The 72,089-nt window shown below is 39.0% G+C and overlaps 1 protein-coding gene and 1 long non-coding RNA gene across 6 annotated transcripts; one reads left to right on the forward strand and one right to left on the reverse strand.

Moving 5' to 3' along the window:
* Nucleotides 1-7,265: 7,265 nt before the first annotated feature.
* Nucleotides 7,266-13,559, reverse strand: LOC136700520 (cystatin-B-like). 2 transcript variants are annotated; one of them, XM_066675907.1, is made up of 4 exons: nucleotides 13,520-13,559; nucleotides 11,910-12,074; nucleotides 9,099-9,200; nucleotides 7,266-8,086 (listed from the first exon to the last, which is right to left on the reverse strand). In XM_066675907.1, exons 2-4 carry the CDS (start codon nucleotides 11,997-11,999, stop codon nucleotides 7,970-7,972), a joined length of 309 nt encoding a protein of 102 aa, XP_066532004.1. In that variant the 5' UTR covers nucleotides 12,000-12,074; nucleotides 13,520-13,559; the 3' UTR covers nucleotides 7,266-7,969. The 2 variants fall into 2 exon arrangements, with proteins under 2 accessions (XP_066532004.1, XP_066532005.1); XM_066675908.1 differs by lacking the exon at nucleotides 13,520-13,559 and having other exon boundaries at nucleotides 11,910-12,137.
* A 9,946-nt stretch (nucleotides 13,560-23,505) lies between these two features.
* On the forward strand, nucleotides 23,506-37,924 carry LOC136700025 (uncharacterized). Of its 4 annotated transcripts, XR_010803695.1 has the most exons (6): nucleotides 23,506-24,272; nucleotides 25,353-26,898; nucleotides 27,261-27,362; nucleotides 30,191-30,292; nucleotides 32,449-32,543; nucleotides 37,035-37,924. It is a non-coding gene; the product is annotated as an uncharacterized lncRNA (long non-coding RNA). The 4 variants fall into 4 exon arrangements; XR_010803698.1 differs by lacking the exon at nucleotides 30,191-30,292; XR_010803697.1 differs by lacking the exon at nucleotides 32,449-32,543 and having other exon boundaries at nucleotides 23,507-24,272.
* The last annotated feature ends 34,165 nt before the right edge of the window (nucleotides 37,925-72,089 follow it).

The raw sequence follows: 72,089 nt of genomic DNA on the forward strand, positions 1-72,089 counted from the left end.
TACCTATATTTACGTAGTTCATCAGCCGTATAACTAACAAACAGTGAGTTGAACAGGGGGTCTGGGTTCATGTGGGGGCAATCAAGGATGGGAAAAAGTGGAATAGCCAGTAATAGAGTCATAGCAGATAGCAGGTGCATTGTCAATGGGTTGGAGCAAAGTAATTGCATAGCCGCAGTGCTAGCAGACACTGTAGGCAGGAACCATAGATTTGGGGCAGGGCAGTAACGAAGCTAAGCGGGACAGTAGCCGGGATCCGAAAAGTTGGAGCAGGACAACAGCGAAGCCAGCCGGAACAGCAGCCGGGATCCGCGAAGTTGGAGCGGGACAGCGGCGAGGCCCGCTGGAACAGCAGTCGAAATCCGCAAAGTTGGAGCGGGACAGCGGCGAGGCCCGCTGGAACAGCAGCCGAAAACCGCAGATTAGGGCAGGACAGCAGCAAAGCTAACCGGCCGGGAATCCACAGAGCTAGGGCAGGACAGCCTCGGTGCAAGCCGGCCTGAATCCGCAGTGTTGGGGAAGACAGTCGAATAACCGCGAAGATTACAACCGGGAATCCACAAAGTCAGCAGGAACGGGGAACAAACAAAACAAAACATACGGGGAGAAGCGGCAGTCAACAGAGCGACGCCAGCGTACTCTAGCCCGAGAAGGAGACAGGAGACGAGTGACGTGTTACACACACACAGCTGCTGATTCAATGGATGACTGCTGTCCAGCTGGGTCTTATGGATTTTCCTTAAGCACCAGGACTGGTAAATGTCCTGCAAGGCTGAAAGTTTGTTGCCTATGATAGACTCTGCGGACCTCATCACGCTCTTAAGGGCTTTTGCTGCCATGAGTTGCTGTGCAACTGCCATACCAGACAGTGATGCAGCCCATGAGGATGCTCTCTATGGGGCATCTGTAGAAGTTGGTGAGGATTTCAGGATGCAGGCCAAATTTCCTGAGTCGTCGCAAGAAGAAGAGTCGCTGACGGGCTGATTGCACAATAGCGTTGATGTGTAGTGACAGGTGAGGTCATCAGTGAGGTGTACACCAAGGAACATAACACTGCTGACTCTCTTAACTTCGGCTCCATTGATGTATAGGGGAGAGTGACCAACCCTCTGCAGCTTCCTGTAGTTCACAATCATCTCCTTTGTTTTGCTGATAAGAGATTGTTGTCAAAGCACCACTCTGACCTCTTCTGTTTATGCTGTCTCATCACAATTTGTAATGAGGCAGAGGATGGTATCATCAGCAAACTTGAAGATGGTGTTGGGTGTGTGTTTGGTTACACAGTCATGTGTATACAGGGCGTACAGGAGGGGGCTGGGTACACAACCCTGAACAGCCCCTGTGCTCAGGGTCAGTTTTGATGAAAAACTGTTACTAACTCTCACTACCTGGGGTCTGCTTGTCAGGAAGTCCAGTATCCAGTTGCAGAGATCAGAGTTAAAACCCAACTTAGGGATGAGTTTGGCAGGGATGATTGTGTTGAATGCTGAACTGTATCCTACGAACAACATTCGCACATATGTGTTCTTTCTGTCCAAGTGTGTGAGGGCAGTTTGTACTGTCAGTTTAATGGCGTCATCTGTAGATCTGTTGGACTGGTATGCAAACTGGTGAGCATCCATGGTGACTGGAAGTGTAGAACAGATGTGAGCTTTGACCAGCCGCTCCAAGCACTTCATGGCTGCCGATGTCAGTGCGACGGAGCGGTAGTCATTCAGGCAGGTGATAGGTGGTCTCTTAGGAACTGGAACAATTGTGATTCTCTTGAAGCATGTGGGGATCACTGACACTGTCTTAAGGAGAAGTTAAAGATGTCAGGGATAACTTCAACCAGTTGGTTGGCACATGCTCTAAGTACCCGGGTGTGGACACCCTCAGGACCAGGTGCCATCCGAGAATTGACTGCCTTAAAGGATCTAACCACCTCAGACACAGAGATGGTAAGAGTGCAATGGTAAATTGGGATGTTCGAATGCTGTCGACCGCCATCTCACGTGTTCACTCTGGTTTGTTGATGTCGGAGTGGCTGGCCGCTTCTGTCATGTCTGCCTCATTTTCTGGCTCTCGCTTTTAGTTATACTGTCTTAGCTAGTCTTGCCAGAGCCCCTGCGTAGTTTGACTTGAGAACACATACCACTGCAAGTTAAGGTCGACTCAGAATTTCGCTTTTATATAAAGTTACACATAAGTGTATGTAAACCCTTGAATTGGGTGGAACCCAGTCATCGCTGAGTGTTTGAAAAATGCATGTTAGTGGAGGCCAAACATGTTAGGGTGCCAGATAGTGGTTTGCCATCATGCTTTTTAGCCTTATGTTAAACACTGACACCTGAGTGACCTGCTTGGTGAGTTTACAGTAGTATGATTTGATAGAGCTTGTTAGACAGTAAACAGGGAGAGTTGTGTCAGGAAGGGCATCCGACTTTAATCTGTGCCAAATTGATAATGCGGAACGGATGATCAGTTGTGACGACCCCCGATGGTAACAGCCAAAGGAGTAAGAAGAAGAAGATGAAGAAGAGCATGTTAGACTGTAAATCCCTACAGGCATGAATATTGGATGATTGTTTGGTAACACAAGTAAGCCTTAATATAATGCTGTGTGTGTGTAGTGTGTGTAGTATCTGAGAGTCAGTGCTGTGTATGTGTAGTGTGTGTAGTGACTGAGAGTCAGTGCTGTGTGTGTGTAGTGTGTGTAGCGTCTGAGAGTCAGTGCTGTGTGTGTAGTGTGTGTAGCGTCTGAGAGTCAGTGCTGTGTGTGTAGTGTGTGTAGCGTCTGAGAGTCAGTGCTGTGTGTGTAGTGTGTGTAGTATCTGAGAGTCAGTGCTGTGTGTGTGTAGCGTCTGAGAGTCAGTGCTGTGTGTATTTGTAGTGTGTGTAGCGTCTGAGAGTCAGTGCTGTGTGTGTAGTGTGTGTAGCGTCTGAGAGTCAGTGCTGTGTGTGTAGTGTGTGTAGTGTCTGAGAGTCAGTGCTGTGTGTGTAGTGTGTGTAGTATCTGAGAGTCAGTGCTGTGTGTGTGTAGTGTGTGTAGTGTCTGAGAGTCAGTGTAGTGTGTGTAGTGTCTGAGAGTCAGTGCTGTGTATGTGTAGTGTGTGTAGTGGCTGAGAGCCAGTGCTGTGTGTGTGTAGTGTGTGTAGCGTCTGAGAGTCAGTGCTGTGTGTGTAGTGTGTGTAGCGTCTGAGAGTCAGTGCTGTGTGTGTAGTGTGTGTAGTATCTGAGAGTCAGTGCTGTGTGTGTGTAGTGTGTGTAGTGTCTGAGAGTCAGTGCTGTGTGTGTGTAGTGTGTGTAGTGTCTGAGAGCCAGTGCTGTGTGTGTAGTGTGTGTAGTGTCTGAGAGTCATTGCTGTGTGTGTGTAGTGTGTGTAGTGTCTGAGAGTCAGTGCTGTGTGTGTGTAGTGTGTGTAGTGGCTGAGAGCCAGTGCTGTGTGTGTGTAGTGTGTGTAGTGTCTGAGAGTCAGTGCTGTGTATGTGTAGTGTGTGTAGTGTCTGAGAGCCAGTGCTGTGTGTGTAGTGTATGTTGTGTCTGAGAGTCAGTGCTGTGTATGTGTAGTGTGTGTAGTGTCTGAGAGCCAGTGCTGTGTGTGTAGTGTATGTTGTGTCTGAGAGTCAGTGCTGTGTGTGTAGTGTATGTTGTGTCTGAGCGTCAGTGCTGTGTATGTGTAGTGTGTGTAGTGTCTGAGAGCCAGTGCTGTGTGTGTAGTGTGTGTTGTGTCTGAGAGTCAGTGCTGTGTATGTGTAGTGTGTGTAGTGTCTGAGAGCCAGTGCTGTGTGTGTAGTGTCTGAGAGTCATTGCTGTGTGTGTAGTGTGTGTAGTGTCTGAGAGTCAGTGCTGTGTATGTGTAGTGTGTGTAGTGTCTGAGAGCCAGTGCTGTGTGTGTAGTGTGTGTAGTATCTGAGAGTCAGTGCTGTGTGTGTGTAGTGTGTGTAGTGTGTGTAGTGTCTGAGAGCCAGTGCTGTGTGTGTAGTGTGTGTAGTGTCTGAGAGTCAGTGCTGTGTGTGTAGTGTGTGTAGTGTCTGAGAGTCAGTGCTGTGTGTGTAGTGTGTGTAGTGTCTGAGAGTCAGTGCTGTGTGTGTGTAGTGTGTGTAGTATCTGAGAGTCAGGGCTGTGTGTGTAGTGTGTGTTGTGTCTGAGAGCCAGTGCTGTGTGTGTAGTGTGTGTTGTGTCTGAGAGCCAGTGCTAGTGTGAGTGTGAGGGTCTTTATGTTATATAATTATATATATTTTTTCTTTTTTTTCAGTGTTTTCCCTCATACCCTTCCCCACATACATCAAAACTAATTGTAATAAAACCAACCAAAAAAGTTAACTACACTTTAGAAACAAGCTCAAAATACAACCCACGACTGCAAATATTTTTTAAGTAACTTTACTGTAAAACCAAAATCCACTATAATATTCAAACCTGGCAACTTGTACATGTCGTGAAAACCTGCCGTGTAAGTCAGCTACATTTTGACTACTCAGAATAACAATTGAATATATTTATAATCACATTCGGACTAGTCCAAACTATCATTTAATACAATATCAGATATACATATCATATCAGAAATACAATTTTAGAATAAATCTTGTTTTGACTATTCACTACTTTCATTCAAAATATCTAGAATTTAATTTTAGATATTTACAATTTAGTTTCTGTAACCCTTATCCAGTTCAGGGTCACGGTAGGTCCAGAGCCTACCTGGAATCATTGGGCGCAAGGTGGGAATACACCCTCGAGGGGGCGCCAGTCCTTCACAGGGCAGCCATAAACCCCAGATGGGACTCGAGCCCACAACCCCTGGTTTAGGAGGCCAGTGCCTTATCCATTAGGCCACAGGGGCTCAATTTAGTTTCAGATATCTTAAAATATTTCTTAGATATTTTTAGATATTTATAATATAGAGGAAATCTAAGGCAAGAACAAAAGGCAAGATATCTCTAATTTGCATTTCATAATTTAATTGTAGATATCTGAACAGCAAATGTAAGATCAATAATTAATTTCAGATTTCTTTAATTGGAGTTTCCATTGAACCAAATGATAAATTTAATGTTATTTACACTAGTCAAAATCTAATTCAAGTTACCTCAAATTGTTATTTCACCTAGTCAAAATATAATTAGAGATATCTTCATTCAGAATAGTGTCTAGTCATAAATGAAATACAGATATCTGTAATGTAAATCCAGTCACAGGGTTTAATGTTAAAATGGCTTGCCATAGCTGAACTGTTGAACTGTGCATTGTAAACAAGTGTATTACAGAACCGAACAACACCGTGTCTTGTGAAGCTCAGCAGAGCAGACAGGTACAGTACTTTACTTTCAAAGCGTGACCTCAAATGTAAGCTTCTTACACTCACTCATGTTCACTGTCTGTAATATCTTGATACAAAAGTGTTAGTAAATAGAAGGAAAGAATGATATCATCAACTGCTATTTATCTTCTCTGTACAGGATTAAACATCGCCTTCATTTAGAGGAGAGGAACTTCAGCAGTCCCGGAGAGTACACAACACGCCTGTATCTCAAGACTCAAGATAACTCTCTAATCACTTGGCCTGCCTCTACTGGACAACCAAAGAACTTCCTCTAGGGTTATTACACTTTCATTTTACTGTTACTTTACTCAATAATAGCGGTCCAATAGCGCCTCCCTGTGTCCAATATGTGTACTCAAAGACAACATTACTTTTACTGATTAAATATTTACATGTTGATTTTGATCATGTTGGATCTGGGATGGAGAAGTGTGCAGAGCCAACTTTAGTTATTATCTGTGTTGTAATAAAGGTTTATTTGTGTGAATAAGCTTCAATGGAAACAGGAAAATCAGAAAGAGTCATAGTAGGAGATTAAACTGGACACTAGAGGACAGCACGGAGACATGTGTCAAATGCTTCAAAACATTCAATCATTTCCCGATAAAACTGCTTCCACTGTGTTAAAGCTGCGGAAAGCTTCGTAAAAACAAAAACCCAGTTTTCAAAATCGCTTTGTACACAGTGAAGTCTGCACTGAACACTACAGGGTTAATGATAAATGTTTTCTGTTGTGTCCCTCATTTCTACAGAGGCCCTAAGAGAATGTGAGGAAAAACTAATAAAGATTCCACACACTGTCACTCAACAATGTACTTCTCAGATGTTCTGTTTTCCCTCTGAAATGTGCTGTGTTCCTCTTTCCCTTTTCCTGCCTGCTGTGATTAAACAGTTCTGTGTTCACACAGTCATCACAAAGATTTCTCTGCGTGTGTCTGCTGAACGTGTGAGTTCAGGGAAAATTGTGTCCCACGCGGACGATGACTATCCAAATAAACTGGTTTCTAAACTTTAATTACACGTTATTTACTGAAGTCCCAAAACCAAGAGAGATATTAATATTGTGTATATATAGGATGAATAGTCCATCACAGATCATCCATAACATTATAACCACACCTTGTGTTTACACTCACTGTCCATTCTCTTGCTCCACTGATCACACTGGTCACTCTGTAGTTCTACAGTTACACACTGTAGTCCATGTGTGGCTCTGCATACTTTGTTAACCCCCTCTCCCCCTGTTCCTCAGCGCTCAGGACCCCCACAGAGCAGGTGTGATGTGGTGGTGGATCATTCTCAGTGCTGCAGTGACACTGACGTGGTGGTGGTGTGTTAGTGTGTGTGTTGTGCTGGTGTAGAGTGGATCAGACACAGCAGTGGGAAAATTGAGGGAATTTATAATAAAATAATTTTTCTGTTACTGAATACTGAAATTAGGTCATCAGTAAAACTGCGCTGTAGTCTTGAAAAACATCTGCTATCTGTTACTACAAACATTCATGGGTTTATTCTTTGGGAATGTGGAGAAACAGTAATACAAAATCCAACACACGATATTTTCATTGTATCCTCATAGGAGCTGTTTATTTGATCTCTCTGTACCATCAGCTCTGGAAATCTGGTACATTCACCTCTATTGACTCACACTTGAGTTCTGCGGCTCTAAAACCTGTGTGGTATATGAGTGTAGTTGATTAGACTGGATTGTACCCTCATGTTCCTCAGGATAATGATCAGTTCCTTGAGTTTACATTTTACACGTCTCAGGTTCTAATCTGGAACTAAAGAAATAAATATTTATGAGCTGTGCTTGGTTCTCTTCAGTAAAAAAAGCTCCTAAGTCCAGTAACTACATTAATGACAGCATGGGAATATAGCTAAAGGAAGAATAATATTTTATGAAATTCAGATGAAGTTTGATGGAGGAACAGGAGGCAGGGTGAATGCTGGGAGTTTATTGAGGCTCAAATCAGAATCAGTAACATCAGAGTAAACACAAAATGTGGAAAATACAATTCAGTGAAACAGCAAATAAAGAACAGTGTTAAAAATCAGAACAAAGACAGCTACCAGAAACAAATCACTGCATGATTGCATGGGAATATAGCTAAAGGAGGAAATACTATTTTATGAAATTCAGAATTTTGATGGAGGAACAGGAGGCAGGGTGAATGAAGGGAGTTTATTATTTGTTTAACAGCAATTAAAGAACAGTGAACAAAACCAGAACAAAGACATCCACCAGAAACCAATCATCACACCACCCTCAGGATTAAAGGAGCCTCTGGTAAAGAGCTGTAGATCACACTGTGTGTGTGGACACTGCTCTGGTCAGATGTAGAGTTGATTTTCTGGTGAAAATAAGTGACTACTCCTTTACAGAGAACACACTTCTGCACAATTTCAACCACATTCACTGTTTTGGTGTGTGTGTCTGTGAGTGTGAGCGTGTGTGTGTGTGTGTGTGTGAGAGAGAGAGAGACAGAGAGAGAGAGAGTGTGTGTGTGTGTGTGTGTGTGCCAGACTTGATTTACAGATAGGGACTGTGTATTTTTTATTAAAGACAGAAACTGTGCAGAACAGTGCCCTGGAGGAGACTGTTCACTTGTATTCACGTTTAGAACATCAACTGAAGATGGACCAGAGGCGCACAGACCTTTACACACAAGTAAATTTGGGCATTTCCCCCACTGTTGCATCCATCAGACTGGGGAACGTGCAATTAGTCTCCTGAAAAACCTTCAGCTGAACATAAAAATCCACTCCTCCATACACCTGAAAAACAGAAAGAGAGAGAGGAGAGAGAGAGAGAGAGAGAGAGACAGAGAGAGAGAACACAAAGAGAAAATTAAGTCTCTAGTGTCCAAATACAGGATTATTTACAGCTTTACAAACAAACATTACGACTTTAAAATTAATCCAGAATAGTACGTAGTCGTGAGTAATAGTAGTGAGTTACAGTAATCTGTCAGGATTCCTCTGAAATGTGGTTTGGGTTCTGTTTTGGTTTTGCCACACGTTTGTGCTCTGATTTCTCTCCCTTAGCCACATTCAGGGGAATCATGTGACTGAGCTCACAGTTGTATCCTCTAACCTCTGGTCATAAAAGCCCCGTCCTGATCTGTGTTATTTCTCCTGTGTTGATGCTTCTGTTCAGCGTGATCCCTCTGAGCTACTTTTGTTTTTAATCATGTTTGTTCATTAAACTTTAATCATTTTTCAAATGCCTCCACCTTTTTGCTTCCCTTGCACCTGCTTTCAGTAACTTTCACGATGCAAAGAACATGGATAACTTTTTCCAAGTCATGAAAGGACAGGAATGGTTTAATTCTGGCAATATTTCTGAACTAAATCACTTTTTACAACAGAGTTTATTGCTTATTTAAAGTAACATAAAGTTTACATACAATAATGAACAGCCTAAATCTTTGGAGAGGCAGAGAAAGGATTTTCCAAGACCAAATAAAATCAATATGCATTTGCTTTTGTATATTTGCAGAAAACTATTTGTCCATCGTCCATTCATCTTTTTATAACTTTATATAAGAATAAAGAACAAAAATTGTACTTTGGGACTGTGTGTCCCAGAGGGAGAATATTTATGGGCAAGAGCATTAACATCATTAACATGATTCAGCTGCATTTTAATTATGAAGGGTTTTGTAGTGTTTAGGTGCTGTTTGTTTTTTAGTCAGTATGTGAGAAAAAAAAAACAATGCAAAATAAATTACCTAAGAATAATTAATAAAAAAGGACTAAAGTCTCCACATATAAAAATGAAATATACCTTGATTCTGTAGTGATTTCCTGCAGAACGCTGAGACTGGTATGCCAGAGCCTCAAAAACAGAAAAGGTTTGTCCAAGTTTCTCTTCAGCTACAGCTTTCAGCTGAAAAAAATATAAACAATAAAGTATTAATAATAATAATAATAATAATAACAACAACAACAATAATACACAGGCCTTTTTCACTGTTGGCTGTGAACTTTGTTCACAAAGTTATTATTGTGTTCATTTAAATAAAAGTTTTAAATCAATCTTTATATCGGTGTGAAAAAAAATCTAGACACTCCTCTGTACTAAATGCATTCAGCTGCTTTAAGCTTTGCCCACTGTGGACACTGCAGTACTACTACTACTACTACTATTAATAATAATAATAATAATATTGTACGTTTATATAGGCTTTTTTGTAAGAATCCAAAGTGCTGACAATAGTAGCAAACAGAAACAAACATGGGATAAAAGGGTATAAAATCCCCCAGCATCAAACAGGAGAACAGTAGAACTGTGTTCTCTTGAGTGATGGGATCCAATCCAATTCCAGTTATTATAATTCAGTTTTGGGCATCGCATCTTATGAATCCCAGAGGTTTGCGTTCAAGAGGTCTCATGTGACACAATTTGTCTCCAAGAGTTATACACATAATAACACTTCATGAAGCTAACTTTTTTGAGCTGCCATAGAAGAACCACTTTTGGTTCCATAAAGAACCATTTTTGTTTATGAAATGCATGTGTGAAGATCCTTTTAAATGTTTAAAAACCCATCACTGTCTTAAGGTTTTTTATGTATCAGCAAAAATGGTTCATGGAACCAAAAATGGTTCTTCTTTGGAATCACTCAAAATCCTATTGTAGCAACTTTATTTTTAAGAGGAAATGTCATAAATTCATAATACACCTACTATTATACTCCATATATATATTTTTTTTAAATATGAGTCTTAAACCTTATTCAGACAGGATTAGTTTTACCTATGGATGTGGGGGTAAAGTAATTATTACTGTATCTGTATGTGTCACGCCTTCGTCCTGTCATGTCTGTTGTCCCCGGCCATGTGCTTTTAGCACATGGCTATGTTTTGTTTATGTCCTTGTCTCCGCCCTCGTCCCGCCTCCTCGTCCGTATCATGTGTTAACCCGTCCTTGTTATCTGTCCAGGTGTGTCTCGTTTGTGTTAGTATTTAAGCCCTCTTGTCTCCGTGTCCTTTTTGTCGTTCATTTCACATTCACATTTCTCCTATGTCTAGTCAGTCGTGTTTTCTGTCTGTCTCCGAAGTTTCCTCTGTCGTCGTTTTCGCTTTGTTGTCCGTCTGTCCCCGTTTACCCTGTTTATTTCTTAGTGTGTAGTTTAGTCTGTTTTCCTTATGTTTAAAGTCTGTTTTGTTATTTTCAGTTAAAATAAACGTCTCCCGTGTTTTAGCGAATGCGTCCGCCTCCGTCAGTCCGCCCCACGTTCCTGACAGTATGTATGTAGAGCGAGAGTATCTTTTGCACTGAAAATTTTTCTTTAATGCACTTATTACTTCCTGGCATATTGCACTCAATATAAGGTATTTTGCATAATTTGTGCTGTAGTTCGAATGTTGGATCCTCTTTTTGTAAGTCGCTTTGGATAAAAGTGTCTGCCAAATGCATAAATGTAAATGTATCTCAGTAGTTTTTATCTTGCCTGAATAGACCATTTAATTCGTCATTTTTTCGGAGTGTGTGCTCCCATTTCAGTAAAGATTCCTGAGCCTTTTACTGACTCTAAAACGAACAGTAAAAATAATCCAAGATTATTACCCTCTGAATTGACATATGGGGGGACATTGCGTCATTTTGCTGGTGGTTTGTCGAGAATGGAGAAGCTGAAGGAGGTGTTTAGTGATGAAATATACAGTAAAATATAGCGTCGGCGGCTGAACAAAGCACCACAACCAAATTCACAAAAACGACCTGAAGAATCACTCAGTGAAGAGACACTTCTGGTGGCTGTACGTAGGTTTCGTACACAATAGTAGCCTCCATACGCATTATTATGTCCTACATTTAAGTTACCATTAAACTGTAAAGGTTTGGCCACCTTCTTGTCCATTATCTGTTATGAAGGACTAGAAGTTAAGGTCGTTGAGAGATGGATATTTTTAGGCTGTTCTCAGAACAGTTGTCACAGTCTAAAAACTCCAGTAACTCTGCTGTGTCTGATCCACGCTGTGTGACGGCAATGTGTGAATTGAGTAACCACTCCCATCTCTGATATATTCACCAAGATTTTTTATCCAGTGTAAACCCACCATAAACATTACTGATGTCTTGTGGAAAAATTACATTACCCCAGCTCCTTATGTAAAACTAATCCCATCAGAATAGGCTTTAATCATTAAGCTGGTTAGTGGCATTGTGTTAGTGGCAGTTTGAAAATGTGGGGTGGTCTAACATCTCTCAGAAGTACCAAGTGTTCACTTCCACCCTCCGCACTGTAGACCAGAGCCCTGAGTTACAGTGAGGTATGTTTACAGTGAAACCTAATTTTGAGTTTGGAATCATAATTTATAAATGACTAAAGCAGCTTATAAAGCCTGATGTATGCTGTATATTAAGTCTTCAGGTACAGGACTGGAAGGAGGTGGTAGCAGGTTTGATTCAGATTCGACACAAGTTAGTAAGAGTTTCTTGTGTGTGAAATAAGTAACCCTCTAGAACACTATAATAATGGGTTTTAAATGTCTCACATCAAATCAAATTCATTTATATAGCGCTTTTTACAACTGATGTTGTTACAAAAGCAGCTTTACATGAATGTACAATGTAAAGAGGAAATGTATTCACCGAATAGCAGATTCCCTTCACAGTGTGATCAGCATCCTTCCATGGTGACCATGGGCCGTCTCCTAGAGAAGCTTTGTCTTTGGATGCCATGTTGTTGGAGGAGGCTCTTGCAGCAGAAGTGAAACCTTGACGTGAGTTTAGTGATGTTCCAAGAGTGAGTGAAACCTGCTGAAAATCTGCTGTATTTATATCTACACCATCATCACTATCATCTTCCTTATTCAGCACAGGAACCAATCAGAATACACACCACACCCTAGGACAGGGGTTATTGCTTAATCCTCTGTTCCCAGTAAAATACTGTTTGGTAAAAAGACTTTGTTCTGTCAATGTTAAAAAAAACTTTCTTCAGAAAATCACCCTTTAAAATATTATTTGGAAAAAGATTTTGTAACGCCTTCTCTGCGTGGTGTGTGGACTGTGTACACTTCCGACTCTTTTCTGAAACCTGTAATAATCAAACATCAGTTGAAAGTTTGTATACTTTTTCAGAGACGGCTAATATCTAATTATGATTACAGTCCTTTTCAAACTCCGCATGTGGTATTTATTGCAATAAAGAATATTTTTAAAAGATGAATTACACTTCAACTACATGTTAGGAGAACTTTCAACTTTGGTGGACACTCCTTGTATACATTTTATATTCACCTGCTTATAGTAGAATGCTCCAAAACAGTGGAACTTGAATATATGATCAACTTTACACTCTTCATTGCCTCTGTCCAAACTTTATTTTTGGAGTGTGGTGCAGGCATCATTTTTAGTTTCACTGTCATTGTGCTCACTTTACTGGAGATTAAGGAATGGTGCTGAACTGATCACTGACTGAAGTTTAGAAGTTTTTGAAGCTGGTTTTGATCTGGGTTGTTTTTCTGTACAGAGTTTATTGATGAATAATCTATGCTTGTCCTGCTTTTCTAAAGTATTTTAATTTTCCCACAAGTGTCTAAAACTGCTGCTGGTGCAGTTCTATACCTTAGACACTGAAGATGTTCCACAACTGTGACAAGCAGAAAAAGAAGAACTTTAATAATATTTGGCATTATTATATTTATTGTTGGTACTGTTAATGAGTATTATTGTTAAAAAAAAGAATCAGCAGGTGTGGTTAGCCACTATCCAGTTAGATCAATTCCATTACTGCCATGTAAAAGCAGATTTCAATGACAGTGACAGTTTCATCATTACTCTAATGTGCTGTAATGTGGCAGCTCATCCAGGGGTGGATTGAAACAGGGCAAGCCACCAACAGAGCACTAGAGAAATAGGCCTCAAGTGCAGAGACACACAAACAACCCTAACTCTGGAAGTTAGGAACACCGAGACAAAATGAAACACGAGAGGAAAACTTAAGATCTCAGGGGAAAACTGATCAGCTCAGAATTGAGCAAAAGAAAACAAAGGCAAGAGAGTTTCCCAAAACAAAAGGGAGGGACAAGATGAGACAAAAGAAATTAAAAATAGAACACAACTTATTTCTAATTATTTATTTATACTAACAAATGGTAAAGAAAAGATAATATTGAATACCAGGAGAAACCAGAGAGAAAGCTCCGGTGGAGAAACAGAAGACAGAGAGACCCAGGAGAAAACTCAAGAGCCTTTACCAAATTACCGGCCAGACTTGCACGGCAGTCTGAAAAGAGAAACCCAAGACTGAGCACAGAGGTGTGTGTTGGCTTCCCTTAAGTAGGGGTAGCCCAGGTGGAACCAATTGCCCAAATTAAGAGTGTCTCTGTCTCCCTCTAGTGACTGGGGGTGGCTTAGCAGGCAGCCTCGCCCCAGCCCCAGGCAGACCTCTTACATGTGCATATAGAATAATGTATAAGCGTAGCACTGTAGCAGACAGTGATTCCGTCTATGCTGATATCCAAACTCAACCAACTGGGTATCAGCACATCACTCTGCCACTGGATTTTAGACTTCCTGTCTAACAGACCCCAATCTGTTAGATTAGGCAGCCTTCATTCATCAACCATCACCTTGAACACTGGCGTTCCACACTGTAAACCCAAATTTGGTTTAAATTAACTTTTTGAGTAGTCTTTAAGTATTATTTCAAGTTTTGCTCAAAACATTTGCCATTACTAAATCAAATTAGTTGTTTGAATTATTTAGTTGAAATAATGCAGTGCAATGATCAAGATAAGTAGAGATTACTTAGTATGTTAAGTTTTGTGAGCAAGGGGCGGGGCTTGTTCCATTTTTTTTTCTCCAGGTAACAGAAAGTTCTGTGAAGAGCCGTTGCTGTCTTTTCTTTAAAAAGAGCTGCTCATTGCTGTGACTGAAAACTGTGGGCTTGTGAAAGCAACATTACTTCAATTGAAAAGGTTTGTATGCAAATATATTGTCTGATAAAATTCATTGCCCCTCAGACCACAAGAAGTCACAACAAGCTAAGATTTGAAGTTATCTAGTGATAGCTAGCTTTGTTTCAACAAGCTAAGGTTAAGATCCTGTTTTGTTTGTGTTCTCTCGGTTAACAATTTAGCAATAATCTAGCTAGCATTCATTTTACTTTATTTTTACGCATTAACTAGGTATAACGTTAGTTAGCTAATATACAAAGGTTGTTTTTTTCGGCTCAAAATTTTAGCATATGTGTCTGCATGTGCTGGCTAATGCCTACCGTTCTGATTAAAAATTGGGATTGAGTTTACACACGAGTGATACGTTTAATTAAATCAGTAATTTCGCGATTTTCTTTTCAAATGCATGCTTAATTAGACAGTCATTAATTGTGCTGTCACGGTAAGAGAAATTTATCCCCGCATTTTACCGCGAAAGCCCCCACCGCCGTTCTTGGCCGTGTCTCGGGGCTGACGCGACGCGCCGCGTTCCCGCCCGAGCCTCGTGTTTCTGAGCCGCTGAGCCTCATGTTTTGGCCGGCCACATTATAACTTTAATGCTTTTATCTTTACAGTTGTAATCATTAGCAGAGTTTGGTTAATATTATGCAATGGATTTAGTATAATTGTAATTGTTTAAGTGTTCTCGTTCTGTTTTTGAGGTTCATTTGAAGATGCAGTGGAAGTGTAAGTATTGTGAATTTATATGTGAGAAAAGGGGTTACCTTTTAAAGGATTATAGATTAAAACATGGGGCCTACAGTAGAACGGTGCCTTTTCCTTGCTTACACCAAGAATGTTTGTGTACATTTAATTCCATCAATGCACTTAAGGTCCACTTGTCTAAAATTCACAAGAAAGGACAGGATGCACAACTGTGTGAAACAGCTCAAGTACCTCACTGTCAGTTATGTGATTTTTCTTCACCCTGCACAGAAGCAGATTTTTTCAGTCACTTGCGCAGTACACATTTAAAAGTTAATCACAAAGTCCCATGTCCATATAAAGGATGTAACTTTAATACTACTGTGTACTCCACATTTAATGCACATATAAGTAAAGAGCACAGAACAGACAACTGGAGGATGTTCAAACCGGAAATAGTCATTGCTAATTTAACTAAGGAAACAGCCCAAGATGAACATATGGTTTCAAATGACACCCCTGATTTAGTGGACAGTGAGGATTCCAGCAGTGAAGAGCCTCATGATCTAAAGAAACAGCTGGAGCACAACCTAGCAGCTCTTTTTTTAAAGATGCAAATGATCCTTCATATTCCAGAAAGGTCTGTACAAGAAATCGTACAACAGCTTTTACAGATATGTGAACTCTCCCAGCCATTGCTGCATAATTCAGTCAAGGACATTCTGAAACATCACACAAGTGTAGATGATTCAACTCTAAGACAGTTAGTTCGAGTTGTCTCAGAGAACAATGTCATAACAAGATTTTGTGGCAAGGATGGCTCTTTATCAACTATTAAAAGGAGAGCAGCATATGTGAGCAGAAATTTTACAGTGGTTACATCGGTGGAGTATGTTATAGATAGAGGAAAAAAATCTACAGCTGTATACGTTCCTCTAAATGCAATGCTACAGAGCATGTTAAACAGGGCAGACATTTTGGACAAAGCTCTTCCAGTACAAAACCATGTGCCGCATGAGTACAATACATATAGAGATGGTTCATACTGTAAAGAAAATTCCCTCCTTAAAGGGGAGGAGTTCAAAATCTCTATTGGATTTTACACAGATGACTTTGAAGTGTCCAACCCTTTAGGAACATCAAAAAAGAAACACAAAATGAGTGCAGTGTATTGGGTGATAGCAAATGTGCCATCAAAATATAGGTCCACACTCCACTCGATTCAGCTTGCTCTTTTATGTAAAACATCTGATGTAAAAGAGCATGGCTATGCTAAAATTTTCCATCCTCTCATTCAAGATCTAGTCTATTTGGAGCAACATGGTCTATATGTTGAGAAGTTAGGAGCATCTATCAAAGGCACAGTGTTATATGTGGCTGCTGATAACTTGGCTGCTCATTCACTTGCAGGATTTTTCGAGAGCTTTGCAGTGGACAGGTTCTGCAGGTTCTGCATGGCAACAAGGAGCAAGATTCAAGACAAAGAGGTATGTTCAGGCATCTTTGAACCCCGAATTAAAGACACTCACAACCGGCATGTGCAGGAGGTATGGCAGGATCCTATTATGTCTAAAGAGTATGGTGTGAAAGGAGGCTGTGTATTGACCGACAGTCTGCAGCACTTTCATGTTGTTCATGGTTACCCCCCTGATATACTGCATGACCTTTTTGAAGGTATTGTTCCTGTTGAGTTATCACTCTGCCTATCAGACATGATTTCCAAAAAATATTTCACTTTAGAGGCCCTAAACCATGCTATCATGACAGAACTGACCAGCCTCAAACTATTGCTCAAGGCTTTTCTACCAAAGGAACAATAGGTGGAAATGGCCATGAGAACTGGGCTCTAATTAGATTGCTGCCACTTCTCATTGGCCATAAAGTACCTGAAGGAGACAATGCATGGGATATTTTGTTGCTCCTGAAAGACATAGTTGAGTTGGCTGTGGCAACAAGACACACTAAAGAGTCCATACATTTTCTTGATTGCAAAATATCAGAACATAGACAATTGTTGCAAAGTACGTTTCCTGATTTCAAATTACGTCCAAAACACCATTTCATTGAGCATTATCCTGAGATGATTAAGGCATTTGGTCCACTATCAGATGTCTGGACAATGCGCTTCGAGGGAAAGCATAAATTTTTCAAACAAGTAATTCGTAATGCTTGCAACTTTAGAAATGTAGCTCATACACTAGCTGTAAAGCATCAGAAAATGATGGCTTACCATTTAGACGCAAGTTCATTTTTCAAACCCTCAGTTGAAATGAACAAGGTTACTACAGCATTGATCACGTCTTACCCTGAGAATGTCCAACAAATATTCTGCCAGAGAGTTCCTCAACATACAGCAGTCTTTGTCACATCATCTGTCTTTGTAGATGGAATAAAATATTGCCCAGGCATGATTCTCTCTGTTGGTTCATGCTCTGGACTTCCAAATTTTAAGCAAATCAAACAGATTGTGGCTATTAACACAGAGGTCCTGTTTGTCTGCAAGGTGATGACTGCATGGTACCATGAGCATCTCAGATCTTTTGAACTCTGTGAAGGCATTAACCCCTCCCTGTGTGTAGTACAATTGAAAGAGATGAATGATGTTTTCCCTCTTCCAGCATACAGATTTGGAGACAATTTAATAGTGACACTCAGATGTTACATTCTGTGTTAAAAGGTCACAAGATTGATTGCTGCAATCCAAGCAACACAGGATTTTATACATAGGTTTAATGGTCACATTTAGCAGCTTTCATCAATTAAGCAACCAACTTGTTAATCCTGTTAGAAGCCTGGTGATACCATATCCAGTGATGGAATCAACAGTGGAGCTAAGAAAAAAGACTGTGAGTGTAGAAACTTGGTGGTCATTATGTTATGATTAATCTGTGTATAACCCCTACATAAATGTATATACATTTTCATTACAATAGAACTTATGTAGGATTATGTCAATTGTGATGACAAGCTTATGTAGGTAACATGTAGCCTTATGAACAGGAACCTAAGTTAAAATATTACCCATATTTCTAAAAAGCTAATTGATGATTATTGTTTTTATTTCCAAGATGACAGCACACCAGAAGATGACCTTGAGGGTCATTCTCACAGAGGCAGATATAAGAAAGGTCACCCTCAGTGCGAGGCCTGCTACAGTGGAGGATTTGATATGTACACTGAAAGAATCACTTGGACTTAATTACAACTACAGCCTTCAGTACTAGGATCCTGAATTTAATTACGAGCTATGCAATCTGACAGATATTGGAGATCTTCCTGAAAAACCAACAATCAAAGTTATCCCTGTACTTGAACTGGTACCTGTCTCAACGACTGATGAAATCTTGAGTGACACGCACAGTCCAGCAGATACAGAGGTCCTCTCACTCTCACCTCTTGAGCGACAGACACCTTGGACAGAAGTTTTTGAAATCCCAACATTTTCTGTTGATGTAGAGTATAGACTTAGGCAGGCAAGTCTAATATACATAAGGGATGGAACACACTTAAAATTATCAAAAGAGCTAAAGCATGAGATTCTGGAAAGACTGGCAGAGAGCATGTATAGTCACACAGCATACCCAAATAATGCTCAATTTGAAAGTGTCGCAGCAGCACTAATAAGCAAGCACCCCTGTCTCCAAGAACGAGGCTCGTCAAGTCGCTGTAGTGGTTGGAAAAACAGTCTGAAATATAAAATGGCTAATTACAGAACAAAGCGTAGAAGATCAGGATGCCTTGACGTTACAGTAAATGCAGGTAAACGGGGATTGCATTCAGCAGAAGGAGAACCAGCTAACAAAAATATCAAGAAGGCCAAGAAAGGTGAACTCAACTACTTGCCTAACTTTCCAGAGGGGCTTGATCAGTCAGTCCTCGAGGGTGCCCGCAAATACTTAGTTGATGAAATTCAAAAGAGAACACCAGATGGACCACTTGTAAAACAGAAGATGGATGTGACATTTGCATTGAGGAGGAAAGAGGTTGTTGAATCCAAACCCGCCATAAGCAAGATGGTGGAACGTTGGCCCGCTCTCTTCACAGAAGATCAGGTATGTTCAAGAGGGATATGCCAATGTTTTAGTCTATCTTTCTGTTATAATTTGATGATAATTATGATGCCTCTGGATACACCTTTGTCATCTTCAATTATTGTTTTGCTCATTTATAATTCAAGGACAATGTGAGTGTTTATGGTGAACAGGTGTAGTTGGTTTTGAATGGAACAAGACATTGGTACCACTATCCTCAGTATTGTTTAGACTTGAAAAGTATAACTGTTTTCTCTATTTTTCAGGTATACATGGAGTTCAATAGGATTGTAGGCAGGAACCTTAAGCAGGACTTCTACGAAAGCATTGATCGGCACAGTCTTCGTCTTATTGAGATATTTCAAGCTAAGAGAGGGAACATCGGGCAGCTGTTGACGCAACTATCACAACAGACCAAGGTTGGTCCATATCCATTATACTTATACAATCAAAATCATGCTTGATTGATTCAGCTTTCTTATAGACAGTTAAATTCTTGTCATTGTCATTTTTCTCTCCAAAAGACTAAAGAGCCAACTGATATTCGGACTCTGGTGCTTAGAGGGCTTCCTATTATCCTTGGTGACCACCCCACAGACTTCTATAAAGCATGCTTTGTAAGTAACCTCTATTAAAAAGGACCATAACGGCATAATTTTGAATATTCACCATTATTTTTGTTTGATAAAAACTGAAAGCATAGTTTAATATAATCAAAGAATAAGATGTAATTTCAATCTGTCCATCCAGTTAGTTTATGTAGGATTTTGCAAGGTTTCAAGTCTCCCGATCTTCCAGCATCCAATTACACTGAGGTTGGATAAGTGTTCTTTTGTGAGCTCAAACCATTAAAAACAGACACTTTTACTTCATTGAAACACTTTTTTCTGACCACTTATGTGTAATCTGCTTGTGTAATGTACTCTGGCAGTAATGTCCATTTCCCTCATGTATCTGACTCTCCTGAGAGTAGACTTTTTGCTTAACATATGATAGTTAATTAATTATTTTGCTCTTATGCTTTTAGGATGACTCTGACGAATCATTCCATCACCTTGACATTGGGATCCTGCCTGTTGAACAAGAAGGTGCTGTGCTCTCATCTTCCCTCCATCTCAGTCCAGCCTCACTGAAGATCGTCATTGAAGGAGAAGTTGTTATGGACAACATCCAGGATCTCCCTAAAGCTGTGTGCATTCTTTTTGGACTTACTTACGCACTTCATCTCAACTATCCCAAGTCTATGAAGAACACATTTCACTTCATCCAACAGGTTTTTCTAACATTGGGTCACAGTGAACTGAAACCCCGATTACAAACACTGAAAAACCAGCTTACACTCTGAAGAAATGCTGTTAATTTAACCATATAATTCACCATATGATGAATACATAGACCCCAGTAGCCCTTCCAAAAATTTGCTTGTTTGTGGAAACCTAGATTACAAACCCTGAGAAATGCGGTTTATTTTACAGAGAAAGCATGTCCCCTCTTTTTATTTATTTATTTATTTTATTTAATTTTTTTTTTTTTGCCCTAACCAAAAAAATGTGTGTATTCATATTATTGTCTTCCATTTGACCATAAGTAGCCATTCCAAAATTTTCCTTGTTTTATATTTACAATACATATGGCTTATTTTGAATTATGTCACAAAATATTTCATAAGAAATGGCTGTCTAGCCATTGTATTCTACAGATTTTTCAAGGGTTCTTGAAAGAAAATGGTTCTATAATATTTTTTTATATTATATATATATATATATAAGGTCTTTATTATAAGCTGTTATTATAACAGTACCAGAACCATCTTTAGTGCTATAGAGTGCTATAAATGTTTATATATCTACAGCACATATGCCATCATGCTGAAAAATAATTTCATCACTCTATATAAATGGTAGAATACTTCTATATAGAACCATTTCCTAAAGAATTCGTGAAGAACCATTTTTGTAGATTTAGAAGTGTATCCGCATGACAGTGCTCAGTTGTGTTCAGATAATAACATGGAGTTCATCAGCCAATTTGAAGTTTTAAATGCTTGTATCAAGTTTTAAAACATATTTGTGTCCAATGTTTTACAAGCATACAGCAGAATTTTTTGAAAATATTCATTCTCAAAGTTAGACTTGTCAAGAAAGCAGTTTAAATGCCTGTTTTTGACTTGTCATTTGGTTGAATTGTTTGTTATTGCTGCAGTAAAACTTTTGAAATGTTACTTCGAAGGGTTTTTACATTAAAATATAATATTGAAATGCATTTTTTAATTTCTTCCTTTTTTTAGTTTTGATAACCAATGTGTAATTCATGATATCTCTATTAAATAAGTCTTTAAATTACAACAAAACAATTATATAAACTAAATTTTAAGTAGAAATAATTAATACTTTTTTGTAGGTTAAACTTAAAAATAATCACTTTATACAATGTAAAATGAAGACAATATTTATGTAAACTAAATATTTCAAGTAAAGGCTACTAATGTAAACTTTGTTCATGTGCTTCATCAAATTAAAATGTTAAGTTAATACAACTTAACTTTTTTAGTTTCACCTTGTATAAAAACTTAATTAATTTAAGGCAACGAGTTTCCACGCAATTTTCTAGTAAACTCAACTAATTCGGGATTACAGTGCACAAGGTTGTGTTCTGAGCCCGATTCTGTACTCTCTCTTCACCCATGACTGTGTACCTGCCTATGCTTCAAACACCATAGTCAAATTCGCAGATGACACCACGGTGATAGGCTTGATTACAGATAATAATGAAACAGCCTACCGGGATGAAGTACAGCATCTGTCCTTGTGGTGCCACAACAATAACCTGGTACTAATCACGCTCAAAACAAAAGAGATCATCATGGACTTCAGACGGACTAGGAACCAAGCTCACGCCCCCATTTACATCAATGGAACTGCAGTGGATCAGGTGCCCAGTTTCAAGTTCCTTGGTCTCCACATTTCCAATGATCTCACCTGGTACTTGAACTCCTCCGTCCTCATCAAAAAGGCGCAGCAGCGCCTCTATTTTCTTCGGAGTCTGAAGAAAGCTTACTTGTGTCCCAGGATACTAGTGAACTTTTACCGCTGTACCATCGAGAGCATACTTACCAACTGCATCTCTGTATGGTACGGCAGTTGCTGTGCTGCAGACCGCAAAGCTCTCCAGCGGGTGGCAAAAACAGCACAGCGCATCATAGGCACCGAATTACCTACCATCGAGGACATCTACCACAAACGCTGCCTGGGCAGGGCAAGAAACATCGTCAAGGACGTCACCCACGAAAATCATGGACTTTTCCGCCTTTTACCATCTGGCAGACGTCACAGGAGCCTCCGTTCCCGCACTAACAGGCTTCGTAACAGTTTTTTTCCTGAGGCTGTTATCCTGATGAACACTATTCAGGCACTTTAAACAAACATTGCACAATCATTACATTGCACCTTCTGTAAAGTTGTATTTAATTTATCCTTCAGTATGTAACAATGTTACTTTGTTTACATGTTTTATATTTCAATATGTATATATGGTTACTTTAACTACCATAATCACAATGTCATATCACAACTGCACTTTAATCACAATCCATAATCATAATGTCATTTCACAACTGCACTTTATGTAAATTATGTAAATAATGTTATATATTGCACTTCTGGTTAGATGCTAACTACATTTCATTGGCCCTGTACTTGTACTCTGCACAATGACAATAAAGTTGAATCTAATCTAATAACTGCTATGCTTCTACATTATTCTATATGCACATTATATATATATATATATATATATATATATATATATATATATATATATATATATATATATATATATATATATATATATATATATATATATATTATTGTTAACAATTATAAATTAATATTTAAAATAATCTATTTAATATAATTAATCATTGCATGCAATATTATTTTTTATATGAATATTCTAGGGCGGCACGGTGGAGCAGCATGTAGTGTCACAGTCACACAGCTTCAGGGACCTGGAGGTTGTAGGTTTGAGTCCCACTCCGGGTGACTGTCTGTAAGGAGTGTGGTATGTTCTCCCTGTGTCTGTGTGTGTTTCCTCCGGGTGCTCCGGTTCCCTCACACTCTCCAAACACACACGTTGGTAGGTGGATTGGTGACTCAAGTGTCCCTAGGTGTAAGTGTGTGAGTGAATGTGTGTGCGTGTGTGTGTGTGCGTGTGTGTGTGTGTGTGTGTGTGGAGTGAGTAATATGGTGTGTCTGAGGCTCTGTGATTGTGTGTGTGTGTGTGTGTAGTGTGTGTAATATGGTGTGTCTGAGGCTCTGTGAGTGTGTGTATGTGTGTGTGTGTCTGTGAGCGTGTGTGTGTGTGTGTGTGTGTGTGGAGTGAGTAATATGGTGTGTCCGAGGCCCTGTGTGTGTGTGTGTGTGTGTGTGTGTGTGTGTGTGTGTGGAGTGAGTAATATGGTGTGTCTGAGGCCCTGTGTGTGTGTGTGTGTGTGTGTGTGTGTTTGTTTATATTACATGGTGGGGTCCGCAACCTGTTAGCACACTCACGGTGTGGGGACCAAAAACATGGTGGGGACCGGTTTGCTGGTCCCCACAATGTTTTCAGCCAAAATGGGTCAGCTGACTCAGGAGGCCATGCTGATATGGGTGGTGCAGTTTTTTTTTTGGCCCCCATGCTTCACACAAACCTGACAGCCGTGTGTCTCATCTGTGTGTGACTCTGCTCACCACGCCCCCGGTGGCACTCGGTGGTATTGCATGAACACACAGATCGTGGGGGTCCGTACACACTTCACTACTGCGTCTACGCAACACTGACAGTGACTCATATTAAATGAACTAGGGTCCTTTAAACACTGCATTAATGGCTCCTTCTCCAAGGTAAACACAAATAAAACACCGTACACAACTAGTTAGTCTTTTAAACATAGAAAATAATCTTAACAAGAAATGTACATGGACATACATTTAGTTACAAAATATTAATCCTGGTGTAGTATATTGTAAGTTAGTGAGGAGGCGAATTAAATTGTTTAAATTAAAACTTTTAGTTCAAACATCAGCGTTATAAAGTCTTTAATGGTGACACGTTCAACAGTAAAATACATATACGTGTAAATATAGTCCACTCTTTATGTATTAAAATAGCTCAGCCGAACATTTGGTTGAAGATAATGGCTCTGTGTAATGGAAGCGAATATAAAATGGCGGTTTGTAGTTTTCACCGTTCTACATTGAATGAAGGAAAAGCAACTCGGAACTACAAAGGAACTACACTTCCCATAATCCCTCTGTTCCACGAAGAGTCTGCGGGCCGTGCACAGGACGAGCTGAAAGGTAATAAACAACGGCTTAAATATATGGCTTTACTCGGTAATGTAACGCTTATTTTAGTCGTATTTATGTGTGTATATAGAGAGAATGGGAGTTATTAAGCTGTTTTAAATGATTTAAAGGGCTATATTTCCGTGCGAGAGTAGTGCAGAGAGAAAGAGGCCCGTGAAATGTGACGTTAAAAGCTTTCGTGCTTTAGCTAACGCTATACTGGATATAGAGAGAATATTCGGCTGGTTTTGTAAAATTAAGTTTTTAAAGGACTCTGTTTCCATGAATGCGTGTTGGAGACAGAGAGACAGTTAGAGAGTTTTATTAAAACTGTATTTTCAGTGCATTCACTTGAGAGAGAAAGACAGACGGGAAAGTTAAATTAAAGTGCCAATATGTGGGTTTTTGTAATTACTTTAAATCACGTAAAAGTGCTTAAATATATGGCTTTACTCGGTAATGTGACGCTTATTTTAGTCTTATTTGTGTGTGTATATAGAGAGAATGGGAGTTATTAATCTGTTTCAAATGTTTTAAAGGGCTATATTTCCGTGTGTGAGTAGTGCAGAGAGAAAGAGGCTCTTAAATGTGACGTTAACAACAGCTTTCGAGCTTTAACTAACGTTATACTGGTTATAGAGAGAATAATCGGCTGGTTTTGTAAAATTAAGTTTTTAAAGGACTCTGTTTCCATGAATGCATGTTGGAGACAGAGAGACAGTTACTTCAGCTGTTTACATTATAGAGGCCAGTTAGAGGCAAGTGTTTAAGGCGACGCTTCATTTGTAAATGTTTAATATTGAGAGTAAACGTGATATTTTATTAGAATCATATAATCAGAGTTTTATTAAAACTGTATTTTCAGTGCATTCACTTGAGAAAGTGCCAATATGTGGGTTTTTGTAATTAGTTTAAATCACGTAAAATTGCTTTGAGATGTTAAAAATCTGCAAATCTAAAACAATGTGTTTGACAGTGTAGCCTATGATTATATTTGCAACTCCTTCATTTGAAAATCAGTGAGCATTTGGTGTGTACTATAAGCCTGACTTGCTTGTAACATTTGGTTTGTTTGTATTTGTTTACTTTTAGGGAGAGAGAGATTTTGGAGAGGGAGACGGCAGAAGCCGTTCCTGGGCAGGTGGAAAGAGGAAAAGGGAAAGATCTGGGAGGAGAAAAAGGAGAGTAATGCACTGACCCCTCGACTGATCTGCATCTAAGCTCAGAATACGAGAAATGTTTATTCACATTTAGATGTATACTTACAGTAAGTGAGTGAATGAATTACTGTTCCTCCATAGCTCCAGACTAACCTTAACATGCTCCCTATTCTCCTCACAAACATTCATCAGTTCCTCAAAGTACTCCTTCCACCTTCAAATATCATCTCTTCATTAGTCTGCACAATACCTTCTACATTCATTATCATCCTAACATGCTGTACATCCTCACATCCTGTTCCTCTCTCATCTCGCCAGTCCATACATGTCTTTTATTCTAACCTCACTATCCATATTCTCATACAACTTTTCACGTGCATTTTCCCTAGCCTTTGTCACTTCTCCGTTTGCTTGATGCTGCATTTTTTTGTATTTCTTTAGACATCTCTCTTGAGATTCCAATTCTATTTTATCGACCACTTCCTTCTTAAGATTTCCTGCATGATCTCCTCATTCCAGCACAAAGTCTCCTCCCTTCCTTCCTCTGTCCATACGACAAACACAGTACCTGTAGCCGATTCCCTCACTGCTTTTGCAGTCTCTGCCCATCTGTCCATCACCTCGTCCACCCCACCTAGCATCTGCCTCACCTCCTCCCTGAATCACACACCGTACTGTTCTTACTTTAACGTCCACCATCTGATCTGTGATTTAGCCCTCACCCACTTCCTTTTCTTCACCTCCAAATACATCCTACCTACTACCACCGTCTGATGCTGCCTTGCTATACTTTACCCCTGCCACCACCTTACAGTCACTAAATTACTTCAGGTTGCTTCGCCTGCATAAAACAAAGTCCACATGTGTAGACCTTCCTCCACTCTTAAATGTCACCCTATGCTCTTCCTTCTTCTGAAAATAAATATTCACTACTGCCATTTGCATTTTTTGGGGCAAATTCTACCACCATATCACCTACCTCTCTCCTTTTACCAGTCATAGTGCTAACGTTCAGTGTTTCCACTCTCACCTCCACCTTCCTAACCCTCTTCTTTATTTTGTCTCTCAACTCTTGTTCCCCCTCTCCTTCTCCTGTGACCAACAGTATCCCAATTTCCACTGGTACACTGGCAGGAAACAATCCCAATGGTGGACGTTGTTAACCCGGGCCTTCTCTGATCCGATATGGAACTCTTGTTAGTGATCTGCATTGTTAATTTGACATAGTTTATACAAAAGATAATCTTTCTGACACAACCCTCCCTATGTATACACGCTTGGGACCAGCATTACAATGCAATGTATTTCAGTGGCTAGGTTATGATTTGTCTGCCTACATTTACGCATATTGTGAGTTCCAGGAGGACAGTACAATTGAGACGGAGGAGAGTGAAAGCACTTGATGAAGCAGCACAGAATGTCATCAGTGCCACTATCAACACCAATGTATTGGAAGGTATCTCTAAACACCTATAAAGGTAAATCTAGTATAATCTTTTCTTCAAGAATTGTGCATTATGTTTTTTTTTTTTTTTTTTTGCCTGTATAGTTCACTTAATGTTTTAAATTAGCAGCCTTTAAGCAGTTGTAGAGTAGTTATTTGTAATATAAGGAGTACTGGTAAAATTAAGCTTTTTATTTTTATTTTCTGCTAAATGCTAATGTGTTTTTCTATTTTTCAACTGAAGCTAGGTTATGCATAATATGTAGATTAAAATAAAAGATTGTGTATTCATTAAATTACACTGATAGTCTCATTTGTGGTTACCAAATGTTTAATATTAAATTGTGATATTTCATTAACTGTAGGCTGTTTTACTGTTGTTTGAAATCTCTGTAGAAGGCATGAGAGGACACCGCTGACATGATGGACATGGTAAAACAAACCCCCTGAGCTTCCGGTCCTGTGCTCAGCGCTGGAGCTCCGTCCTCTGACTTGGAGGTATTTAAAAAGGTTTCATATACATATAGTCACTGAAATAGGTTTTAGTGAGGCAGGTCACTGTGGTCAGTTGAAGTTAATTTCTCTGGTACAAAATTGTGATAGTTCATTGCTTTTGGGTGAGGCCTTAGAGATGGTACTGGTTACACATACACTCAGGTCGTACGTTGTGGGGACCCTCTCAGGACGGAACTATTGAAAAGGTTTTGGTCAAATGTGCACACACACACTGTCAGGTCTAGCATAGTGGGGTCCCCGTTTAGGGAGAAACACCTACTAAAGCAGTACACGCACAGGTCAATATACAGACAGTTTATCTGAACTACAGTGTACATTACCCCATGACTGATGTCACTGAGGGTCTAGTTTGAATTTGTTTTTATTTTATTTTCTGACACAGCTCTTTAAGCTTATATTAGTGACACACACTCAGGTCTTGCATAGTGGGGTCCCCGTTTAGGGAGAAACACCTACTAAAGCAGTACACGCACAGGTCAATATACAGACAGTTTATCTGAACTACAGTGTACATTACCCCATGACTGATGTCACTGAGGTTCTAGTTTGAATTTGTTATTATTTTCTTTTCTGACACACCTCTTTAAGCTTATATTAGTGACACACACTGTCAGGTCTAGCATAGAGGGGTCCCCTTCTAGGGAGACACTCCTACTATAGCAGTATACTCACAGGTCAATATACAGACAGCGTTTCTGAACTGCACTGTACATTACCCCATGACTGATGTCACTGAGGGTTTAGTTTGAATTTGTTATTATTTTCTTTTCTGACACAGCGCTTTAAGCTTATATTAGTTACACACACTGTCAGGTCTTGCATAGTGGGGTCCCCGTTTAGGGAGAAACACCTACTAAAGCAGTACACGCACAGGTCAATATACAGACAGTTTATCTGAACTACAGTGTACATTACCCCATGACTGATGTCACTGAGGGTCTAGTTTGAATTTGTTATTATTTTCTTTTCTGACACAGCTCTTTAAGCTTATATTAGTGACACACACTGTCAGGTCTAGCATAGAGGGGTCCCCTTCTAGGGAGACACTCCTACTATAGCAGTACACTACTCACAGGTCAATATACAGACAGCGTTTCTAAACTGCACTGTACATTACCTCATGACTGATGTCACTGAGGGTTTAGTTTGAATTTGTTATTATTTTCTTTTCTGACACAGCGCTTTAAGCTTATATTAGTGACACACACTGTCAGGTCTTGCCTAGTGGGGTCCCCGTTTAGGGAGAAACACCTACTAAAGCAGTACACGCACAGGTCAATATACAGACAGTTTATCTGAACTACAGTGTACATTACCTCATGACTGATATCTCTGAGGGTCTAGTTTGAATTTGTTATTATTTTCTTTTCTGACACAGCTCTTTAAGCTTATATTAGTGACACACACTGTCAGGTCTTGCCTAGTGGGGTCCCCGTTTAGGGAGAAACACCTACTAAAGCAGTACACGCACAGGTCAATATACAGACAGTTTATCTGAACTACAGTGTACATTACCTCATGACTGATGTCACTGAGGGTTTAGTTTGAATTTGTTATTGTTTTCTTTTCTGACACAGCGCTTTAAGCTTATATTAGTTACACACACTGTCAGGTCTTGCATAGTGGGGTCCCCGTTTAGGGAGAAACACCTACTAAAGCAGTACACGCACAGGTCAATATACAGACAGTTTATCTGAACTACAGTGTACATTAGCTCATGACTGATATCTCTGAGGGTCTAGTTTGAATTTGTTATTATTTTCTTTTCTGACACAGCTCTTTAAGCTTATATTAGTGACACACACTGTCAGGTCTAGCATAGAGGGGTCCCCTTCTAGGGAGACACTCCTACTATAGCAATACACTCACAGGTCAATATACAGACAGTTTATCTGAACTACAGTGTACATTACCTCGTGACTGATGTCACTGAGGGTTTAGTTTGAATTTGTTATTAATTTCTTTTCTGACACAGCGCTTTAAGCTTATATTAGTGACACACACTGTCAGGTCTTGCCTAGTGGGGTCCCCGTTTAGGGAGACACACCTACTAAAGCAGTACACTCACAGGTCAATATACAGACAGTTTATCTGAACTACAGTGTACATTACCTCATGACTGATGTCACTGAGGGTCTAGTTTGAATTTGTTATTATTTTCTTTTCTGACACAGCTCTTTAAGCTTATATTAATGACACACACTGTCAGGTCTGGCATAGAGGGGTCCCCTTCTAGGGAGAAACTCCTACTATAGCAGTACACTCACATCTCAATATACAGACAGCTTTTCTGAACTACAGTGTACGTTACCTCATGACTGATGTCACTGAGGGTCTAGTTTGAATTTGTTATTATTTTCTTTTCTGACACAGCTCTTTAAGCTTATATTAGTGACACACACTGTCAGGTCTAGCATAGAGGGGTCCCCGTCTAGGGAGACATTCCTACTATAGCAGTACACTCACAGGTCAATATACAGGCAGCGTTTCTGAACTACAGTGTACGTTATCTTATGACTGATGTCACTGAGGGTCTAGTTTAAATTGGTTATTTACTTTTCTGATTCAGCTCTTTCAGGTTGTATTGGCGGTTGTATTGGTGGTATAATCTGAAATTGTTACTTGTGTCAGGACAAATGTGTCTTACGTTTTTTAATACCATGGTGTATCCATGTCAAGTCAATTTGACTCAGCAATTGTTTAACTGATGAGAGATTAAACATGTTGTAAAATGTATTGCACTTTAAATACTAATGTATTTGTGTGTGGTGTTCACCGAAATGTTTTACTGTTGTTTGAAATCTCTGTAGAAGGCATGAGAGGACACCGCTGACACGATGGACATGGTAGAACAAACCCACTGAGCTTCCGGTCCTGTGCTCAGCGCTGGAGCTCCGTCCTCTAACTTGGAGGTATTTAAAAAGGTTTCATGTCCATATAGTCACTGAAATAGGTTTTAGTGAGGCAGGTCACTGTGGTCAGTTGAAGTTAATTTCTCTGGCACAAAATTGTGATAGTTCATTGCTTTTGGGTGAGGCCTTAGGGATGGTACTGGTTACACACACTCTCAGGCCTTACGTTGTGGGGACCCTCTCAGGATGGAACTATTGAAAAGGTTTTGGTCAAATGTGCACACACACACTGTCAGGTCTAGCATAGTGGGGTCCCCGTTTAGGGAGACACACCTACTAAAGCAGTACACTCACAGGTCAATATACAGACAGTTTATCTGAACTACAGTGTACATTACCTCATGACTGATATCTCTGAGGGTCTAGTTTGAATTTGTTATTATTTTCTTTTCTGACACAGCTCTTTAAGCTTATATTAATGACACACACTGTCAGGTCTGGCATAGAGGGGTCCCCTTCTAGGGAGAAACTCCTACTATAGCAGTACACTCACATCTCAATATACAGACAGCTTTTCCGAACTACAGTGTACGTTACCTCATGACTGATGTCACTGAGGGTCTAGTTTGAATTTGTTATTATTTTCTGTTCTGACACAGCTCTTTAAGCTTATATTAGTGACACACACTGTCAGGTCTAGCATAGAGGGGTCCCCTTCTAGGGAGACATTCCTACTATAGCAGTACACTCACAGGTCAATATACAGACAGCGTTTCTGAACTACAGTGTACATTACCTCATGACTGATGTCACTGAGGGTTTAGTTTGAATTTGTTATTATTTTCTTTTCTGACACAGCGCTTTAAGCTTATATTAGTGACACACACTGTCAGGTCTAGCATAGTGGGGTCCCCGTTTAGGGAGAAACACCTACTAAAGCAGTACACTCACAGGTCAATATAAAGACAGTTTATCTGAACTACAGTGTACATTACCTCATGACTGATATCACCGAGGGTCTAGTTTGAATTTGTTATTGTTTTCTTTTCTGACACAGCTCTTTAAGCTTATATTAGTGACACACACTGTCAGGTCTAGCATAGTGGGGTCCCCTTCTAGGGAGACACTCCTACTAAAGCAGTACACTCACAGGTCAATATACAGACAGTTTATCTGAACTACAGTGTACATTACCTCATGACTGATGTCACTGAGGTTCTAGTTTGAATTTGTTATTATTTTCTTTTCTGATACAGCTCTTTAAGGTTGTATTGGTGACACACACTGTCAGGTCTAGCGTCGTAGGGACCACTTCTAGGGAGACACTCCTACTATAGCAGTACACTCACAGGTCAATATATAGACAGCGTTTCTGAACTACACTGTACATTACCTTATGACTGATGTCACTGAGGGTCTAGTTTGAATTTGTTATTATTTTCTTTTCTGACACAGCGCTTTAAGGTTGTATTGGTGACACACACTGTCAGGTCTAGCGTCGTAGGGACCACTTCTAGGAAGACACTCCTACTAAAGCAGTACACTCACAGGTCAATATACAGACAGCTTTTCTGAACTACAGTGTATGTTACCTCATGACTGGTGTCACTGAGGGTCTAGTTTGAATTTGTTATTATTTTCTTTTCTGATACAGCTCTTTAAGGTTTTATTTGTGACACACACTGTCAGGTCTTGCGTCGTAGGGACCACTTCTAGGAAGACACTCCTACTACAGCAGTACACTCACAGGTCAATATACAGACAGCTTTTCTGAACTACAGTGTATGTTACCTCATGACTGGTGTCACTGAGGGTCTAGTTTGAATTTGTTATTATTTTCTTTTCTGACACAGCGCTTTAAGGTTGTATTGGTGACACACAATGTCAGGTCTAGCGTCGTAGGGACCACTTCTAGGAAGACACTCCTACTACAGCAGTACACTCACAGGTCAATATACAGACAGCTTTTCTGAACTACAGTGTATGTTACCTCATGAATGGTGTCACTGAGGGTCTAGTTTGAATTTGTTATTATTTTCTTTTCTGACACAGCTCTTTCAGTTTGTATTGGTGACACACACTGTCAGGTCTAGCGTCGCAGTACACTCACAGGTCAATATACAGACAGCGTTTCTGAACTACAGTGTACGTTACCTCATGACTGATGTCACTGAGTGTTGAGTTTGAATTTGTTATTATTTTCTTTTCTGATACAGCTCTTTCAGTTTGTATTGGTGACACACACTGTCAGGTCTAGCATCGTAGGGACCACTTCTAGGGAGACACTCCTACTATAGCAGTACACTCACAGGTCAGTATACAGACAACATTTTCTGAACTACAGTTTATGTTACAGTGTATTTCTCTAAGTAATTTGAATTTTTGCAATATGCAGGTATTTTTTTTCTTTTCCACAACTGCTGACTAGATTTTCAGCTGGTTCTGGTAACTCCTCCACAGCTGCCCATAGTTTTCGGCACCTGATATCGAAGTTCACATGCATGGATGCAGCAAACTTGGCTACAAATCCCATAACACCTATCTCTACTGGTCTTGCATGTGCCTGCCACCCACGTTCTGTACAGTTCCCAAACTTTGTCCGATATTTGGACACTGAAAGCCGTGTTTGGTATTGAACCAACACAGGACACCATTTATTATATTGTTTTGAGGTTAGACTGTAAAAACTTATAGTTTGAAACAGACAGAAGCTCTGCAGGTCTCCCTTAGCCAGAGGGAGGGGCAGGTACTCCACAGAACATGCTTCTCATTGGTCCTCACTTGTATTAACTGTCCATCATTTAGTTCTGCAGCCAATGGAGTCTCAGCCCCTTCCTACAGCGGTTTGTTTTGTGGTGGAGCTAAGAGCAGCAGGCGCATGCTGAGAAAGTGGGATTTTACAACTTTGCTTTTAGATAGAACTAATGTTAGCACCATGTCCTAAAGAAACTACAAGTTTACTACTACTATAATCACGTCAGATAATTTCACATAAGAGAAATACAGAAGTCCTAAATAAGCAGACTGTATGTTATGTATAGGACATGACAGTAAGCTGTAAAACATCAGCAGCAAATGTGTTTAAAAATAATGATATAACATTTTTACTGGACATAAGTTAACTGTGGTAATGCAATAAGGATAATATTGTCTTTTAGACCACTTAGACCAATAAGATGCATTCACTTTAGATCTAATTGTAATTAGTGAAGTATTTAAAATAGTAAAGCTATAAATGTGTCCCTAAATTTGGTTTCAGAAAGTTGGCAGCCTACAATTTCATAAATCACACTGCTTATTATTATAGAAAGAATAATTGTGCCCACACACTTTTACACAGGCCCACCCAAAGATCAATTTGTGGCAATGCCACTGATGTAGTTAACGTTTAGTCATAGTTCCTAGTTTGAATAAATGTAATAATATAAACTGGACTTGCTGCCACATCAGGCCATTGGTCCCGTTACACGTACAAGGCTGGGGTTTGCATTCTAGCAATTTGCTGCTGATACAATTTAAATACAAAAATTCAGGTATCTCGTTTCCACCTGCCACTATCACTTCTCTCATTGAAGTGTTTGTAAAATAAAATAACTATAGTTAGTAAGGCCTACCGATTTACATAGACTTAATATATTAACCTGAAATAATAAATCTTGTAAAGGACTGTATGGAAAAATATGAGAATTACACCGTGCCTTTCGATGTTTGTTGGATGTGGCCCTTGAGGAAAAGTAATTGGGGACCCCTACTCTATTGTATCTCTGATAGTGCATTTCCACCAAAAAGGAACCAGAACGGTTCCAGTTCGCAAGGTGAATTTGTAACCGTTTGGTATGTTTCCATCTACACAAACTGGTTCGCGACCCAGAAAAGTTTGTTCCCAGCTGAGTTTCAAATGCAGCGTTATTGCACTGCGGAGTTTGACAGGGTAATTTACAACGTTTCAAATAAATAAATAAAAAGAAATAAAACAGGAACACGCCCTGTTTTTTTGTTTCTGGTGCTGTTTGTGTGCGATTCCATTTGTGTTGGTCAGAGCCGCAGCTCTCGGTTACGTTTCTCTGCTGTTCACAAGCTCAGCAGGACGGCTCTGAACTCGGCAACATTTACACAGTATTATATCTCACTCGGGTCTGACTTCATGATAGAAGAATAAACAATGAGTCTAACAGTCTTTGGTGCTGGCGCTGTATTCAGGCACAGCGACTACCCTGCTAATGACGTATACCTGTTTCCCCTTTAAACATGTAGAAACACAGCAGTTCATTGGAAAGAACCAAGGTTCCAAGAATCAGGAATGGAACCGGTTTAGGAGCCAGAGTTCTTTTGGTGAAATAGCGCTGTGATTGACAGCAACAAATCAATGTTCTGATCGGTTAAATAAACCTCATTATATGATTGGTACAGCTAAAGCTTTCCTATTGGTATCAGTTGGCCAATCAGGGTAAAAAATTCACAACTGTGAAAAGAGATTTACACAAGCAGCAGAGAAGGTGAATGTGTGCATTTTTTGTCACATTTGGAACATAAAGGTTTGCTCTGGTGCATTTTAAAACAATACTCACAAATGTAATGGACTTTGTAATTGCCGTAGAGCAACTACATACACAAAATTTTAACTGTGCTTGAGCAACTACATACACGTAAAACTAAAATCCACAAATGTATTGGAATGCACAAATTTAAAACAACAACTACAAAAATAAATTAAATTCACAAATGTGCAAAAAAGATTTGCATTTGTAAATGAAATGTTGTGAATGTGTGAATCAGTAACTTCTCAAACGGTTTAAAATGTGCAAGAGCAAACCTTTTTAAAGTTCCAAATGTGACAGTGGGAATTTTTGAATGAGATGGAAAAATCCACACATTCTCCTTCTGCGAATCTCTTTTTGCAGATGCGGATTTAAGACCCTGTTTTGACGGCCAATTGATGGACCAATAGGAAATCTTTAGCTGGACCAAGCAGATTGCGAGGTTTGTTTAACCAATTGGAACATTGATTTGTTGCTGTCAACCATAGCGCTTTTCCACAAAATGAACTCAGGTCCGTGAACCGCCGCGTTTCTACGGACAGCAGAGAAACGTAAACAAGAGCCGCGGATTTGATCAACGCACATGGCATTGCGCCTAACTTCACCAGAAACGCATAAAAATGGGGCATGTTCCTGTTTTTTATTATTATTTATTTATTATTTATTATATTATATATTATTTTACTATTATTTATTTATATGAAACGTTGTGAATTACCCTGTCAAGCTCCACTGGGCGATAACGCTGTATTTGAAGCTCTGGGCTCTTGGTTACGTTTCTCCGCTGTTCACAAGGTCAGCAGGATGCCTCTGAACTCAGCCATAGTGTCTCCGTTCATGACGTATTCCTGGTTCCCCTCAAAATGTGTAGAAATGCGGTGGTTCACTGGAAAGAACCAATGTTCCTAGAATCAGGAACAGAACTGGTTCAAGAACCAGAGTTCTTTTGGTGGAAAAGCGCTATGGTTGACAGCAACAAATCCGATTGGTTAAACAAACCTTGCGATCTGATTGGTCCAGCTAAAGCTTTCCTATTGGTCCATCAATTGGCCGTCAAAACAGGGTCTTTAATTCGAAACTGCAAAAAGAGATTCGCACACACAGCAGAGAAGGCGAATGTGTGTTTTTTTCCATCTCATTCAAAAATTCCCACTGTCACATTTGGAATCTTTAAAAAAGGTTTGCTCTTGCACATTTTAAGTATTTTACTGATTCACACATTCACAACATTTCATTTACAAATGCAAATCTTTTTTACACATCTGTGAATTTAAGTTATTATTATTGTAGTTGTTGTTTTAAATTTGACGTATACATTTGTGGATTTTAACGTGTATGTAGTTGCTCAAACACAGTTACAAAGTCTGTTACATTTGTGAGTATTGTTTTACAAACTCAAAATTTTTTACCCTTTTTTGACTCCGTATTTGACTCCAGAACATTAGTGCAGAGAGAACAATGCAGTAATTACAAAGATCTTAAAATACATACAGAACAGGACCAGTAGACACAACACAGACAACAGTGTAGTTCTTCTTCTCATCAGCCTATGCCTCAAATTCTCATTGATGGGAGCTTGTCTCTTCGCTCACTGTCAGTCACAAGTCTCATACTACTGGATATTTATTGGCTGTTTGCATGGCATCAGCGATTTCTGGGCAAGCTCTTGTATCACATCTTTCAGCGGTTCACACGTAGCAATCGAGATAGTGTTGATTTGCCTGTGACCTAAGGGTTGTTCCCGTGATCCCCTAAAACAGTCTTTGACAAGAAAATCGTGGCTACAATCGTGCAGTGTGACCATATATCAGGAATCCATCAAGAAACATGTAATTGAATGATATTTATGAACGTACCTGTTTTGGATTCACTCAAGTATAAAGAAATGGTAAAAAGGTACTCTACTAAGTATTAATTACACCTGTCACAAAGGGTTTTAAAAGGTGTTTAATAATTCTGAGGCAGTAGTTATTTTGGGCATTTTTTGTTGGATTGGGAGAAAACAATTTTATCTATTTAAATTGTTATTTTAATCACTTTTTGCAAAAAAAATAGCTAATAATCCTAATTTGGGGCATGATACCATTTTGAGTGCCAATGTAGGTCTGTTTTCTCTTTTGCATGTTGTAAGAAAAACAGCCTTATTAAATCATGCAATTTGTGCCAAAAAAGATGTTGGTAAAAGAGGAAAATTTTTATTAAATTTTAGGCATAGGAAAATTTCCTTTGATATATATATATATATATATTTTTTTGTTCTCTAGGTCCAGTGAATTCCATGGAGTGGAGAAGCTCATGTTGATGGAAAGTTCCTGGAAAGCTGTTTGTTCACTGTATACATCTGAACAGTGGGCTCTTAAACCTGTCTCTGCAATGCTGTGATGTGATTTATATTGTTTTAAAGTTTCTGTTTTCAGACTTGATCAAAGTTCTCTTGGACCAGGCACTTTTTTTACGAACACCTTGTGTCTATACTCACTGTTCATTTCATCAGCTCCATTTACAATGTAGGAGCATTTTGTAGTTCAGCATTTACAGAATAGTGTCCATTTCTTGTGCTGCATGCTTTGTTTACCAGATTTCACCCTGTTCTTCAATGGGCAGTACCTCTAGAGGACCCCCACCTAGCGCGATTTGTTTTGATTCCAGATACATTTCTTGGGGTGAGGTTGTGGTAGTGAAAAGCCAACCAGGGACCAAACAGTCCAGTAGTGTAGGTCCCATGCATTGCACAAGAACAATTAATGTGTTGCTCTGGTATGAGTGGATCAGACATGGCAGTGCTCCTACATGGTAAGAGTAACTAATATAATGGACAGCGAGTGTAAGTACAGTGTTCGTAATGGAGTTCTTGGTTAATATCATAGATGGACTGTCTCATGTAAATTATTCTGAGTTTATATTGTGTGTGTTCATATTGATTTTAAATTTTCTTTAGCCTAGCTAAGCTCATCAGTTATTCAAGGTATTATTTATTTATATTGTGTTTTATTCTCTCAGTTTTTGGCTAACTTCATTGCTTCTACAGTATGTACACATCTGTGCCTATCTTTTTCAGAGTTTAATAAAAGAACAAATTAGTTCAAATAACGTTAAAGGTTAATAAATTAATCTTTAAACGAATGCATCGGCCTGGATTAGTTGTTTTTCTGCATTAATTATCGATTACACATTGTTCTCTCTCAAAATGAAATTGGTCCCCACAAAGAATGAGAACAGGTGATTTGTGTAATATTTGGTCCCCAAATATACTCCAAACCTGAAATGTCCCCACAAGTCACGAGGACGTCTGGTCAGAATCAATTTTGTTGAGATATTTATAATTTGAAGTGATATTAAGATTCACAAGTGCATTTTGACAAAGCATGATTTTTTTCAAGTCTGTAGCACCTTGGGAAAGGGTGGACCCCACAATGTGAGTATTCCTCCAGGTGACCCCCACAACGCACAGAAACAAGTATGTGTGTGTGTGTGTGTGTGTGTGTGTGAAACACACTCTGGACAGGGCTCTAGTCCCAAAAGCTCCTTTCACGCGTATTATTTAAAATGAGGGTAACACCCCTGTCACTTGTGTGTAGTGGTGGGTCTCAAATGTATCCTCACAATCTGTATGTTGTCTTCATAATATTGAAGATTATTAGAATGAGTGTGTGGTTTTAAATGAATATTATTCTAGTTCTTCTGACATGACATACTCAGCTTAACTGTCCTGTCCTGAACTTAACTCTTTCTCATCTGTTCAACCCAACCACAGAGGCTCAGTTTTCAATGAGAAACATGCTGTAAATCAATACAGATCTATTTATTTATCACTTATTACATAAAAAACTCACTGATTGTAATATTTGATAATTGACTGGCAGCACAAAGAGGGACAGATGATAATAGAGACAGAGGTGGATGTAGAGCAGGATGAACAGCAAGAACCAGGTGAGAAACTTAACATTTAAAGGAACACTAGGTAGTATTTTTACCTTTAAATTACAGAAGAAAGAAATAAGGTTAGGTGCCTTGCTCAAGGGCACTTCAGTCACGATCTACAGGCTCTGGGATCAAACTACAACGGCCACGGCTGCCCCACTGTGAAGGGAGAGAACGGGAAAAGAAAACCTAAATGGACAGAGGTGGAGAAATGATTCTTTCAGAACAGTATGGAAAATGAAGAAAAGTGCAGCACTATAAAGAGCTGTTAACTGTTGGTAATTTGTGATTTCACTGTGTGGAGTGTCTGAGATCATAGCTTGTGATATTAAATCTGTAAACCTGCTCAGAATTTATCATGATCAGGTGCAGTGCAGGACCATAGCTTTATTAAAATAATTGACTAGTGTCTTTATATGCTGAAGAATAAAATTGTCTAAAAGAGAGTCAAGAGAGAGTCAATGGAGTTTTATTGTCAATTCTACATATGTACAGGGCATACAAAGGATTGAAACTATGTTACTCTCCTCTCCAAGATGCAGTAAAATTTAACAAAAAATAGACCAAAGTGTTTGTGGTGTTTGTGGTGTTATTCAACAACTTTTAAAAAGTGTCCCCCCACTCCACGGTCCACAAACTTGAGTGATAGTGTAAAGCGGCGTATGACACCAGTGTCTCAGTTTACTATAATTCCCTGTGTCCACAGACCCCTGGATCTGCTGCCTTTATCTATGGGGGAGCATTAACTACCAAAAGATAAACTAAACAGATGAGTTTTTAGCCTAGATTTGAAGATTGCTACTGTGTCGGAGTCCCGAACATTTTCTGGAAGATCATTCCAGAGTTGGGGGGCTTTATAAGAAAAGGCTCTTCCCCCAGCTGAGGCCTTCTGAATTCTGGGAACAATTAAAAATCCAGTATTCTGTGATCTGAGTAAACGTGGAGGCTCATTATAGGAAATAGTATCTTGAAGGTATTCAGGAGCAAGCCCATGTAGAGCTTTATATGTGAATAATATAATTTTGTAATCAATGCAGAATTTTACAGGCAGCCAATGAAGTGATGATAGAACTGGACTGATATGTTCAAATTGTATAGTTTTAGTGAGGACCCTGGCGTTTTGAACTAGTTGAAGTTTACTTAAATTTCTGCTGGTACATCCTGACAGTAGTGCGTTGCATTTCATTTCTTTTCATAACTGCTAGTTTAAAAGTTTTGGGTAGGCCCAGGCTAAGGGATGAGTTTACTATAGTTGAAAGAGGATTGATAATAGCTGGTAGTACTTCTTTGAGTAATTTATTGGGAATTGCATCAAGTGTGCAGGTTGTAGTGATAGGTTGAGGTGATAATCTTTTCTAGTTCTAGCTGTGGGAGGTTTCAAGTCTTTCTTTTACAATTATGTTATGTTTTATATCAGCCTCATCAGGTGGCAGCCAGGTCGGATTTAATACTGTGGGTTGAGTTTGTTGTCTAATATTTTCTAAAATTTTATTATTAAAAAATGTCCATAAAGACTTTACTGGTGAGAGTTTCCGGAATTAGTTGTTCAGAACCTGCCCAAGTTCTTGTAATTCTGGAAAACACACTAAAGAGTACTCTAGGATTGTTTTTATTGTTGGAGATCAGCAAGGCCAGATATGCTGAGCTTTAGTGAGGGCATTTCTATACTCTATAAGGCTGTCCTTCCAGACAGAGTGGAACACTTCCGCTTTAGTTTCTATGATGTTTGTTTTAAGGTACGGGTTTTATTATTGTACTAATGGGCGAGCTTTATCTGTCTCATACTTTTTCTTTTAAGTGGTGCCACATTTTCTAAAGTAGATGGACAGATATTTTCTAAGTAGTCAGTTAGTACATCTAGCTCCACTGGGTGTAATGGAGTGGGAACTGGTGTTGATAGTTCTGGGAGGATTAACTGTAGGGCGGTAGATGGTTTTATTGAACTCTCTGTAGAATAGCGAGGGGATGTACATATATTATGGCTAAGACATAGCTCATATGAAGTTAGGTAATGGTCGGAGATTGCTGAGGTTATCCATCCATCCATCCATTATCCACCGCTTATCCGGATCCGGGTGGTGGGGAAAGCAGTAGGAGCAAAGAAACCCAGACCTCCCTTCTTTCCCCTGCCACCGCCTCCAGCTCCTCTGGGGGTGTACCGAGGCGTTCCTAGGCCAGTTGAGACATGTAGTCTCTCCAGCGTGTTCTTGGTCTGCCCCGGGGCCTCCTCCTCATTGGACATGCCCAGAACACCTCACCAGGAAGGCGTCCAGGAGGCATCCGGACCAGATGCCCGAACCACCTCAACTGGCTCCTCTCAACGTGGAGGAGCAGTGGCTCCACTCCAAGTCCCTCCCGGATGTTTGAGCTCCTAACCCTGTCTCTAAGGGAGAGTCCAGACACCCTGTGGAGAAAACTCATTTCAGCCGCTTGTGCCCGCATTCTCGCTCTTTCAGTCGCTACCCAAAGCTCGTGACCATAGGTGAGGGTTGGGACGTAGATTGAATGGTAAATAGAGACCTTTGCTTTTCTGCTCAGCTCTCTCTTCACCACAACGGACCAGTACAGAGCCCAAATTACTGCTGACGCTGCACCGATCCGCCTGTCAATCTCCCGCTCCATCTTTCCCTCATTCGTGAACAAGACCCCGAGGTATTTAAACTCCTCCACTTGAGGCAGGATCTCACTTCCAACCTGGAGAGAGCACTCCACCCTTTTCCGACTGAGTACCATGGACTCGGACTTGGAGGTGCTGATCCTCATCCGTACCGCTTCACACTCGGCTGCAAACTGGTCCAGCAAGAGCTGAGGTTAGCCGTAAGATATTAAGTTTGTCTATGTTAAGACCTAGTGTCAAAACTAAGTCTAAACTGTGACTACAGTAGTGTGTAGGCCCTGTTACATTTTGAGTAACACCTTTAGAGTCTAGGATTGAAGTAAATGCCTGTTTTAGTGGGTCATCTGCCTTCTCAAAATGGATATTGGAATCTTATACAATTATAACTTTATCATTACACAGAGCTAAGTTTGCAGTGAAATCACTGAATTCTTTCAGAAATTCTTTCTGAGTAAGGACCTGGTGGTCTGTAAATATTACATAATAAAAATGTGTACTTTTTTGTGACCATATTTGTAGTAATGGTGGAGAGAACCTCAAAAGATGTGAAGGTGTCAGAGTCAATATTTAACACCAGTGTAAACAGAATGTGTTTTCTGTGTCTGAAGAGTTATGAAAGTGGGAACACATTGGTTGAGAGGGGGACAGCACCGGTGTGTTGTATTTCTAGAGATCAATGTTGTGGGCTATGTTTAACAGATTCACAAATATCCAACTCGTGTCATGAAATGTGGTGTTTGTCTGAGTACAATCATAGGGAAAAGCCCAGGTAACTGTGTAACTGTTGTTATTCATTTATATGTGCCTTGTCCTTCCTGAATCTGCCGATCAATAGAATCAGTGAATGTCTCTTTGTACATTACATATTATGTTTCTTTTATTCACTTGAAATAGTTCATATGAAGAATGTGTTAGGCCTGTGTTTTGATAGATAATAAAATATATTGTGTATAAAAACTAGTGTGTGATGTATGTTAAAATAATGTATCACTTCTCCTCATCAGATGAGACATTAAAATATTTTCTATTTTGACTTTTCCATACCTCCATAGTGCAATGAGTGACACAACTCATAAAATGTTTTGCTTGGGTTCAAATTAAGTTAGTAGTAGTTCTACTCCGGCCTCTTTAAGGGTTAATAACTGCTCTGTGCAGGCTGTAGATTATATCTCTATCTTTAAAAGATCACCTAGCAACAAGATCAATTCAAAAACCTCCACTGATTGGACACAGTCTCTGCTCCACTTTACTGTAACTGAACATTCATTCCTTTTTCATAACTGTTTCACACTGATCAGGACTGCAGTGGGCCCAAAGCTTACCCAGAATCAAGTGGCTGCAAGGTAGGAACACACCGTAGATCAGGGGTCACCAATCTTATCCACAAAGGGCCAGTGTGGCTGCAGGTTTTCATTCCATCCAAACAGAAGCACACACTTTTTAACTGTTTAGAGACTGAGACTAGTTGATTAAACCAGTAGAATCAGGTGTGCTCTGCTTAATTGGAATGAAAACCTACAGCCACACTGGCCCTTTGTGGATAAGACTGGTGACCCATGCCATAGATGGTATGTCAGAGCATCACATTGCATCATCAGTGGCTGCATATTTTACATTTACAGTCTTTAGCTGATGCTCTTCTCCAGAGCGACTTACAGAGGTGCTCAGTGTTCAGACAGAGTGTGTATCCTCGCTTGTACACACAGGTTAAAGTCCAAACTCACCCTGAGCACAGACGCTGCCAGAACAAGGGCCAGTGCTGACACAGAGAAAGAACAAAACATTGTAGAGATCCCTCTGCACCAACAAACCTGGTACAGCTAATGAGCTCATAACAACACCTTCTGAATGAAGTGAGGAGGAAACTACAACATTCAGGACAGAGACCCACCAGGATGAGGACTGAGAACCACTGCTAACCATTTAGCTAAAGGAGGAATACTATTTTATGAAATTCAGATGAAGTTTGATGGAGGAATAAGAGGCAGGGTTAATGCTGGGAGTTTATTGAGGCTCAAATCAGAATCAGCAACATCAGAGTAAACACAAAATGTGGAAAATACAATTCAGTGAAACAGCAAATAAAGAACAGTGTTAAAAATCAGAACAAAGACACCCACAAGAAACCAATCATCCCACCACCCTCAGGATTAAAGGAGTCTCTGGTAAAGAGCTGTAGATCACACTCTGTGTGTGGGGACACTGCTCTGGTCAGATGTTGAGTTGATTTTCTGGTGAAAATAAGTGACTGCTCCTTTACAGAGAACACACTTCTGTACAATTTCAACCACATTCACTGTTTTGGTGTGTGTGTGTGTCTCTCTCTCTCTCTCTCTCTCTCTCTCTGTGTGTGTGTGTGTGTGTGTGTGTGTGTGTGTGTGAGTGTGTGTGTGTGTGCCAGATTTGATTTACAGATAGGGACTGTGTATTTTTTATTAAAGACAGAAACTGTGCAGAACAGTGCCCTGGAGGAGACTGTTCACTTGTATTCACGTTTAGAACATCAACTGAAGATGGACCAGAGGCGCACAGACCTTTACACACAAGTAAATTCGGGCATTTCCCGCACTGTTGCATCCATCAGATTGGGGAACATGGGATTAGTCTCCTGAAAAACCTTCAGCTGAACATAAAAATTCACTCCTCCATACACCTGAAAAACAGAAAATGAGAGAGAGAGAGGAGAGAGAGAGAAAAAACGCAAAGACAAAATTAAGTCTCTAGTGTCCAAATACAGGATTATTTACAGCTTTATAAACAAACATTACGACTTTAAAATTAATCCAGAATAGTACGTAGTCGTGAGTAATAGTAGTGAGTTACAGTAATCTGTCAGGATTCCTCTGAAATGTGGTTTGGGTTCTGTTCTGCTTTTGCCACACGTTTGTGCTCTGATTTCTCTCCCTTAGCCACATCCAGGGGAATCATGTGACTGAGCTCACAGTTGTATCCTCTAACCTCTGGTCATAAAAGCCCCGTCCTGATCTGTGTTATTTCTCCTGTGTTGATGCTTCTGTTCAGTGTGATCCCTCTGAGCTACTTTTGTTTTTAATCATGTTTTTGTTCATTAAACTTTAATCATTTTTCAAATGCCTCCTCCTTTTTGCTTCCCTTGCACCTGCTTTCAGTAACTTTCACGATCTAAAAAACATGGATAACTTTTTCCAAGTCATGAAAGGACAGGAATGGTTTAATTCTGTCAATATTTCTGAACTAAATCACTTTTTACAACAGAGTTTATTGCTTATTTAAAGTAACATAAAGTTTACATACAATAATGTACAGCCTAAATCTTTGGAGAGGCAGAGAAAGGATTTTCCAAGACCAAATAAAATCAATACGCATTTGCTTTTGTATATTTGCAGAAAACTATCTGTCCATCGTCCATTCATCTTTTTATAACTTTATATAAGAATAAAGAACAAAAATTGTACTTTGGGACTGTGTGTCCCAGATGGAGAATATATATGGGCAAGAGCATTAACATCATTAACATGATTCAGCTGCATTGTAATTATGAAGGGTTTTGTAGTGTTTAGGTGCTGTTTGTATTTTAGTCAGTATGTGAGAAAAAAAAACCAATGCAAAATAAATTACCTAGGAATTATTAATAAAAAAGGACTAAAGTCTCCACATATAAAAATGAAATATACCTTGATTCTGTAGTGATTTCCTGCAGAACGCTGAGACTGGTATGCCAGAGCCTCAAAAACAGAAAAGGTTTGTCCAAGTTTCTCTTCAGCTACAACTTTCAGCTGAAAAAACTCCCATTTCAGGAGAGATTCCTGAGCCTGTTACTGACTCTAAAACGAACATTAAAAATAATCCCAGATAGTTAACATCTGAATTGACATGTGGGGTGGGGGATATTTTGTCATTTTGCTGGTGATTTGTCGAGAATGGAGGAGCTAGAGCAGGTGTTTAGTGATGAAATATACAGTAAAATATAGTGTCGGCGCCTGAACAAAGTACCATGATCAAATTCACAAAAATGACCTAAGAATCACTCAGTGAAGAGACACTTCTGGTGGCTGTACGTAGGTTTCGTGCACAATAGTAGCCTCCATATGCATTATTATGTCCTACATTTAAGTTACCATTAAACTGTAAAGGTTTGGCCACCTTCTTGTCCATTATCTGTTATGAAGGACTAGAAGTTAAGGTCGTTGAGAGATGGATATTTTTAGGCTGTTCTCAGAACAGTTGTCACAGTCTAAAAACTCCAGTAACTCTGCTGTGTCTGATCCACGCTGTGTGACGGCAGTGTGTGAATCGAGTAACCACTCCCATCTCTGATATATTCACCAAGATTTTTTATCCAGTGTAAACCCACCATAAACATTATTGACATTTTGTGGAAAAATTACATTACCCCAGCTCCTTATGTAAAACTAATCCCATCAGAATAGGCTTTAATCATTAAGCTGGTCAGTAGCATTGTGTTAGTGGCAGTTTGAAAATGTAGGGTGGCCTAACATCTCTCAGAAGTACCAAGTGTTCACCTCCACCCTCCGCACTGTAGACCAGAGCCCTGAGTTACAGTGAGCTATGTTTACAGTGAAACCTAATTTTGAGTTTGGAATCATAATTTATAAATGACTAAAGCAGCTTATAAAACCTGATGTATGCTGTATATTAAGTCTTCAGGTACAGGACTGGAAGGAGGTGGTAACAGGTTTGATTCAGATTTGACACAAGTTAGTAAGAGTTTCTTGTGTGTGAAATAAGTAACCCTCTAGAACACTATAATAATGGGTTTTAAACGTCTCACATCAAATCACATTTGTTTATATAACGCTTTTTATAACTGACGTTGTTACAAAGCAGCTTTACATAAATGAGATGAAATGCAAAGAGGAAATGTATTCACCGAATAGCAGATTCCCTTCACATGTTGATCAGCATCCTTCCATGGTGATCATGGGCCGTCTCCTAGAGAAGCTTTGTCTGTGGATGCCATGGTGTTGGAGGAGGGTCTTTCAGCAGAAGTGAAGTCTCTGAGTGAGTTTAGTGTTTTTTCAAGAGTGAGTGAAACCTGCTGTAAATCTGCTGTATTTATTTATATTTATATTTAGATTTATATTTATATTTATGTATGTACATATTATTGTAATTTTGGCATCTGAATTTGGCCTATCGAATTTGAGCAACTTCAAAATATCATTTTTGAATTTTTTTAAGCTTGAATTATTTTATCTGAATTTATTAACCTTGAATAATAACAGTGAAAATGTGTTCTTGAAAATTAACAAGTTCAGTTCAAGAGCAATTATATTCAGATGCATAATTGTGAAGCAAAATATTCAGAGGTGGAAATCTGAAGACTTAAATTCAAAAGCAACAAAATTCAGCACTACAAATTCAAAGGTGGTAATATTTAACAGTCTGATGAGACAGGTTTACTTCCATAATACAAACCTCTGACCCCTGGAACACCTGATTTACTAAAGCTTGAATGAACCTTTCTGTTAAGAGAAAATTGTTGTAAATTGTTGTTTGTAAATTCTTAACCTTGAACTCTTATTATTTTATTCATATTTTACTCCCAATCTGCCTCTGAATCTACCGAGGGTAAATGACTAACTTTTGTTCTGCCTTTAAAGGTAATCTTATCACAGTTTCCTCAGAATATTGATAGAAGAAATAACACAAATTGTGATGTAAGATTCAGAGATACATTCTGAGAAGAAATTTCAAATGAAAAAGCACTTTCTAGAGAAAATAAATAATATGAGCGCTGTAAAGTGTCAAATTTAAAGGTTCAAGGAGTCAGAACATCACTGCAGTAGGGAAGTGATTACCCACAACGCACTAGGGGATCAGGAATAGAGAGGAGATCAGTTCAGATCATATAGAACAGCATTATGAAGAATCTTTTATACATTTACAATCAAATGTACAATTCCCCAAGTTCACAGGTTTTATTGAATATAAAACACTTCAGTCTTCACTAATCTTACTGAATTATTTATTATTGTACAATACTGAAAGCAGCAGTGTATATGGTTTAGGGGGTATCTATTAACAGAAATGGAATACACTATTCATAATTGTGTTTTTATTGGTATACAATAAAACATTTATACCACTGAGAGGAATGAGTTACTGTAGTGTCACACCACGGACAGAGCTCTGATACAAACTCATGAGTATTTACAGACAGTACACACACTGAGAGGGATGAGTTACTGTAGAGACACACCACAGACAGAGCTCTGATACACACTCATGAGTATTTACACACAGTACACACACTGAGAGGGATGAGTTACTGTAGAGACACACCACAGACAGAGCTCTGATACACACTCATGAGTATTTACACACAGTACACACACTGAGAGGAATGAGTTACTGTAGAGACACACCACAGACAGAGCTCTGATACACACTCATGAGTATTTACAGACAGTACACACACTGAGAGGAATGAGTTACTGTAGAGACACACCACAGACAGAGCTCTGATACACACTCATGAGTATTTACAGACAGTACACACACTGAGAGGAATGAGTTACTGTAGAGATACACCAGGGACAGAGCTCTGATACACACTCATGAGTATTTACAGACAGTACACACACTGAGAGGAATGAGTTACTGTAGAGACACACCATGGACAGAGCTCTGATACACACTTACGAGTATTTACAGACAGTACACACACTAAGAGGAATGAGTTACTGTAGAGACACACCACAGACAGAGCTCTGATACACACACATGAGTATTTGCAGACAGTACACACACTGAGAGGAATGAGTTACTGTAGAGACACACCACGGACAGAGCTCTGATACACACTCATGAGTATTTACAGACAGTACACACACTGAGAGGAAAGAGTTACTGTAGAGACACACCACAGAGAGAGCTCTGATACACACTCATGAGTATTTACAGACAGTACACACACTGAGAGGAAAGAGTTACTGTAGAGACACACCACAGACAGAGCTCTGATACACACACATGAGTATTTGCAGACAGTACACACACTGAGAGGAATGTCATTTTCTTTAGTGATAATGATTTAATGTTGTGTTGTGTTGGGTTTATCTACGTAGGTTTGAACCCAATGAGGTGAGAAAAAGAACATTGCTTTGGTCACTTCTTTCTGAAAAAAATAACTAAAACTATGGACGTGGATCAATTAACTCTTGCCTCTCCATCCTCTGACCTTCCATTCACTTCTTCAAATCCTGACATTTCCTTCATTCCACATCTGATTAACATTTATATTGTCCATTAATGATATAAAATAAATTAGACATTGACCTGTATTTGTTTCAAAATGAGGAACATTTCTGAAGCAGTCATTTTGTACACATCAACCCTGTGTTGAGTGGATTTCTCATATTCTTCCATCTTCATGTACAGAAGGGACACGTACAGCTGAGGAGGGTGAGGATGGAATGCTGCTCTCATACTAACATACTGAATGATGGGCTGGTGTGGTGAAGTGGAGCCTCTGATTAATTTACATCCCCCTGCAATTTACTCATCTTATTCCACAGTGCCAGGTAGAACGTACACCCTGTATCAGCTGAAACCAAGTTCAGTGTCTAGTTTACATTTAAATAACTGCAGTGTACAAAATTACAAAGAACTAAAACATTTACAGTTTCACCAAGTGACACAGTTCCCACATGGTGTTGAGTCGTGACTTACACTGAGCCCCTTACAAACAGTTGCTGCCCATTTATTAGCTTTTAGAAAACACTGTGGATCTGTAACTTATCCCCACACACACACACGCACACACAAAGACACATGTTGAGCATTGAGGATGTCCTGTAATGATGAAGCATACAGTAGAGTTCACTACGTAATAACCTTAGTGTTTTTGTGTGTCTTTAAATAAATAGTGATGCAATGCCAGTCTTTTTGTCCTCTCATTGTTACCAGACCAGTCTGATACTCAAAGAAGTCACTCAATGGCACACAGCACTCTGGAGGAACGTAAAACCCCTTGAAGAAAAGAGTTCAGAATAAACCCTGCAGTCGAGCTGGACACAAGTTTCCTCATTCTTCCTTTCTACATAGAGGTGATGATGTTTATCATTTTAAACTGGGTTTTTGAACACATCCCTCCTGTTAGCTTCTGTTAAAAGAGAACAACTAAACTCACTATGAACTGCTCTCTGTTTAAGAGTAAGAATGCACGCATTTAAAAATAATTGTAAAAGTTTTTTCTTCATGTCTCTGCTAAAATATACAAAATAAATCAATAACCTTTACTGTAATTCAGTGATGAATAACTGATACGTGATGTAGATTTTAAACTCAAGCCAGAATACATTTTATAGGTGACATCAAATAGTCTATATGTATAGTAACAATCATTAAACATTTACATCTATTACTGAATTTATAGACTATAAAATACATTTAATTGTTTTATATTAATGGAAAACACAGTGATGTTTTCTCATATTTAATTTCAATTGTTTGTACATTTCATGTTTAATAAGATCAATAAACTATAATATTTTTACAATTGACAGTTTATCTGGGAATGAATTTACTGCTATTAAATCTAAGAATAAATTAACCTTGTTTAAGAGCCTTGCTCAAGGGCCCAACAGTGGAAGCTTGAACCCCTGACATTGTGATCAGTAATCAAGAGCCAAATAAACACCAGCTCCATCAGTAAAGTTTAATTCTAATTACCATAAAAAATAAATACGAATGCTGTTAATGTCTGTTACGGTGCACATGTACATGAACATGACACCAGCTCTGACACAGGCAGTGGGATCTGACTGCTGTGGGAGCAGTACTGATCATAGACTCAGACATCAAGACAGATTTGTCATTTACAGTTAGCCGGTCATTACTCTAAAATCAACCCATTCCGGTTTCAGCTACATATGACAACAGGCAGATAGATCTGTGGATATCAAGCTGTTATGGGAAACAGTTTAAGCACTTTTGGGTGTCCTCTGGTGGCCCCTAAGCAGACACTAAATAACCCAAAACATCACCACAGTGGTGCTGTAATTTCATCTGAAGTTCAGATATTTTCTAGCAAAGGCCTTACTGATATCATCCTGTTCATCTTGTGTCTTCTACCTTGTACAGTACACACTGCTGCAGAAAGAAGTAAAAGTGAGAGTGGCAGGATGTGGAGGAGCAGCAAAACTAGCTAGGGATTTATCACTGAATATTTCATGATGAATATTTTATTTTCATAAAGAAAATAACTCACTCGTTTACATGTTTAAATGAACACACTGAATTTCCTGCATCATGCTTCAGTTACACTCTTCAGTTACATGATTCTTTATCTACTTCATCTACACACCCATGCAAGTTCACTGTTGACTGACTGGGGATAGAAAACCATGCAGGAGGAAAAACAAAGGAAAGCACACGCCCTAAATTACATTTACTGAACAGTCAGGCCCATACAGTGAATAGTGTTGTTTATTTGCTGTATTGTGAAGACAGGTGATGGAAAAGAATCTCCACAGACACGGTTAAAGGGGTAAATACATCTTTATTTACAGAAACAGTGTCTTACGGGTTCTTAAGGATCCCATGAGAGAGGTGTCCGGTACAGCGCGCGCTCAGGTCTCTCTCCTGGCTCTTGGCTTGCACTTCCATCTCTATGATCTTTAACTTTTCCAAATATGGTAATATGGAATCTGATCTACATTTGCACATTCAAAGGACTAAGGGAGGGGTAAAAATGTATAGTCTTCTATCCTTACTGACAGCTTATCCTAAACATTTCTCTCTTTGGAGCACAGACACAGAGCATACGTCTAAACATACTGAACATTTCTTAATACTGCACTTAAGGTCTTATGTTTAAATATACGTCAGTAGCCTAAATGAAACCATTTACAGCAAATACAACACTGATTAGGATGCAAAGAATGTGACACTGTACAGTTCTATGAGCTGAGAAAAGACATTATTTAGGCTGTCAGTACCACTGAGTTTCTTAACTGGCACAAAATGGAAAATGTAACAAAAATCAATAACGAGTGGATGTAAATGATGTAAAAGACTATATTTAAAACACAACACCATTTAATTTTGAAGTTTTATCCTGTAAAGATCCAGAAAGGAGTTATGGGACACTCTTAAAACTGTACCTCCCATATAGAAGTGAAGATCAGCTAAAAGCAAATTCAGCAATTTCACATGCAACCTTGTATACATGTGCATATGTAGCCCTGCCTGGAACAAAAGAGCTGTTGGCGGTACATAAAATTGACACACAGAGGATGCATGGGCCTCTTTTGCTCCTAATTCTGAACTTGTTTGAATTGAATGTATTTCGGCACATCAGCCAATGGATGTAGATGTAATTAATGAGCAAGATCTTGTTCCTGGACACGGCAGAAATTTTGATGAGAAACCAGCCGTGGCTCTGATTGAATGCCCTCAACTGAGACCAACATTTGTTTGTCCAATGTACCAAAATTTAAATTAAACCCAAGCAGCTGTGTTTTATAAGGTTCAAGACTGGTGCATGACACTTGTAAATGGAGACAGTTCTGAACAATTTTTTTTTTTTTTTTTTTTTTTTTCAATTTGTTACAGAAGGTGCAGGCACTGGCAAATCCCATTTGATTAAAAGTATCTACAATGAATCAACAAACATTTTGAGTAGACCACCATGTTTGAGTGACAAAATAATATATCATTGCCAACAGTGCTACTGACCTCGTTCACAGGAACTGCAGTATTCAACATATCAGAAAACACTCTGCATTCAACATTCAAACTATGAAGAAACTTGAAGCCACTTTACCAAGGACTTATGCTGGATAAGTTAAGGGTTATTCTATCCCATGTGCATATAATAGTCATTGATGAATTTTGTAAGATGTCCAAGGAGATCTTTGCATGTTTTGATTGGAGACTTTAACAGATTAAAGGCAGGAAGACACCATTTGGTGGAGTATCTGTGCTTGATATCAGGGACTTATTTCAGTAGCTTCCAGTTGAAAATGAAAACCCACATTTCTGTGGACAACACTTTTGATATATAAAATGATTGATTCCAGATTGTAATGCTGACTGAAATTTTGTTGCAAAAGTAAGATGTTGCGTTTGCTTAAATGCTGAACAGGCTCAGTGTCAAAAAGGAATAAGTCATTTTGTGCTGGTGATAGAGATCTACTGGCCAGTCATACTTACGCCATCAAAGCCAATGGCACCCTTGATGTGTTGCACAATTTTGCCACAAATACAGAGGTTAATTGTCACAATTGTGAAATTATATTTGCCCTTTGTCCCAGTGTAACACAGACTGATGCAGAAGACTGTATGAAAAATGAGCGACCAGGAGAGATGAAAAACAAGCTACTCCAACTTAAGAATGCAAAGGAGATTTGCCTGACACAATGGCACTCTCAGAGGGTGCATGTGTTGTCCTGACAAGAAACTTGGATATAAAAGATGGCCTGGTTAATGGGACCTTTGGAAGGGTTACCAAGGTGGGCAAGGATGGAAAGACTAGATCTGATTGGCTTAAAGTAAAAAGGGATTAGTACATCATCAATATCCCATGTCACTTGCCTACGCCAGCACATCAAACAAAGTGCAAGGAATGACATCAAAGTCAGCAGTGGTGTATTTAATTTAAGTTATGTAATTACATATTTTTGGGAGTAGGACCATGCCTCGACTCCTCCTCCCAGCCTTATATTTACCCTTTGTCAGACAAACTCACTGCTCTTGAGCTGGACCTCGACTCGACTGCTTCGCAATTTGAACATACTCCTCCGCACTGGATTTGTTTCTGCTGATCCTCTCCCTCACATTTGGAACTGCATGTTTCCCCCACAGCTCCAGACCCAACTTCTCCTGCTTCTCCTCCTCCCGCTGTGACTGGTGTCCTCCATTGTTGGCATGTGGCCCTGTCAAAGGAAAAACAAACAAATCACCAAACACCAGTTGCCCTAGGACTTGAGAATAAATGCTATTTATGGACCTCCAAGCTACAAAATCATAGGCTTCTTGAAAAATATGTAAAAATGTTTGAAGCTTTTGAAATGATGATATTTGATAACATTATAATCTATGGAGAGTTCAATGAAAATGACTTGTCAAGAATTCCAAAGCCAATATATATTACTTACTTGCTTGCAGACGTTACACACAGCTGGTACATGGAGTTACAGAAGAGAAGAACACATTCCTTGATCTCATGTTAACTTCTCACCAACAAAAATGTATTACCTCTGGTGTAATGCACTCCTACTACAGATATCACAGTCCTGTTTTTGGTGTTTTCATATTAACAAAATGCTAAATAAGATAACCATTTCACATAAAATGTGAATACTCCACTGCTTGGGATCTGCCAGAAGACAAAGGCACTGATACCAGAAATTGAGGAAAAAAATGTTGGAAAGTTGTCCTTATAGTCATTTTTATCTGAATTTATCTGAGTCTTCTCGGTTACACTCTGAGTCTTCATTGTGTAACCGAGCATTAATTAACAGTAGTTCCTGTTGCAGAAGTACTAGAGTACCATGTTGATGTTCTTCAGAACCATAAGAGAAATTTCTAACACCCTCCATCTCACCAACAGAAAGTCAGCAGGATCCTCATAACACACCACATAAACAAAATGATGTCAGTTACCCAAAATTTAAGAGGGTGTGAAGTCACCTTCACTCTCTCTGCAATCACATTCAAAGTTTAAACAGTGTATACTACATAACTACGTACAAAAAGAGTTTATATATATATATATATAATTTAGCAGTATATTCAACTGCTCTCACAACTGCAGACCATGTGTAACCACAACAACGTTGTGAATCAAGTGACACATGGTGGCTTTGGGGTTATGGTTGTTATGGGCAGGTGTATGTTACGGACAATGAACACAGGTGCATTTTATTGATGGCACTTTGAATGCTCAGGTATACCGCGATGAGGTCCTGAGGCCCATTGTTGTGCCATTCATCCACCACCATCACCTCATGTTGCAGCATGATCTTCACACAGCCATCAAAGAGGAGGGAACCAACATTCCACAGTCAACTACCTGATCAACTCTATGTGACGGAGATGTGTCGCACTGCATGAGGCAAATGGTGGTCACACCAGATACTGACTGGTTTTCTGACCCCCGGACCCCAATACAGTAAAAGTAAACTACACATTTTAGCGAGGCCTTGTATTGTGACCAACCTAAGGCACACCTGTGCAATAATCACGTTGTCTAATCAGCATCTTGATATAACACACCTGTGAGGGAGAAAGGAGAAGTGCTCACTAACACAGATTTAGACAAATTTGTGAACAATATCTGAGAGAAACGGGCCTTTTGGGAACATACAGAAAGCCTTAGATCTTTGGGATCAGCTCATGGAAAATGGGAGCAAAAAAAAAGTGTTGCATTTATATTTTTGTTCAGTATATATACACAAGTTTTCCAGACATTTACTTTCCACCCAGCTAAAGACATGTAAAATTTTTTTGATTAATCTAGTATATTATTTTTATTTAAAAATATATTTAAGAGAGAGATTTCTGCAAGCTTTACTACATGAGATTTTCCATGGGTCAGAGGTTTATATAGACTTGTTAAAATCTGATGATGTTGGAAATTGTACATTTTTGTTTGTAATTTTTCTAATTTTGTTACAACACATTTCCTCCCAATTCTACTTCTTCATTTACAAAAAGTTAATGACTAACCTATCCAAACATTCCTCAGAAACTCCTTTTGTTCTGCCTTTAAAGTTATTCTTATCACAGTTTCCTCAGAAAATTGATAGAATAATAACACAAACTCGGATGTAAGCAGCCGATTCAGAGCACTTACTAGAGAAAATACATAGGGCTGTAAAGAGTCACATTTAAAGGATCGAGGAGTCAGAACATCACTGCAGTAAGGAAGTGATTACTCAAAATGCACTAGGGAATCAGGGATAGAGAGGAGGTCAGTTTAGATCATATAGAGCTGCATTATAAAGCATATTTTCTACATTTCAAATGATGGGTTGTTTTTTTCTGCCCAACTGCTGGGTTGAGTGAATTGTGTAGTTATCTTGGGTTATTTATTTCTCACTGACTCTACAAACCCCTGTGTTTGGGTTAAAGTGACCCAGATGCAAGATTACTGTGTGTTCAACCCAGCGTTGGGTTGTCCCGTGGTTCCTGCCCTTGTTTCAGTTTGACTGTGAGCACCAGAGGACAACAGAGCGGCTGTGTTACAAATTTAAGGTGAGTACTTCTAATTAACTGTCATATATGATAGTTTATTAAGGTATGTTTGAATAAAAAGACTACGTTTGGGTTTGTCTTGGTGCTATAATGTAGACCGTTATTGAAATTACAGTTTAAATGCTAGCAAGTTTTAGCTCAATAACAAAACAAATTTTTAACTGAAATATTTAGGGTGATGGGGGAGTAAACAAAAGCATTTATAGAGCTAAAAATACATAACGTCACCTAAGTTGAGGCGTCACCTAGGTTCAAATATATTGAGAATGTGACTTTCCCCTGAATTAAATGTAAAAGTAGAAAAACAAAATCAGCCTGTTTCAGCAACCTAATCAATATTAAATCATCATTAAATCAAAAAATATGATAGCAGCAACACATCAGAACTAAAATTTGGGTTACTCAACATAAGATCACTAAACTCAAAAGCAGTCATCGTAAATGATATCATAAGTGATCATAAATTAAATATTTTCTGTCTCACGGAAACGTGGGTTAGACCAAATGAATATTCAGCACTAAATGAAGCCACCACTCAAAATGTAACAGGGCCTGCACACTACTGCAGTCACACTTTAGACTTAGTTTTGACGCTAACATAGACAAGATTAATATCTTATCACATTCCTCAGCAATCTCTGACCATTACCTAATTTCATACGAGCTATGTCTTAGCCATAATATATGTAAGTCCCCTTGCTATTCTACAAAGCAAATAATAAAACCATCTACCACCCTACAATTTATAGAAAACCTCCCAGAACTATCAACCCCAGTTCCCACGCCATCAGACCCAGGATTCAGGATTCAGGCCACACCATAGTACAGACACAGCTCTAGTCAGGATAACAAATGATCTTCTTCTTGCCTCTGATCAAGGCCATGTATCCCTGTTGGTGCTTCTTGACCTCAGCGCAGCTTTCGATACGATAGACCACAATATTCTTCTTGAAAGGTTAGAAAACATGGTTAGAATTACAGGTACAGCCCTATTATGGTTCAAATCTTACTTAACTGAACATTATCAATTCCTAAAAGTAAACAATTTAAATTCAAATTATTCTAAAATAAGATTTGGAATTCTGCAAGGCTCTATTTTAGAGTCGTTATTATTTACATTACATGTTACCGCTAGACACAGTTATAACAAACCATGACATTAACTTTCACTGTTACACAGACGACACGCAATTGTATATTTCAGCCAAACCCGATGACAAACACAGATTAAAGAAAATAGAGGACTGTGTAAAAGATGTGAAAGGCTGGATTTTCCGTAACTTCCTCCTTCTAAACAGCAACAAAACAGAGGTCCTGCTTTTGGGTCCAAAGGTGGTAAGAAATAAATTATCAGATTTAATTTTCAGTTACCAGGTAAAATCCAGCTTCACGCTGGTTTTAGAGGCTCTGGCCAACTGTACATCAGTTGCCAGGTAAAATCCATCTAGAAGCTGTGACCAGCTATACACCAGTTACCAGCTACAATCCAGCTTCAAGCTGGTTTTAGAGGCTCTGGCCACCTGTACACCAGTTACCAGGTAAAATCCATCTTCAAGCTGGTTTTAGAGGCTCTGGCCACATGTACACCAGTTACCAGTTAAAATCCATCTTCAAGCTGGTTTCAGAGGCTCTGGCCAACTGTACACCCGTTACCAGGTAAAATCCATCTTCAAGCTGGTTTTAGAGGCTCTGGCCACTTGTACACCAGTTACCAGGTAAAATCCATCTTCAAGCTGGTTTTAGAAGCTGTGACCAGTTATACACCAGTTACCAGCTACAATCCAGCTTCAAGCTGGTTTTAGAAGCTCTGACCAGCTATACTCTAGTTACCAGGTACAATCCAGCTTCAAGCTGGTTTTAGAGGCTCTGACCAGCTGTACACCAGTTACCAGCTACAAACCAGTTACCAGCTTCCAAAACACAGCCTTAGCTGATATGAGATGGTTTTTCCAGCAGTTAGCTAACAACCGACAGACAGCGGGTGTTTTCCAATTCACTCCGTGCTCCCTCCATAGTGCACTGTTTCAGTGTGTGTTTACACGCAGACAGTGCACTATATATCAATACTGTGTTATATGAGCATGTGTCTGAGTCCCAAACCGAAATATTCTACACAGTTTGATCGAGTAATGTGTGTTTCAAATCCATAGGGCACTAGTAAGGAGAAATAAACTGTTTGATTTTCAGCCACCGAGTGCGCGAGCGAGTGCGAGAGAGAAACGGAGCCCAAACCAGCACGCACACGTGTGTGTGTGTGTTGGGGGTTTTATAACAAATAAGACTATTATATTAAAAAAAATTATTACCTTGAAAAATGTTGTAAATATATTTTTAAAAATAAATAAATCACCCCCTAATTAAGACACTGCAGCACACACCCTGTGATTATCCATCAGCTGTGGAAGAAGTTTGAACAGATATCGCTGGTGTAAACTGGTGAGTAAAATATTAAACTAACTCTAACTTTAGCCAGATCAGTTTCTAAATTCAGAAGTATGCCATATGACCTCCCTACAACGTCTGGGCATGCTTCTAATGAGGCAACGGATGTTCTCCTGAGGGATCTCCTCTCAGACCTGGATTAAAGCATCAGTCACCTCTTGGACAGTCTGTGGTGCAATGTGGCGCTGGTGGATGATGTCCCAGATGTGCTCGATTTGATTCAGGTCTGGGGAAGGGGCAGGCCAGTCCATAGCATCAATGCCTTCATCACGTAGGAACTGCTGATACACTTCAGCCACATGACGCCTAGCAATGTCATGCATCAGAAGGAACCCAGGGCCCACTGCACCAGCATATGTTCTCACAATGGGTCTGAGGATCTCATCCCTAGCTAGTACATACAGGGCTGTGTGGCCCTTTAAAGAAATGCCTCCCCACGCCATTACTGACCTACTGCCAAACTTTCTCCATGGCATCTCCAAACTCTGCAACGTCTGTCCCGTGCTCAGTGTGAACTTGCTCTCATCTGTGAAGAGCACAGGGTGCCAATGGTGAATCTTCCAATCTTGGTGTTCACTGGCAAATGCCAATGTGTTTGAGACCGTAACTTCAGTTGTGCAGAGGTAGGGGCACAGTTCTGTATACAGATGTATACATTGAATAGCCCTATTCCAATGAGGAGATGGGTCCACACTTTTGATAGGTACTGTATGTGCATTTATTTATTTATAACCTGTTATTATTCTAGGGACATCATGTCATATAAAGACATTTGAGATCTATTTGCAACTGAAATAATACAGAGAATAATATTTATAACAATAAATAGTTACTAATAAATTAAAAGAATCTTAATAACACAAAATATAACTATATTTATAACACATTTGTAAAGTGTTGACTAAGTAATTGTTCATTTCTTGTTAATAGTTAAATAATTGCTAATTAATAGTTAAGTAAGTATTAAGAAGTTTAAATTAATTTGACTTAACTGACATATTTATTTTTTTACTTACAAAGAATTGATTAGTTTATACAGAAAAGTAGTTCATGCAAAGACTAATCTTTCTTGATCTGATGCAGAAAGATACCTATAATTTATTAAGTGGTGAAATCAGGATATTTCATCACTGTTTCTGTAAGAAACTCACATTTACTTTGCAGATTAAGGATGACCTTTCAGGAAATGTTTGTTAATAAATGTGGGGAACTGTAACTGGAGACCTCTGTAGATCATTAGAAGGTACTGAGATGTGAAAATACTTCACCACTGTCGGTTCATCTCAGAGTTACATTTCAGGTCAAGGTTCTGTTAGAGCCAGTTGTTACTAAAGTAGTCAAATAGGCTATAGATTATATAGTCTTCATCCAGACTTTAAATTACCTTTAAGAAAATTATGAGATGGATTAATGGGTAGAAGTTTCAGAAGTCATTAAGTGGTCATGCCTCATGAATAAACATTGTGACACACTACAAACTGTATTGGTAAATATGCCCATAAGGAACCAGTACAGACAGGACCAGACAGGTCTAAAAACTTCACGCAGCCCAAATGGTTAGATTATTCATGTTAATACTAAAAAGCTGTTTAGCCCAAAAAAAAATAAAACTACCAGTGGACATGTTCAGATTGGGGGAGACATATTTAGCTTTTACACAAACACAGTGCACCTTCACTCTGTTTGAACACTGTACAACAATGGAAACAGGTTAAGTTCAATGTTCTGGTTATAATTTAAAAACAACAATTTACACTTTACAACAACAATCTCTATGATCTTTAACTTTTCCAAATATGGTAATATGGAATCTGATCTACATTTGCACATTCAAAGGACTAAGGGAGGGGTAAAAATATATAGTCTTCTATCCTTACTGACAGCTTATCCTAAACATTTCTCTCTTTGGAGCACAGACACAGAGCATACGTCTAAACATACAGAACAGTGAACATTACTTAATACTGCACTTAAGGTCTTATGTTTAAATATACGTCAGTAGCCTAAATTAAAGCATTTACAGCAAATACAACACTGATTAGGATGCAAAGAATGTGACACTGTACAGTTCTCTGAGCTGAGAAAAGACATTATTTAGGCTGTCAGTACCACTGAGTTTCTTAACTGGCACAAAATGGAAAATGTAACTAAAATCAATAACGAGTGGATGTAAATGATGTAAAAGACTATATTTAAAACACAACACCATTTAATTTTGAAGTTTTATCCTGTAAAGATCCAGAAAGGAGTTATGGGACACTCTTAAAACTGTACCTCCCATATAGAAGTGAAGATCAGCTAAAAACAAATTCAGCAATTTCACATGCAGCCTTGTATACATGTGCATATGTAGCCCTGCCTGGAACAAAAGAGCTGTTGGCGGTACATAAAATTGACACACAGAGGATGCATGGGCCTCTTTTGCTCCTAATTCTGAACTTGTTTGAATTTGAATGTATTTCGGCACATCAGCCAATGGATGTAGATGTAATTAATGAGCAAGATCTTGTTCCAGGACACGGCAGAAATTTTGATGAGAAACCAGCCGTGGCTCTGATTGAATGCCCTCAACTGAGACCAACATTTGTTTGTCCAATGTACCAAAATTTAAATTAAACCCAAGCAGCTGTGTTTTATAAGGTTCAAGACTGGTGCATGACACTTGTAAATGTACAAAATAATATATCATTGCCAACAGTGCTACTGACCTTGTTCACAGGAACTGCAGTATTCAACATATCAGAAAACACTCTGCATTCAACATTCAAACTATGAAGAATTTTGAAGCCACTTTACCAAGGACTTATGTTGGATAAGTTAAGGGTTATTCTATCCCATGTGCATATAATAGTCATTGATGAATTTTGTAAGATGTCCAAGGAGCTCTTTGCATGTTTTGATTGGAGACTTTAACAGATTAAAGGCAGGAAGACACCATTTGGTGGAGTATCTGTGCTTGATATCAGGGACTTATTTCAGTAGCTTCCAGTTGAAAATGAAAACCCACATTTCTGTGGACAACACTTTTGATATATAAAATGATTGATTCCAGATTGTAATGCTGACTGAAATTTTGTTGCAAAAGTAAGATGTTGCGTTTGCTTAAATGCTGAACAGGCTCAGTGTCAAAAAGGAATAAGTCATTTTGTGCTGGTGATAGAGATCTACTGGCCAGTCATACTTACGCCAACAAAGCCAATGGCACCCTTGATGTGTTGCACAATTTTGCCACAAATACAGAGGTTAATTGTCACAATTGTGAAATTATATTTGCCCTTTGTCCCAGTGTAACACAGACTGATGCAGAAGACTGTATGAAAAATGAGCGACCAGGAGAGATGAAAAACAAGCTACTCCAACTTAAGAATGCAAAGGAGATTTGCCTGACACAATGGCACTCTCAGAGGGTGCATGTGTTGTCCTGACAAGAAACTTGGATATAAAAGATGGCCTGGTTAATGGGACCTTTGGAAGGGTTACCAAGGTGGGCAAGGATGGAAAGACTAGATCTGATTGGCTTAAAGTAAAAAGGGATTAGTACATCATCAATATCCCATGTCACTTGCCTACGCCAGCACATCACACAAAGTGCAAGGAATGACATCAAAGTCAGCAGTGGTGTATTTAATTTAAGTTATGTAATTACATATTTTTGGGAGTAGGACCATGCCTCAACTCCTCCCAGCCTTATATTTACCCTTTGTCAGACAAACTCACTGCTCTTGAGCTGGACCTCGACTCGACTGCTTCGCAATTTGAACATACTCCTCCGCACTGGATTTGTTTCTGCTGATCCTCTGCCTCACATTTGGAACTGCATGTTTCCCCCTCAGCTCCAGACCCAACTTCTCCTGCTTCTCCTCCTCCCGCTGTGACTGGTGTCCTCCATCATTGGCATGTGGCCCTGTCAAAGGAAAAACAAACAAATCACCAAACACCAGTTGCCCTAGGACTTGAGAATGGAAAGTGATTCTGCAAATTATCTTGCCAGCAGGAGAGCTGCAAACGCACACTGGCTCAATCTCACTCTATCAATGACACTTTCCCATTTATATAGTTTATCAAAGTCCATTTGTTTCTGTCATGGTGCTGTCATGGATGGGGTGGGGGGGGTAAGGTCAGAAGGACAAGGTACAAGGAGAAGGGTTGGAGGTAAGTGCAGGAGATTTTAATCTAAGACAAAAAACTAGAAAACAAGGACTATGGCGCTAAATACAAAAGGTTAGGGAGCTAAACACAAAAGACTAGGCTAAACGCTAAACTATAAACAGGGCTGAACACTAAACAAAGACTTTACAGAATGAAGGGGCTAAACACAGAGCAAGGCTAAACACAAGGGCTGGGATGCTCAACAAGAACTAAACAGAACAAAAGGGTCTAACACTAAACAAGGCTAAACACAGAGCATAGCTAAGAACCAGAGACATGAAGCAAACATTCATACATACAATGACCAACAACCAGGAAACACTGAACAGGACTACTCAAACAAGAAACACCTGGACACTAATTAAGACACGTGACACTAGAAACACAAGGGAAGGGTATCACATGACCTGGGAACAAGCAGGAAGCAGAAACAGAACACAAAACTAAGCACGTTACAGTTTCCTGTGTTGTAGTTTGTGAGGTCTGTCTTCTCCATCAAACTGATTATTCATTATTCATGTGAGGTTACTATTGATCCCCTGGAGTCATACATTTCAAAAGGTTGTAAACACGCATTATCCCCAGAACCCCTATATTACCCTTTTCACAAACATTAATTTCATAGAAACAAATGTTTCCTAAAATTCACTAATATAATTTTAAACATTCATAACCCAGAGTCATAAATTTAAAGCAGAAAATAACTCTTTCTCCTGTACCCTTCATATAGTTCTAAACACATAAAATTAATACAAATTAACCATGTGATTTACTTGGAGGAAAAGAAAAATAACAACACAAAACATTGATAAATTGTTTCACAGTGAATCCTGGGGTCTTTTCCATGATTTGAAAATCTGAAAGGGTCTGGTGAATGACTTGCCAGGGTCCCATCCATCTAGTCAATTATCATGATTCCACCGAGTCGATCCTTTGGTACTGAAAGTGCTACTTTGACCTGTGACTAAATAGGTGTAAAATATGTGTAACTCATCACATATATCATAATATTATCATCTACATCTCATAGTGTTTTGGTGTCATTTAGTGTGGTAGCTTGTGTGAACTTTAAATGGTGAGAGTCCTGTTTATCCCGATGGAACCTATTTATATAGATATTTTGCTAGTTGCTATTTAGCTCTTTGGCCCAGAACTCCGTATTTTGTGGGGTAAAAAGCACAACTTATATTATAATTCTTGGATGCCTGAATGCGTCTGTGAGCTCCGCATACCGTTAGAAATCGCAGATCCTACCGTTTCTAAAGATAATGCTCTCATCGCGGTGTTGTGAAGCCTCTGGGAGTAATCCAGTGTGAAATATAATCATAACTGAGGATAATCTAATATAATCAAGCTCAGGACAAGAATTACGGTGTTTACTTTCAGTTTCGTTTTGACTCACATGACTTCAACCCACGCTGTCTCCGGGCAGAAAAATATGAGTCATCAGCAAAAACATATTCCTATTATTGAGTTTTGTAGTTTTTGTAGATTTCACATCAAATCATATTGCATTAGATCACCAAATATAAACTAAAAAGCTTAAATAATTCTTAATTGTGTTTATTCTAAATAAACAAGTATTATTTCATCATATTTTTGAAAGATTATAATAATAATAATAATAATAATAGTTATAATTATAAGCAGCTGCGAAAACTGCCAAAGAACCAAAACAATTTTTATTTGTTGAGATATTGTCCATATTTGCCCTAAACTAAATTCCTGAAAGTCTGGGCCTGCTGTGACTGTCAGAGCTTTATCAGTCATACATCCCAGAGCTTAGAATATCAAGAAAAATATGTCTGATGCTACAAATTTATTTTGTCACAGTAATATGCCATGTAATAAATTAGCATCAAGAATGCTTATGTTTTCAACAGAAACCTCACACTAACAATCTGTGTCAAGATATCTGAGGTCGGTGTATGTTTTCAAGGCTGTACATTGAGAAATATGCAAAAAAAAAGCACTTGGTAAAATTTTGGTCAATACATGACAAATTTCAAGAAAATATTTACAGGATGACATCTGTAGGGCCTTTGCTAAAAATATCTGAACTTCAGATGATATTACAGCGCCACTGTGGTGATGTTTTGGGTTATTTAGTGTCTACTTAGGGGCAACATGACCACCAGAGGACACCCAAAAGATCCTTAGTGTTTTCTAAAAGCTAATAAATGAACAGCAGCTGTTTCTAGGGGCTCAGTGTAAGTCACGACTCAACACCATGTGGGAACTGTGTCACTTGGTGAAACTGTAAATGTTTTAGTTCTTTGTAATTTTGTACACTGCAGTTATTTAAATGTAAACTAGACACTGAACTTGGTTTCAGCTGATACAGGGTGTACGTTCTACCTGGCACTGTGGAATAAGATGAGTAAAGTGCAGGGGGATGTAAATTAATCAGAGACTCCACTTCACCACACCAGCCCATCATTCAGTATGTTAGTATGAGAGCAGCATTCCATCCTCACCCTCCTCAGCTGTACGTGTCCCTTCTGTACGTGAAGATGGAAGAATGTGAGAAATCCACTCAACACAGGGTTGATGTGTACAGAATGACTGCTTCAGAAATGTTCCTCATTTTGAAACAAATACAGGTCAATGTCTAATTTATTTTATATCATTAATGGACATTATAAATGTTAATCAGATGTGGAATGAAGGAAATGTCAGGATTTGAAGAAGTGAATGGAAGGTCAGAGGATGGAGAGGCAAGAGTTAATTGATCCACGTCCATAGTTTTAGTTATTTTTTTCAGAAAGAAGTGACCAAAGCAATGTTCTTTTTCTCACCTCATTGGGTTCAAACCTACGTAGATAAACCCAACACAACACAACATTAAATCATTATCACTACAGAAAATAACTTTTTGGTTTCCCTATACGTGACTTGACTTTTTCTCCAGGCAAGATTTTATTTGTGATTTTTTTTTCTGACCAACTGATTTCATTAAAAATACTGCAAAATTAAGCAGGGTTGAAACCTCCACAGGATAATGATCTAGATATGATCTGAATTCATGAGGTAACAATATGATATTTGACAATAACACTGCCTCTGGTATGTTGAGATCAGGCTGAATTCAATAGCCCCTCACTGATATGTTCAGAACCTAAGGCAGACCTGCTGTTAATGAAAGTGATGACAGGGAATGATTTGTAAAAGTATCAACTCAAATCACCTTAGTAGGTTATTAAATAATTTACAGAACTTTTTTCCAAACTAGTTTTTGTGTATCAAAGCTCTGTCCGTGGTGTGTCTCTACAGTAACTCATTCCTCTCAGTGTGTGTACTGTCTGTAAATACTCATGTGTGTGTATCAAAGCTCTGTCCGTGGTGTGTCTCTACAGTAACTCATTCCTCTCAGTGTGTGTACTGTCTGTAAATACTCATGTGTGTGTATCAAAGCTCTGTCCGTGGTGTGTCTCTACAGTAACTCATTCATCTCAGTGTGTGTACTGTCTGTAAATACTCATGAGTGTGTAACAGAGCTCTGTCCGTGGTGTGTCTCTACAGTAACTCATTCCTCTCAGTGTGTGTACTGTCTGTAAATACTCATGAGTGTGTATCAGAGCTCTGTCCGTGAAGTGTCTCTACAGTAACTCATTCCTCTCAGTGTGTGTACTGTCTGTAAATACTTATGTGTGTGTAACAGAGCTCTGTCAGTGGTGTGTCTCTAGAGTAACTCATTCCTCTCAGTGTGTGTACTGTCTGTAAATACTCATGAGTGTGTATCAGAGCTCTGTCTGTGGTGTGTCTCTACAGTAACTCATTCCTCCCAGTGCTGTGTACTGTCTGTAAATACTCATTTTCTCTTAAGAGAAAGGTTTTTTCAAGCTTTACTACATAAGATGTTCCATGGGTCAGAGGTTTACATAGACTTTTTTAAATCTGATGTTGTTGTAAAGTGTAAATTGTTGTTTTTAAATTCTTAACCAGTACATTGAACTTAACCTGTTTCCATTGTTGTACAGTGTTCAAATGGAGTGGAAGGTGTTCAGGATGAAGGTGCATTGTGTTTGTGTAAAAGCTAAATATGTCTCCCCCAATCTGAACATGTCCTCTGGTAGTTTTTTTTTTTTTTTTTTTGAGCTAAACAGCTTTTTAGTATTAACATGAATAATCTAACCATTTGGGCTGCGTGAAGTTTTTAGACCTGTCTGGTCCTGTCTGTCCTGGTTCCTTATGGGCATATTTACCAATACAATTTGTAGTGTGTCACAATGTTTATTCATGAGGCATGACCACTTAATGACTTCTGAAACTTCTACCTATTAATCCATCTCATATTTTTTCTTAAAGGTAATTAAAAGTCTGGATGAAGACTATATAATCTATAGCCTATTTGACTGTACTTCAGTAACCACTGGCTCTAACAGAACCTTGACCTGAAATGTAACTCTGAGATGAACCGACAGCGGTGAAGTATTTCCACATCTCTGTACCTTCTAATGATCTACAGAGGTCATCAGTTACAGTTCCCCACATTTATTAACAAACATTTCCTGAAAGGTCATCCTTAATCTGCAAAGTAGATGTGAGTTTCTTACAGAAACAGTGATGAAATATCCTGATTTCACCACTTAATAAATTAAAGGCATCTTTCTGCATCAGATCAAGAAAGATTAGTCTTTGCATGAACTACTTTTCTGTATAAACTAATCAATTCTTTGTAAGTAAAAAAATAAATGTGTCAGTTAAGTCAAATTAACTTAAACATTCTTCTAGTGATATATTGTGTACAGGTTCTACATAACACACTTTCAAATGTCTGTTTGGTAACACTATTTTAAGGCCTGTTTCTTAATACTTACTTAACTATTAATTAGCAATTATTTAACTATTAACAAGAAATGAACAATTACTTAGTCAACAGTTTACAAATGTGTTATAAATATAGTTATATTATGTGTTATTAAGATTCTTTTAATTTGTTAGTAACTATTTATTGTTCTAAATATTATTCTCTGTATTATTTCAGTTGCAAATAGATCTCAAATGTCTTTATATGACATGATGTCCCTAGAATAATAACAGGTTATAAATAAATAAATGCACATACAGTACCTATCAAAAGTGTGGACCCATCTCCTCATTGGAATAGGGCTATTCAATGTATACATCTGTATACAGAACTGTGCCCCTACCTCTGCACAACTGAAGTTACGGTCTCAAACACATTGGCATTTGCCAGAGAACACCAAGATTGGAAGATTCACCATTGGCACCCTGTGCTCTGCACAGATGAGAGCAAGTTCACACTGAGCATGGGACAGACGTGGCAGAGTTTGGAGATGCCATGGAAAAAGTTCTGCTGCCTGCAACATCCTCCAGCGTGATCGGTTTGGCAGTAGGTCAGTAAAGGCGTGGGGAGGCATTTCTTTAAAGGGCCAAACAGCCCTGTATGTACTAGCTAGGGATGAGATCCTCAGACCCATTGTGAGACCATATGCTGGTGCAGTGGGCCCTGGGTTCCTTCTGATGCATGACATTGCTAGGCCTCATGTGGCTGAAGTGTATCAGCAGTTCCTACGTGATGAAAGCATTGATGCTATGGACTGGCCTGCCCCTTCCCCAGACCTGAATCAAATCGAGCACATCTGGGACATCATCCACCAGCGCCACATTGCACCACAGACTGTCCAGGAGGTGACTGATGCTTTAATCCAGGTCTGAGAGGAGATCCCTCAGGAGAACATCCGTTACCTCATTAGGAGCATGCCCAGACGTTGTAGGGAGGTCATATGGCATACTTCTGAATTTAGAAACTGATCTGGCTAAAGTTAGAGTTAGTTTAATATTTTACTCACCAGTTTACACCAGCGAAATCTGTTCAAACTTCTTCCACAGCTGATGGATAAACACAGGGTGTGTGCTGCAGTGTCTTAATTAGGGGGTGATTTATTTACTTTTAAAAATATATTTACAACATTTTTCAAGCAATTGTAATTATTTTTTTTAATATAATAGTCTTATTTGTTATAAAAACCCCAAACACACACACACACGTGTGCGTGCTGGTTTGGGCTCCGTTTCTCTCTCGCGCGCTTGGTGGCTGAAAATCAAACAGCTTATTTCTCCTTACTAGTGCCCTACGGATTTGAAACACACATTACTCGCTCAAACTGTGTAGAATATTTTGGTTTGGGACTCAGACACATGCTCATACAACACATTATTGATATATACTGCACTGTCTGCGTGTAAACACACACTGAAACAGTGCACTATGGAGGGAGCACGGAGTGAATTGGAACACACCCGCTGTCTGTCGGTTGTTAGCTAACTGCTGGAAAAACCATCTCATACCAGCTTAGGCTGTGTTTTGGAAGCTGGTAACTGGTTTGTAGCTGGTAACTGGTGTACAGCTGGTCAGAGCCTCTAAAACCAGTTTGAAGCTGGATTGTACCTGGTAACTGGTTAATAGCTGGTCAGAGCCTCTAAAACCAGCTTGAAGCTGGATTGTACCTGGTAACTAGAGTATAGCTGGTCAGAGCTTCTAAAACCAGCTTTAAGCTGGATTGTAGCTGGTAACTGGTGTATAGCTGGTCACAGCTTGTAAAACCAGCTTGAAGATGGATTTTACCTGGTAACGGGTGTACAGTTGGCCAGAGCCTCTAAAACCAGCTTGAAGATGGATTTTAACTGGTAACTGGTGTACATGTGGCCAGAGCCTCTAAAACCAGCTTGAAGATGGATTTTACCTGGTAACTGACGTACAGTTGGCCAGAGCCTCTAAAACCAGCTTGAAGCTGGATTATACCTGGTAACTGGTGTATAGCTGGTCACAGCTTCTAGATGGATTTTACCTGGTAACTGATGTAGAGTTGGCCAGAGCCTCTAAAACCAGCTTGAAGCTGGATTGTACCTGGTAACTGAAAATTAAATCTGATAATTTATTTCTTGCCACCTTTGGACCCAAAAGCAGGACCTCTGTTTTATTGCTGTTTAGAAGGAGGAAGTTACGCAACATCCAGCCTTTCACATCTTTTACACAGTCCTCTATTTTCTTTAATCTGTGTTTGTCATCGGGCTTGGCTGAAATATACAATTGTGTGTCGTCTGTGTTACAGTGAAAGTTAATGTCATGGTTTGTTATAACTGTGTCTAGCGGTAACATGTAATGTAAATAATAACGGTCCTAAAATAGAGCCTTGCAGAATTCCAAATCTTACTTTAAAATAATTTGAATTTAAATTGTTTACTTTTACGAATTGATAATGTTCCGTTAAGTAAGATTTGAACCATAATAGGGCTGTCCATGTTTTCTAACCTTTCAAGGAGAATATTGTGGTCTATCATATCGAAAGCTGCACTGAGGTCAAGAAACACCAACAGGGATACATGGCCTTGATCAGAGGCAAGAAGAAGATCATTTGTTATCTTGACTAGAGCTGTGTCTGTACTATGGTGTGGCCTGAATCCAGATTGGACTTTCTTTTTTTATGTAGATATGAACTAAGTTGTTGGGTCACAGCTTTTTCTAAGATCTTGGATAGAAATGGCAGATTAGAAATAGGCCTGTAATTAGACAGTGTACTAGCATCAAGATTTGGTTTCTTGATCATAGGTTTAATAACTGCTAGTTTAAAAGCTTTGTCTACATGGCCCAGGCTAAGGGATGAGTTTACTATAGTTAAAAGACGATTGATAATAGCTGGTAGTACTTCTTCGAGTAATTTTGTGTGCATTGCATCAAGTGTGCAAGTTGTACAGTTTGCAGAGGTGATAATCTTCTCTAGTTCTAACTGTGGGAGTGAGTAAAATTTTTCAAGTCTTTCTTTTACAATTACATTATGTTTTATATCAGTCACATTGGGTGGCAGCCAGGTCGGATTTAATCCTGTGGCTTGAGTTTGTTGTCTAATATTCTCAATTTTATTATTAAAAATGTCTATGAAATCTTTACTGGTGAGAGTTGCTGGAATTAGTTGTTCAGAACCTGCCTGATTTTTTGTAGTTCTGGAAAACACACTAAACAGTACACTAGGATTATTTTTATTATTGAAGATCAGCGAGGCTATATATGCTGAGCGAGCTTTAGTGAGGGCATTTCTATACTCTATAAGGCTGTCCTTCTAGGCAGAGTGGAACACTTCCAGCTTGGTTGATTGCCATTTCCACTCTAGTTTCCGTGATGTTTGTTTTAAGGTACGGGTTTTATCATTATACCATGGGGAAAGCTTTTTCTGTCTTATATTTTTTCTGTTAAATGGTGCCACATTTTCTAAAGTAGATCAACAGGTATTTTCTAAGTAGTCAGTTAGTACATCCAGCTCCATTGGGTCTGATGGCGTGAGAACTGGGGTTGATAGTTCTGGGAGGTTTTCTATAAATTGTAGGGTGGTAGATGGTTTTATTATACGCTTTGTAGAATAGCAAGGGGACTTACATATATTATGGCTAAGACATAGCTCGTATGAAATTAGGTAATGGTCGGAGATTGCTGAGGAATGTGGTAAGATATTAATCTTGTCTATGTTAGCGTCAAAACTAAGTCTAAAGTGTGACTGCAGTAGTGTGCAGGCCCTGTTACATTTTGAGTAATACCAATAGAGTATAGGATTGAAGTAAATGCCTTTTTTAGTGGGTCATTTTCCTTTTCATTACCTCCTACAATTATAACTTTGTGATTGCACACAGCTAGGTTTGCAGCAAAATCACTGAATTGTGACCGGATTTGTAATAATGGTGGAGAGAACCTCAAAAGAAGTGAAGGTGTCGCATTGTTTAAGACTAATTTCTAGGGTATTTTGGTAAATTACACATACTCCACCTCCTTTGCCTGATAATCTTGGGCTATGTGCATAAGTATAGTCTAGGGGGTGGCTTCATTTAGTGCTGAATATTCATTTGGTCCAACCCACGTTTCCGTGAGACAGAAAATATTTAATTTATGATCACTTATGATATCATTTACGATGACTGCTTTTGAGTTTAGTGATCTTATGTTGAGTAACCCAAATTTTAGTTCTGATGTGTTGCTGCTATCATATGTTTTGATTTAATGATGATTTAATATTGATTAGGTTGCTGAAACAGGCTGATTTTGTTTTTCTACTTTTACATTTAATTCAGGGGAAAGTCACAGTCTCAATATATTTGAACCTAGGTGACGCCTCAACTTAGGTGACATTATGTATTTTTAGCTCTATAAATGCTTTTGTTTACTCCCCCATCACCCTAAATATTTCAGTTAAAAATTTGTTTTGTTATTGAGCTAAAACTTGCTAGCATTTAAACTGTAATTTCAATAACGGTCTACATTATAGCACCAAGACAAACCCAAACGTAGTGTTTTTATTCAAACATACCTCAATAAACTATCATATATGACAGGAAATTAGAAGTACTCACCTTAAATATGTAACACAGCTGCTCTGTTGCTCACAATCAAACTGAAAAAAGGGCAGGAACCACGGGACAACCCAATGCTGGGTTGAACACACAGTAATCTTGCATCTGGGTCACTTTAACCCAAACACTGGGTTATGTAGCGTCAGTGAGAAATAAATAACCAAACATAACTACCCAACTCACTCAACCCAGCAGTTGGGCAGAAAAAAAACCCCATCATTTGAAATGTAGAAAATATGCTTTATAATGCAGCTCTATATGATCTGAACTGACCTCCTCTCTATCCCTGATCCCCTAGTGCATTTTGAGTATAGCAAGACCCCGCTGGTCTTGCTATCTCATCCGGGATGTTGTGAGTGCGATGAAAATCGCGATAGATGGTCATTTCCTGTTGAAAACTGATGTTCAGTAAGTCCCCATGGTTGTAATGTTTGTAAAAGTTTGTAGACGACGTACAACATACTGAGACAACACACGAAAACGCACAAAATAGTACACGAGTAAGGAGTGCCATGAGCCACTGCATCTGTGCGCACCGCCACCGGAAGTTGTCACCTTTCCATTGCATGGAACCTACACAACTTGACTCGACCCAGCTCAGCTCTTTTGCTTTTCCACTGGC

This window comes from Hoplias malabaricus, chromosome 6 (genome assembly GCF_029633855.1).
Source record: "Hoplias malabaricus isolate fHopMal1 chromosome 6, fHopMal1.hap1, whole genome shotgun sequence".
NCBI classification, from domain to species: Eukaryota; Metazoa; Chordata; class Actinopteri; order Characiformes; family Erythrinidae; genus Hoplias; species Hoplias malabaricus.

Excerpts from the sequence above, each read along its gene's own strand:
- LOC136700520 (XM_066675907.1), bottom strand. The coding sequence starts at position 11,999 with ATGGCATCCAAAGACAAAGCTTCTCTAGGAGACGGCCCATGGTCACCA. Across the intron at positions 9,201-11,909 it reads TGAAGGGAATCTGCTATTCG|CTGAAAGCTGTAGCTGAAGA; the intron begins GTGAATACATTT and ends TATTTTTTTCAG. Across the intron at positions 8,087-9,098 it reads GAAATCACTACAGAATCAAG|GTGTATGGAGGAGTGGATTT; the intron begins GTATATTTCATT and ends TCTGTTTTTCAG.